This window comes from Acinonyx jubatus, chromosome B1 (assembly GCF_027475565.1).
Source record: "Acinonyx jubatus isolate Ajub_Pintada_27869175 chromosome B1, VMU_Ajub_asm_v1.0, whole genome shotgun sequence".
In the NCBI taxonomy this organism is placed as follows: Eukaryota; Metazoa; Chordata; class Mammalia; order Carnivora; family Felidae; genus Acinonyx; species Acinonyx jubatus.
This window is the reverse complement of record NC_069382.1, coordinates 4,544,027-4,616,115: the sequence shown is the minus strand read 5'-3', so window position 1 is coordinate 4,616,115 and position 72,089 is coordinate 4,544,027.

Here is a 72,089-nt window from a genome sequence, read left to right as displayed (position 1 = left end):
TAGTCTTTGATCTTCTTTCCAGTATGGCTGCCTACCGAATCCAGTAGATTGCAGATCCCTTCAAGCTCTGTTTGTTTGTTTCCCAGTTTTCTGTACTCATAGCCTGACAGGTATCAGCTTATGAAGACTGTTGATCTCTAGTGGCAAACATATTTCGAGAATACATGATTCCCCTCTACCCATAGCTCATCATTCTTCCTCCTAAGTAGGGTGTGTTAGTAAGAACTTTCCAGCATGTACTCTACTTGTTTGCCATATACCGCGATGAATGCTCAGGAAAAAAAAAATCAGTATGATATAGGTGTATTTATTCAGATTGGTCAATTTGCATTAAATTTAGAAGAATGTTCACTAATTTTGAGACCTATACATTCTTTTGAAGTTTAGACTTGGGTATGTGTTATTTATTTCGTGTTGCAATTCTTTGCTTTAGCGTGGACCTCAAGTGGAGAAGTTGTCATCTCAAGTCACTGTTTTGCACTAAAAAGGTAAATTATTTACTTTTTGGAAGAACTGAGGTATGTGTATGAATTTAAGTGGCTTGGATATTAGAGGGTAAAGAAATTTCTATGAATATAAGCATGTGACTTTTTATTTCAAGATTTATATCCCACTTGTATTAGTCAGCATTCTCCAGACAAATAGAACAGTGAGAGAGAGTTAGAGATTTAAACTAGCATTTGACAAACAACTGGGAACTGTAGGCTAACCAACCTGACATAAGGTTAATCATCAGTACTGAATGATGAAAACAATATAAAAACTTACAGGTTTTTGTTCTTGAATTTTTAAATGTAATTTTGAGCACTCTCAGGTATTCTATACTTGTGCTGATCTAGACACTCCCTGATCCTATTTTTAAAAGTGCTGTATTTGTTCAGCTGCTAATCGGAGTATGAGTGTAGAGAAATGCACCTATGAATATAGGCAGAGAGAGATGTTTGTTTTTACCCATCATTTGCCTTAAGAATTTCCACAGAAGACTCTTGAAGTAACGAGACACTTTAGAAAAAATAATAATAATAATAAAAACAAGTAGTTCTAAATCACAATTGAAAATGAATGTAACCTTTTTAGAAATCACCAGTCTAGGCATAAAAACATTCTAGAAAATTTCCCATAATATGATAGAAGGTTGATGTCACTTCATCCAGAGCAACATTTGTTCATATCTTATGCAGTTGCACGAATTCGAATGAGTGTTCATTTTCTAATGGGAGTTTTTCTGAGTTCTAATTTTTCAAATAAAAACTAAAAGAATTTTAATGTGGTACTCCCTCCATCCATGTAAATGGGTGAAAGTCATCCGCACAATCGTGTTCCTCTCACCATGGTAGTGTTGCTGCTTATTCTATGTCTCTTTAGGCATACAGGATAGAATTAATCACACACTGTGGTCTGAAAACACTTCCCTGAACTCACAGAGGGCAGATGCCTCCCATGTGGATATATGGTTTATTTTCAGAGGGGAATTTTGCCATTGTTTCAGGTATATGCTGTTAAGTGAATTAATTTTTAATTTCCATGAACACTCTCTACACCATTCTATTATATAGGTATAGGCTTTAATGTATTAAAAATAAAACCTCCAGACTACTATTTCTTAATATGCTTTGGCCTGGTCTGGTATAAATAATAAAGGGATTAAAAAGTATTTTGGAAGTGCTAAATGGAGGAAAGTGCTTTGGGGCCATAGCAGTTGGTGCTAGTCAGGACAATGTGTATATATGTTTACATCTACTTAGAGAGAATTTGAGTTCTCTGAATATGGTTATGTACTGAATATTTTACGTGATCCATTAATGCATTTCTGGTATTAAAACATCCCACTGTCTGTAAAATATCCACTTTTTATTTATTTTTGTGATCACATAAGCCAATAATATCCATGTCTCTCAAAAGTTGTGAAATATACATACAGCCCTTATATATTCTCGTGAACTCGCTTATGCTTATATATACAAATCTATTCCCAAAGCCAATGTTGAGTATTCATATACAATGGGCTGGGCACTGAACTAGGCCAGATTTGATTCATGTATATAAATAAGAGAGAAAGAAAAAAGGGATAAAAAGAAGAAATGATATCTTTATGTATGGTTTCTGAGAAGATACCTAATGTAAAACATTATACTTGGCATTAGAAATTGTGGGATAAGTCTAGTGACATCATTTGCTAGCTGTGGGAACTTAGTCATCAAGAATCAGCATGCTCAAATTGGGATGGTAATATCTTCCTCGTAGGTAGTCATTAAATAAAAAATAAATTAAAAATCTTTAATAAATGTTAACAATTTTCTCCTTAAATATTAGACACTGATCCCATATCCTCAAGGGTTACTTGAGAATTTGAAGGTATCTAGAAAAGCAATTCAGAAAAATGCAGGAATGCATAATGATTGATGTCCAAAACCCAAGAACATCTGCTTTCAAGGGCAAAAATGTACTTATACATTCTCTGTGCGTTGTGCTGGAGAGATCCAAATAGTGTACAATAACAATGGCAAAAATAATTTTGCTTTTTTTGTTCTCTTCAATGCTTCCCTTTATACACACTTTTGTGTGTGATGCATTTTGTTTTTGCTCTTTTCAAAAAATACAGTATTGGATACATCTGTAGTAAATCCCACACCCTCTTAATATTTTTGGGTTCTTATTTAAGTTCCTATAAAACAACTGAGGTCTGGGGAAATCCAGTGCTAGTGAGTTACGTCTTTAGGGCATAGAAATTGATTTTTCTCATCTTTTATCTTGTCATATAAAGATCAGTAGAATGCCCTTTGGATCACAACCCAAGGCCATGCTGTATTACTGGCAGAAACAAAGTACAAATTTAGGTTCCATGCTGAGGTTCATGTAAATGAAGGAGTTACTGCCCTTTGGGATTTTATAAATGGTGGGTTTAAAGTGCTGTATTTGGAAAATCAAATCACCTATAATCTCTGTGTTTAAAACTCCTTGTATAAGTATTGTGCCAACCTTCCTAACACTCTGTTATACGTGTTTATTCTTTTTAAAATATTAGTTTATTAGGAAATAACACAATATTTCCACTCTCCAGTCTGTCACTGTCATTAGTTAGCTTGGTTGTAGGGTAAACTAAATGTGTGATGTTTATGTTGAACATAGCCTGAATGTCAGATTATAGCAACATACTAGTTTCTCTGTGTTTCCAGTATACCAAACTCATAGGTTAGTAGAGTTCACCAAGGGTCATATTTTTCTCTAATAAAATTCAGGCTGAACTGCCTCCCTGAATGAGAGTGAGTAATAGGCCAGTCTGTTGTTAGAAAAGATGGTGATTTTGTTTAATAAATAATGAACAGAAAACTATACCCTTAATAAATAATGAACAGAAAACTATACCCTTGTATATGCCTGCCTGTTGAGTTACCAATATCACAGGAGGGTGTCGGCAGCCCCACTGGTTAATAAGGAAAACACTGAACCCTTGTGTTTTCAAAACCAAATTTGCACCTTCCACTCTCTTTAGAGCCAGAATACTTTGTCTTCCATTAATATGATTTCCAGAGACAGAATAGTCAATAAATTATTTTTCTCAGTACTCTCCAAGCAGATGAACTAAATTTGGCTTTGGGCTTTCTCAGATCCTAACACATATGATGGAAAGAACTCCAGATTTCTTTCAATCATTCAATGTTAAAATTAACACTATTTATTGAATAGGTAAAATGGCTCCAAATCAGCAATGATGGTAAACTTCAAAAATGCAGAATTTGTGTTTTATTGCTTTTGTTGAGTATTTATCTACTTTCATTCTCCATCACAAAATAGTCTCATAGGGATGTATAAATTCATAAAGCACATGATATTTTAAAATATTCTGTCTGCCTAAATTTTATGAAATCAAATAGAAGAATTTCATGCTCTTAAGAATGTATGCAAGATTTTCATACATAAAATGACAAAATTTTCTGCAAATTAAATACATTTTCTAATCAAGAAATTTTGGGATGCTGATTTTTTGAAAGGCAACATGACTTATGTAAAGATCACTCAACCTTTGCTTGTTTCAAAATGATCAACAAATCTACATGTCAATAGTTCACCATTCACCTACTACACTAAATAGAAGTACACCTGTGTGTATTTGAATGCATATAAGCCACCTTGCTAGCTTTTGACCATGATGATATTTGGTCATATTACACTTTAACAGCACAGTAAAGATTGCAGTAGCATCGGAAAACATGTGTGCTTTCAGATCATTTATTGTAAAGAAAATTCCATAAAATCCAACATCTTTGGTGCATTACTATACAAAAATTCATTCTTAAAATCCTCAGATTCTTGGAATAGCTAAAAGAACACACCTCTCTAAGTAAAGCTGAAGAAACTGGCTCATTCAAAACCACATTCTTGTAACTAATATATGAATATGCTACCATGGTTTGAGATACATCTTTTTTTTTTTATGTGCACCTGACTTGATAAAGGCAAATGAGATTTTAGACTATACTGAATGGATAAAAGACGGAAAAACTATTTAAAAGCTAATTTTTTTCCCAGGTAAATAGTAATTGACTTTTAGGTGATATATAAGTCACTGAAACAGAGCCAGCATAATGTCTGGAATATAGTAGGTGCCTGATAAAGAATATATATTTTCAAAGCTATTTTAGACTCAAGGGAAAAAATTGCCTTTATCTTACATTTTTATTGCCATCTATTAAACAACAAAACTCTAATGCACATTGTTTGTATAAATGATGAAATATAACATTTTTAAGACTGAAACTAGCAAAGTAATTATCTTAATCAATTAACAGAGAAAGTATGAAACAGTAAGAAAAAACAAGGATTTCCCCCCTTGTTTTGTGGATGAGAACACAGACAAAGGGAGGCCAAACTAAGACCACAGTGCATGCAGTTTGTCAACACCAAAACTCCCTGTCTTGTTTGAAACCACCCTAACATGTTTCTTCTTTTGTAGTACTGCATATATGAGCAAAAAATGGCTGAATGTAAGTTTATTCACTGGTGCATGCAAATAAATCACTTTACTTTGTCTTCCTTTGGGAAAAAATAGAACACATTAATAAAATCAGACTTTTATGTCAAATTTAATATCCGACAGTTCGACGTGTAGCATAATCCATTTTTTCTTTGCAAAAATTGTCTAATGCATACAGAATATAAACTTTCTATGTAGATATTTATGTGAAAGAACCATGAGTAAAATTGAATTAATGCTCTGTACATGAGTTACTCTTTTAGAAATTTAATATTTAGGACAATGATAAAATAATCAATTCCTGTTTTATTTGCTTCCCGAAGGAGTTCTACCGTATAGAAATTCACATTGAGAAACTGGATGAAGGCTGTGATGTTAGGTCTCTAAAAAACATTTTAGATTGGTAAACCTATGCAAAATAGTAACATTTGAAATCACAGAAAATCCAAAAGTTAGCTAGCATGACTCCCTTCTACAAATTTCAGGACAGTGACAAGTCAACCGGTAATAGATATGTTGGTTGTAGTACTATTGTTATAAAGCCTCAGACACTGTCCTTGATGTCCATGCCAATTTTTTACTTACTCCTTACGCTGCAAAGGTATAAATATTGCCATGGGAGGACATAGTTAGTCACTGATGCTGACCTGCCACCACCTCTCCAAAACAGTAGTGATTCCAGAACAAGAAATCTTCCTCATCTTGCCCCAAACCAACACCCTACGTGTGTCCTGTTACATATCATCTGTTCCCTTTTTGGGAACTTTGTCTATTGATTCCCTTTTGGTCCTGTATTTTCGTGGGCTTTACATTCTGGCCCCCTGGATGTTGTTACCATGTAACTACCATGTGGATGTTGCTTACACCTGCCATGGAAACACAACCGACTGTCAGCACAAGCTACCGTTTCTTCACATCCTCTGGCCCTGATTTCACACCCAGCTTCAATTGCTCCTGAGGGCTTGCACATGGCTGTGTACTCACATAGGTTCATTCCTGTAAGATGTGGGATTCCTCCATTGGACCCCTCTGGCTTGAGCACTCTGCAGTGGCTTTGTCTAAACATTTGTGTAACTGCACTGCATTCTGAGACTTCGACCACTCAAACTCTTTCCTTCCTTCTCTTCTTCGTAAGTGCCAGACCCACATCTCCTTCTGAAAGCTCTCTCACTTTCCCCAGTCCCCTCTCTATTCAAATCCAATATAACCTGTTCTTGCTTTCATTGTCTTCACCTCCGCACTAACACTGCCCTCACTAAAGTTGCCTTTGATTACATGCTGTGAAATCCGATGGTCACTTTTATCCTCATATACTTCCCTTGCCTATGTGTTCAAGGTCACCTCCTCTGTCTTAAATTGTTTTTGCTTTGACGTTCATAATTGTACTTAATTCAGTTGGTCTCTGATTCTTCCTTCTCCCTCTTACTACTGAGCTCATGTCCACTGCCAGCATCTTAAATGTTACTTTTCTGTTTTATTCAATCTTAGGACCTTTGTCCTTTCCCCTGTACATTTTTCCTCAAAATCATTTCATCTCCATACTGACCATCATTTTGCAGATCTGGCCACGTCTCGGGCTCTTAGTGGAGTTTTGAAGTTATATATCCAAATGCACTCTGAAAATCTCTTCTTATGTGATTTATAATTTCTTGAAATTCCACATGGACAAAATGGAACTCATCATCTTTACCGTCTAATCCCTTATTTCGGTAAATAGCACCCTCATAAAGCTGGGTGTAAATCTCCTCCTACTTCTCAGTATCTTCATGCAGCAAATAACCAAGTACTATGGACTCTAATCCTACTTGATCAAAAATTTATCCAATAAACGTTATGCTCATTGCCACTGTTCAGACATGGGTGATCATTGCCTTCTGCTTGACTTAGTATAATAGCCTCCTCAGTAGTCCCCTAGTCTGAAATTTGAACTCACCTGATTCGGTCAGAGTGATCATTTTATGTGACTTGGTACAGCCGCTCTGGAAAACAGTATGGAGCTTCCTCAAAGAATTAAAAATAGAACTACCCTATGACCCAGCAATTTCACTACTAGGTATTTATCCAAAGAATACAGGAGTGCTGATTCAAAGGGGCACATGAACCCCAGTGATTATAGCAGCACTATCTACAATAGCCAAAGTATGGAAAGAGCCAAAATGTCCATCAACTGATGAATGGATAAAAAAGAGATGGTGTATATATATATACAATGGAGTATTATTCGGGAATCAAAAAGAATGAAATTTTGCCATTTGCAACAACATGGTTGGAACTAGAGTGTATTATGCTAATTAAAATAAGTCAGTCAGAGAAAGACAAATATCATACGATTTCATTCATATGTGGAATTTAAGAAACACAACAGATGAACATAGGGGCAGGGAAGCAAAAATAAGACAAAAAAGAGAGGGAAACAAACCATAAGAGACTCTTAAGTACAGAGAACAAACTGAGGGTTGCTGGCGAGGTGTTGGTGGAGGTGGCTGGGCTAAATGGGTGGTGGGCATTACGAAGGACACTTGTTGGGATGAGCACTGGGGGTTGCATGTAAGGGATGAATCACTAAATTCTATTCTTAAAATCATTATTCCACTATATGTTAACTAACTTGGATTTAAATTTTAAAAAAAGTAGAGTGATCATTCTAAAGATCAAACATTATCCTGTTGCTATCTTCCTTAAAACCCTTAAATGTCTCCTCCAGATAGATCCATGTTAGATAGGATGGCCCTCTATTTAGGTGGGGCTGTCTAGGAAATGCCTGCTAAAACTCTGAAATCCATGTCGCAAACTTCAGTAGGAAGGGCTGTCACATTTCCTGGCAAGTGTTCTCAGAAGCAGTACTTGCAAAGGGGAGAGGCAGCATTATTGGTGACAGAGTGGAGCTGTCTGTAATGGGCATGTAGCATATGCCTCCGTTAATGCCTCAGGGATCTCCAGATCTAGAATAACCTTTTAGAGTTGTTTCAGATTAAAACAAGGGGCCAGGTTTTTCTGCTGCTAGCATGGAACCGTCATTGAGTGCACTCTGGGAGGGAATATCACCTTGTGAAATTCAACTGCCTTTGGCTGAGAGCAATTTCTGGAAAGGACACAATTGTGTGCCACCAGGATCCAACATTTTCGCCAGATGAGAGGATGAAGAGATGGCCCAGGACAGTGCACGTGGCACACACCTCCCTATACCCCCCAGTTGTCAAGGACAATACCCATTTAGGCCCCTCAACCCAGTGCAGTTATTAGGAGTTCCAATTGCATTCTTATAAGTGTGCTGGATTTAACAAAACAAATTATACAGTCACTGTATTAACTTGCTATGGCTGTCACAACAAAATACCAGGCAAGGTGCCTTAAACAGCAGACATTTTTTTCTCACAGTCTCTAGTCTGAAGACTAGAAGTCCAAGATCAAGTGTTGATGAGTCTGGTTTCTCCTGAGGCCACTCTCCTTGGTCCACAGGTAACCTGTCTTCTCACTGTGTCCTCATATGGCCTCTCCTCTGTGCATGTGCTTCCCTGGGATCTCTGTGCCCAAGGTTCTACTTTTTTTTTTTTAGGACACCAGTCATATTCGAATCGAACCCACCCTGATGGCCTCATTTTAGCTGGATCATCTCCTTAAAGGTGACTGAGGTCCTGGGACTTAGGACTCTGGCACATGAACTTTGGGGAGAACAAGTCAGCCTGCACTAGTCACCTTAGTTTTAAGTAATCATGTCTTTCATGTCTTTTGCCCATGTTTGCGTGTTCAGTTTTCTCTCTTGCCATTTTTTTATTCACATATCTTCTTTTTGAGTCAGAGACCTATTTTTAGTTCCCCAGGATGCCATATACTCTGACTTTCAGCTACAAACATGTTGCTCCCTGCACCGCAGGTATCAGCTGAGTGATCATTTCCTTTAGAAATTCTTACCTATCCCACTGCACCAAGGCTGGTTTCCTCTATTGTAGTGTCTTCTCCTAGAGTGACAGTATACTGCTGTCCTAGCATGTATCATATTGTGTCCTCTCCACAGACTTCTTGTCTGTAGCTTCCAATAACCTGAAGCTGCATGATAAGAAGCACAACGTGTGTTTGCAGTCATTTCCCCAGGGTAGGTCTCAGAACCTGGCACATCATAGATACTAGGTATATGAATAAAGGTGGATATAGATTTTGAGGGGCATTATTATTTTAAAAATGCATGTTTATTTAAAAGAAAAGAGGGTAAATTCAGTTCAGAGATTTTAAGAAGACTATGACCTGGTGGTATGCCTCAATGTTCTCCACTTTCTACTTTGAATCTAGCCCATCTACATCTCCCTTCCAAACATCTCCCGGAGGTGCTGGGCAGGTGGGCAGAAGATACAGGGTTTCTGATTCCCAAGCCAGTTATGGGGCTCAGGATTCTCTCATTCATTGTACCTAGCAGTTGTACCTGAAGCCCAAAGATTTGACGATGAAAATGGTAATAATAAAAATAACGTACAATTTAACTAAGAGGGCCTAGCATCTATAGAGAACAGTGACAACAACAACAAACCATTATTCATATTCTTCACAAAAATGTTTCTTCATGAGATAGGGCTGCTATGAGAAAAAGATGAACACTTGAACAGTAACACCAAATTTATAGTAAGACAAGTTAAGGATTTTCACACAGAAGAATAAGTGTGCACAGAAGCCACACAAAGAAGAACGAATCCTCTGGAACTGATGAAGTTGATAAATGCCTTAGAAGAAAAGTCAGACCTGTTTGAGCTATAAGATCCTAGAGCATCAAGTGGAGGGACTTAAAACCAAGAATAAAATATAAGGAAATGTGAAATATGTTGGGATATTTAAAGATACTTGGGGAATATAGATAATTATGGGGGGAAATAAATTTATAAACAAATATTATATAAAGGATTTCCCTGAGAAAAAGAGCAGTCTAGACTTGAAGATAACTTTAGGGAGTAATGATGATAATAGTGATAAACCCATCATTTGGATGTTTTGTCTCTTCCTTGCAAGCTAGAAGCCATGGAAAGGTCTAGAGACTACTGAGATAAAGATGGCTGCCATTCAAGAATTTTCTTCCTGACCAAGATGCTCCCCTCTAAAGATTAACTAAAGCTCTTTGTGAGCAAGCATTGAGAGACTATAAAACCCAGATAGTCTGCTTGAAGTATTTTAAACAAATGTAAAGTTAAAAAAACATAGAGATTCAGAAAGATATAATTGGAAGAATGTTTTAGGATGTAGCAAACCCTGTGTGGACACACATGCCCACATACATGCACGTATGCCCACAAGTTAACAGTTATTTAAATATGAAGAAGAGACAGCATGACTCAGTGACCGAAAGCCAGATCCTACAGCTAGATGTCCTGAATTTAAATTCTTTCTGGCCAGCTGTGTTGACCTGAAGTGTGTCAGAATGTCCATACCTCAGTTTCCTCATCTACAAATTAAATATAACAGTACTTACATTACTTATTCTTAATGTGATATTAATGAATTTAATATTTGTAAACTTCATAGAACATTCACTGTGTTGTAATAATTACCATGTGTGTTTATTAAGTAACTAAATGGATCACGAATGATAAGGAGACCTTAGTGAGTAACAATCATGTGTTATGTCACACAATTATACATGCAAACTGTAATCCCAAATTAAATTATCTCAAGACAGTACATCCTGGGGAGAGGAACATGGAAGGTGATGTATTACATCTACATCAGATAGGGTAGTAGTGGTCAGTCAAGGTATTGATGTGTTCAAAGCCCTCCTTTTAGGGGTTAGGTAAATGAGTTGTAAGACAGGGCACAGAGAATGTTAGTGGGAAAGAGTTGCTGTTGTGTTTCGTATGATGGTAGAGAGATGTTTCTTTCATTGAGGTAAAGGTAAAACAGCTGTTAATGGAATGGAAAATTTCAATAGAGCTTTCAAATAAACAAAGAAAAGTAAATGAATAGCCCCTTGGTAGAACCAGCAAAATTAGGAGAATGAGACAAATAAATAAACAAATGATTAATGTAAGTTAAAGCAGAAAGAATAAAACCAGATATAACAATTGTTACATTATAAATGAGATGAATTCTTCTTTTAAAAGATAGACTGTCAAATTAGTTTAGAATAAGCAACATTTCTGTGCTATTAAAAAAACCCTCAGTTAATGGACAATAAGCATATTTTAAAAATGGAAAGTAAGTGTTTTTTTTCTTTTTAATGTTACAAATAAAGGCATGGAGAAATCAATACCAGACAAGAGAAAAGAGGAAAGGCAACATTATTTTCAGACAAGGTGAAATTTAAGATTATAAGTACAGGAGGTGAAGATTACATAGTAATTAAGGAGCAAATTTATTATGGTTATATAACATTTATAAAAATGAATGCATTAAAGAGCATGATAACTCTTTGATATGGAACAAATACCCAAATACTATAATTTGGAAAGGAAAGGGAAGCATAATATACATGCAGTGTTATTAAATTTTTCAAAATGACATTTTCAGAATCAGAGACATCAGTGAGAGTGCTTTCTGAAATTACCCATGGTGAAGACCTATGTGTTCCTTTTATCCCTTTATTATGGAGTGATGATTTATAAATTCAGGAAAAAATTGTTAGGAAATTAAAATAAGTGTTAATCGTAGATACAATAGAACTAAACTTTCTCCATCAAATTGTTACAAAAAGTTTCTAAATACTAACTATTTCTTTACTTATCTCATCATGGATTTTTACAAACAGCCACACACCAGCCCTGGTTCGTGCATCATTCTTTGAGCAGCACTGATCTAGAGGACAGAGTGAGTGAAGCTCTTAGAAGCTGTAGATGCCAACAGTCTTGATTTATCAGCTCTACAAAGAGATCATTACATCTCTACACAAGGAAAACATAGTTTGGCTTTTCATGGAATGTTTAGTCATGGCAACAAAGAATATCTTAGGTTTAAACTGTAGAATTTCACAGGGTACTGTCCCTATACATACCATAATGAGGTCAGAAATAAATATAAACTCGGGCACCTGGGTGGCTCAGTTGGTTAAGCATTAAGCGTCCTGCTTCGGCTCAGGGCATGATCTCACGTTTCGTGAGTTCGAGCCCCCGTCAGGCTCTGTGCTGACAGCTCAGAGCCTGGCGCCTGCTTTGGATTCTCTGTCTCCCTCTGTCTCTGCTCCTCCCCCACTCATGCTCTGTCTCTCTCTCTCTCTGTCTCAAAAATAAATAAACATTAAAAAAATTAAAAAAGAAAAGAAATTTAAAAAAAGAAATAAATATAAACTGCCTGGACAGGGGGAAACACTCTCATATCACTTCCTAAAAGAATTTAAAACTGCAGCCAGTGTCTCAGGAAGGGAAATGTAAGAAAACAGTCTATGGGTCATAGCCAAAATTGAAGTCAGATGAAAATGATAGCTTTTCCAATGTTAAAATTAACAAAACAGAAGATAAATACATTAAAAAAAGACCTTAGAGCACATCTTAAAGAATGGTAAAAGTATTTAAGTGAACAAACAAACAAGAAAGTTGGAGAAAGGAATTAAAGACAAAAACTGAAAATTATAGAATTAAAAAATAATGATAAATGATAAATCGGCAAGATATTTTTAGAGAGATAAGCAAAAGGAACTATTCATGAATTTAAAATAGGGATAAAAGAAGAGAATAAAAAAAATCCAAAAATAATAATGAGATACACAGACATTCCATTTTTTTAAAAAGTAGATAATATCCTAACAAAATTAAAATTAACACACTAACATAAGCATTGAAATGTGTAAACAGAACAAATGTCATTGGAGATTTTGAAAAAAAAAGTTATCATTTGAAAAAAAATAACTAGAGTTTTAGTGACCATTCCATTTTTATTTAAACTCTTTCAGATTGTATTGAAAGATGGTCCCTCTCAGACTCTGTTCTTTACAACTAAAATTCCCTGGACCTAATACAACAAACAAGCATAAAAAGCATCTGAGAAGTAGAAAGAAAGCAGGCAGCTGGGGACCTTACAGGTTGAAGAACGATGGGTGGTAAGTTTCTGGGTTTCCTTACTGACTCCCAAATATCCAGAGAGGATATAGCAGAAGCTCCCAATTTTTAACCACCAAGAGTCACAGAGTAAAACAGTTCCAAGAAAAGCCTATATCCCTGGACAAGGGAGGAAACTTTTGAGGGTAATACCCACCCTATTCCAGGGAAATACTAACAGGAAAAACATCCCTTCACCCAACCTCTCAGTTACCTATGGTTTCAGTAGGTCCTCGTGGTAAGAGCAGTGAAACGGGTAAAACCAAAATGTAATGCGGTATCCTACTTGTAATGAATTATTTAAATCATTAAGCAATTATATTTAAAAATGGAAGAGGATAAATGGACCTACATAAAAATTAAGTTTTGACACTTCCCTTGAAGTAGTAAAATGATGCCAGTGACTATGTTTTTTTATTATATGGAGACGCCTGAGACGGCCTGAAGTGAACTGTTTAAAGTGATCTCAAAAACACCATAAACCAAATCAAGGTGGAATCCTAAAAATGTTCAAATAATCCAAAAAAAGTTTAGAGAGGGAGACAGCCAAACCATAAGACACTCTTAAAAACTGAGAATAAACTGAAGTTTGATGGGGGGGGGGGGGTGGGAGAAAGGGAAGGGGGGGTGATGGGCATTGAGGGTGAGCACTGGGTGTTGTATGGAAACCAATTTGACAATAAATTTCATATTAAAAAGGAAGTGGAAAGAGAAAAGCAAAGAAGAGAATGGGAAACAAAGAAAATAATAATGAAATAATAATACAAAATGACATACCTAAGCTCTAGCATATCAATAAATAGCCTAAACATAAAATATCTAGGGGCATCTGGGTGGCTGAGTTGTTAAGCATCCAGCTTCAGCTCAGTTCATGATCTTGGGGTTCATGGGTTTGAGCTCCACATCCAGCTCTGTGCTGACAGCTCAGAGCCTAGAGTCTGCTTCACATTCTGTGTCTCCCTGTCTCTCTACCCCTCCACTCCTCGCTTGCTCGCTCTCTCTCTCTCTCTCTCTCAAAAATAAACATTACAAAAATTTTAAAAATGTATATATCACATCTCTAAATGTGTCAAATTACAGAGATTTGTAGCATGGGTTTAAAAAAGAGAGAGAGAAAGAGACCCATCAGATTTCCACAACTTTCTCCTGTGTAACTGAAACTCTGTACCCTTTTAGCACCTCCCCATCCCACTACCACCCTCCCTCCTGGTAACTACCATTCTACCCTCTGCTTCTATGAGCTTAACTTTTTAACTTTTTTTATTTAAAAACAAATTTAAGTTTATATTTTTTGAGAGAGACAGAAAGCAGGGTAGGTAGGGGCAGGGAGCGAGAATCCCAAGTAGGTTCCACACTGTCAGCACAGAGCCTGATGCAGGGCTCAAACTCACAAACCTTGAGATCACAACCCTAGCTGAAGTCAAGAGTTGGACGCTTAATGGACTGAGCCACCCAGGTGCCCCAAGTGTGACTTTTCTAGACCCCACATGTGAGATCGGGCCAATGGACACCATGGTGATGAAACTTAATTCCACTGTACTGTATACTTGAAATTTCCTGAGAGTAGATCTTAAGTGTCCTCACCATAAACACACAAAGAAGTAATATGATATAGGATATGATATAAGGTGATATTGTATTAATTAGCTTGACTGTAGTAATAATTTCACTGTGTATATACACCAAAACATCATGTTATACACCTTAGATATGTACAGTTTTTAAAAAAAAATTTTTAAATAAATGTAGGTTAAAAAAACACTATATGGCAGTTGGAAGAAATTAATTACACGTACAACATAGGTAGTTTGAAAATAAAAGGATGAAAAAGTATACACAATGCAAACATTAACCAAAAAAGCAAGAGTGGTCATGTTAATATTAGATAAAGTAGACTTCAAAGAAAGAAATATTGCTGGATAAAATGATGACAAATGATGAATATAGAAGACATAAGGATCCTAAATGTGTGTTCATCCAATAAAAGATCTTCAAAATACATGATGCAGGAACTAATAGAGCTACAGGGGAAATAGAAAATCCACAATCAGATTTGACGGCTCCATATATCAATATTACTAGCGAAATAAAATCAGCAAGGACATAGAATAACTGAACAACACAGTCAACCGACATATTCAACCTGACATATATAGGATATCCCACTTAACAACAGCGGGTATAAGACAGACTGTATCCTGGCCCAAAAATTAACCTTAAAAAATTAAGACTTGAAATCATTCAGCATATGCCTTCTAGCCATAATGGAATCAAACTAGACATCAATAACGGAAAGATAAAAGGAAAATCTCTAAAACCTTGGAAATTAAACAAGACCTATCAAAATAAGTTTATGGCCAGGGGTGCCTGGGTGGCTTAGTTGGTTAATCCCCAGGCTCTTGATTTTTTTATCTCACATTCATCATTTAGGGCCCCATGCTGGGCTCCACACTGATAGTGCAGAGCCTGCTTAGGATTCTCTCTCCCTCTCTCTCTGCCCCTCCCCAACTCTCTCCTGTGCGCACATGCCCATGCTCTCCTTCACTCTCAAAATAAATAAAATTCAACTTAGAAAAAATGAAGGAATGTACAAAGTAAAGTTTCTATATCAGTAAATTTAAAAGAAAACGTTAATATAAACTCAAAACAAGTAGCAGGAATGGAGACAATAAAGATAAAAGCAGAAATCAATGAAACTGAAATCAGAAAAACAACAAAGAAAATCACTAAAACAAAGTAGCTGGTCATAGTAAAAAGAAAAAGTCAATTAATCAATAAAATTGACAAACGTTGACAGTGATAAAGCCAAGAATGAAGCAGGAGGTATCTCTGCACACCCAGTAGCCATTAATAAAGGAACGTGGCAAACAACACTTTCATAAATTTAACACTCAAAAGAAACAGACCAGTTCTTCAAAAGCCACATACTACCAAAGTCAACCAAGATAAAATGGACAGCCTGAATAGCCCCGTAAATACTAAGAAAACTGAACCCAAAGTTGTAAAAGTATTTCTAAATTTTAAGACACACATTTTTACATTTTAAAAGTGTTCTCAAAAACCCCTGTGCATGCAGTTACATCCTGGATACACCAGTTACATCCTGGATATTTTCCCCAGGGAAATGAAGACATATTCACACAAAAACCTATAGATGAATGTATATAGCAGCTTTATTCACAATAACTAAAAACTGGAAGCAAGCCAGATGTCTTTCAATAAGTGGATGGTTAAATTCATGATGGCACTTTGATATCATGGAATACTATGAAACTATTACAAAGAATTATTTTTCCTTTTTTTTCTTATGATTTTATTCTTTTTTTTTTTTCTCATCAGGGTAAATTCATTCCTTAATCCTCATCAGCTATTTCACCTATCCACCAAACAACTCCGATCTGGTAACCATCAATTTGTTCTTGGTCTTTCTCTGTTTGGTTTCTGTCTCTGTCCCTGTCTCTCTCTTTCTCTTTTTTTCCTCTGCTCATTTGTTTTGTTTCTTATAATCTATATGTGAGTGAGATGAAATGGTATTTGTCTTTCTTTGACCTATTTTGCTTAGTATTATACTCCCTGGTTCCATCCATCTTGTTGGAAATGGCAATATTTCATTCTTTTTATGGCTCAGTAATATTCCACTGTGTGTGTGTGTGTGTGTGTGTGTATGTATATGCATATATACATACATATACACCTTGGACACTTAGAATGCTTCCATAGTTTCCCAATTGTCAACAATGCTGCTATAAACATAGGCATGCATGAAACCCTTTAAATTAGTGCTTTTGTATTTTGTGGGTAAATACCCAATAGTTGGGTTACTGGATTGTTTGGTAGTTCTGTTTTTAACTTTTTGAGGAACCTCTACACTATTCTCCAGTGTGGCTGCACCAGTTTGTTTTCTCACCAACAGTGCACGAGGATTCCTTTTTCTCCACATCCTCGTCAATACTTGTTGTTTCTTGTGATTTTCACTTTAGCCATTCTGACAGGTGTGGTATCTCATTGTAGTTTTGATTTTCATTTTCCTGACGATGAGGGATTTTGAGCGACTTTTCATGTGTCTGTTGGCCATCTGCCATCTACATGTCCCGTTTGGAGAAATGTCTGTTCGTGTCTTCTGTCCATTTTTTAATTGGATTGTTTTTTGTGGTTTGAGTTGCATAAATTCTTTACATATTTTGGATACTAACCCTTTATCAGATATGTCATTTGCAAATATATTCTCCCGATTCGTAGGTTGCCTTTCAGGTTGCAGTGCAGCAAGTTTTTATTTTGATGTAGTCCCAATAGTTCATTTTTTGCTTTTAGTTCCCTTGCCTCAGGAGACATATCTAGAAAAATGTTGCCAAGGCTGATGTCAGTGAAATTACTGCCTGTCCTCTCTTCTAGGATTTTTATGGTTTCAAGTCTCACATTTAGGTCTTTAATCCCTTTTGAGTCTATTTTTGTGTGTGGTGAAAGAAAGTTTCATTCTTTTGCAGGTTGCTGTTCAGTTTTCCCAACATTAGTTGTTAAAGAGACTTCTTCCCATTGTATATTCATTTCTCTTTTGTTGAAGATTAATTGTCCCTATAATTGTGTATTTATTTCTGGGTTTTCTGTTCTGTCCCATTGATCTATGTGTCTGTGGTTATGCCAATACAAACTGTTTTAATTATTCCATTTTGTAATATAAATTGAAGTCTGGAATTGTGACACCTTCAGTTTTGTTTTTCTTTTTTCAAGATTGCTTTGGCTATTCAAAACCTTTTGTGGTTCAATACAAATTTTGGGGTTGTGTATTCTAGTACTGTGAGAAATGCTGTCTTTTTTGATGGGCATTGTGGTAAATGTGTAGATTGCTTTGGGTAAATATAGACATTTTAACAATATTTGTTCTTCCAGGGGTGCCTGGGTGGCTCAGTCAGTTAAGCATCTGATTTTGGCTCATGTTATGATCTCACCATTCGTGAGTTTGAGCTCCGCATCGGACTCTGTGCTGACAGCTCAGAGTCTGGAGCCTGCTTTGGATTCTGTGTCTCCCTTCTCTCTCTGCCCCTCCCCTGCTCACATTCTGTCTCTCTGTCTCTCAAAAATTAATAAACATTAATATTTTTAATAAAAGAAAACATTTGTTCTTCCAGCCCATGAGCATGGAATGTCTTTCCATTTCTTTAAGTCATCATGAATTTCTTTTATCAATATTTTATAGTTTTCAGAATACAGGTCTTTCACTTCTGTGGTTGTTTATTCCTAGATATTTTATTATATTTGGTGTAATTGTAAATGGGCTTGTTTTCTTAATTTCACTTTCTGCTGCTTCATTATTAGTATATATAAATGTGACAGGTTACTGTACATTGATTTTGTATCCTGGGACTTTACTGAATTCATTTATCAGTTCTGGCAGTTTTTTTTTTTTTGATGGAGCCTTTAGGGTTTTCTATAAATAGTATCACATCATCTGCCAATAGTGAGAGTTCTCCTTCCTTATCAATTTGGATGGCTTTTGTTTCTTTACATTGTCTAATTGCTGTGGCTTTGACTTCCAGTGCTATGTTGAATAAAATTGGTGACAGTGGACTTTGTTGTATTGGTCCTGACCTTAAGGGAAAAGCTCTCAGTTTTTTACCATCGAGGATGATGGTTGGTTATGGGGTTTTCATATAAGGCCTTTATTGTGTTGAGGTGTGTTCCCTCTAGACCTACTTTGTTAAGGGATGGCGTACATTGTTGAATCAGTGGATGTTGTACTTTGTCGAATGCTTCTTCTGCATCTATTGAAATGGTCATATGGTTTTTATCCTTTCTCTTATTGATGTGACATATGAGATAGATTTCTTTGCAAATGTTGAACCACCTTTGCATCCCAGAAATAAATCCCATGTGATAATGGCATATGATTTTTTCAATGTGTTGTTGGACTCACCTTGCTAATATTTTGTTGAGGATATTTGCATCTATGTTCATAAGATATTTGGGTCTGCAGTCCTCTTTTTTTTTTTTTTTTTTGGTGTCTTTATCTGGTTTGGGTATCAGGGTAATGCTGACCTCACAGGATGAATCTGGAAGTTTTCCTTCTTCTTCCATTTTTTTTGGAATAGTTTGAAAATAACAGATATTAACTCGTCTTTAAGTGTTTGTGGGAATTTACTGGTGAAGCCCTCTGCTCCCGGGTTTTTGCTTTTTGGAAGTTATTTGATTACTGATTTAGTATCTTTTCTGATTATTGATCTGTTAAGGTTTTCTATTTCTTCCTGTTTCAGTTTTGGTAGTTTATATGTTTCAAGGAATTTATCCATTTCTTTCAGATTGTACAATTTTTTGGCATATAGCTTTTCACAGTAGACTCCTACAGTTGTTTGTATTTCTGTGGTGTTGGTTGTTACTTCTCATTTATCATTTGTGATTTTATTTATTTGGGTCCTTTCTCTTTTCTTTTTGATAAGTATGGCCCGAGATTTGTTAATTTTAGTATTTTTTTTTCCAAAGAAGCAGCCCTTGTTTTATTGATCTCTTCTAGTTTTTTTTTTTTTTTTAGCTTCTACATCATTTATTTGTTCTCTAATATTTATTACCTCCTTCCTTTTGATGGCTTTACACTTCATTTGTTGTTCTTTTTCTAGCTCTTTTAGATGTAAGGTTAGGCTATTTGACTTTTTTCTTGCTTCATTAGGTAAACTTTCCTAATTTATTGCTGTAAACTTTCCTCTCAACTTTCTCAACTCAAGAGGTTCTCAACTTTCCTCTTAGAACCACTTTTGCTACATCCCAAAGATTTTGGACAATTGTGTTTTCATTTCCATTTGTTCCTTATAATTTCTGTTTCTTTCTTGATTTCTTGGTTGACCAATTCATTGTTTAGTCACATGTCATTTAACCTTGATATATTTGTGCTCTTTCCAGTTTTTTTCTTCTGGTTGATTTCTAGTTTCATAATGTTATGGTTAGTAAAGATGCATGGTATGACTTCAATTTTTGAATCAGTTGAAACTTGTTTTGTGCCCTAATATGTGACCTGTTCTGGAGGATGCTTATATGAACTTCCAAAGAAAGTATATTCTGCTGTTTTAGGATGGAATGTTCTGAATATGTCTGTTAAATCCATCTGGTCCAGTGTGTCATTCAAAGTCACTGTTACCTGGTTAAATTTTCGTTTGGAAGATCTATCCATTAATGTAAGTCAAATGTTAAAACCCCAGATTATTGCTATTATATTACTATTGATTATTTCCTTTGTGTTTGTTATTCCTTTTGTGTATTTGGGTGCCTCTATGTTGGGTACATAAATATTTATAATTATTTTTCCTTTTTCTGGATTGTCCCCTTTATTATTATATAATGTCCTTCTTTGTATCTTGTTACAGTCTTTGTTTTAACGTCTTTTTTTCTGATATAAGTATTGCTACCCTCTTCACCCTCTTTTTTCAATCTGCAAATGTGTTTCATTCTGAAATGAGTCTCTTATATGTAGCATATAGATGGATTTTGTCTTTTTATCCACTTTGTCAACCTATGTCTTTTGATTGGAGCATTTAGGCCATTTACATTCAAAGTAATTATTGATAGGTATGTATTCATTTTCATCTTGTTATTTGTTTTGTGGTTGTTTTTATAGATTTGCTCTGATCCTTTCTTCTCGTGCTCTCTTTCATAGTTTGCTCATTTCCTTTAATGATATAGTTGAATTCTTTTCTCTTTATTCTTTGCTTATCTGTTATTCGTTTTTGATTTGTGGTTATAATTACATTTATATATAACATCACTGCATATAACAGTCTATATTTAGTTGATGGTCATTTAAGTTTGAACTCATTCTTTAGTCCTGCCCTCTGCTACACACATTTTAGGTATATAGTGTCATACTTTGCATCCTTTTATTTTATTAATCCCTTCAATGATTTTTCTGAAATAGTTGTTTTAACTGATTTTGTAGCTTTTACTTTTTATACTCTCACTTACGATGTTTTCTTTATCATTTTTTGCAGGGTTATTTTAGTGGTCATGAACTCCTTTAGTCTTTGTTTGTTTGGAAAAAATCTGTATCTTTCCTTCTATTATGAATGATCACCTTGCTGGATAGGATACTCTTGGCTGCAGACTTTTTCCCTTTCAGCACATTGACTATATCATGCCACTCCCTTCCAGCCTGCAAAGTGTCTGCTGAAAAGTCTGCTGATCGTCTTATGGGGTGTACCCTTGTATGTAACTGTCTTTTTTTCTCTTGGTGCTTTATTTTTTTTTCTTTATCACTACTTTTTGCCATTTCAATTACTATGTGCCTTGGTTTGTACCTTCTTGGGTTACATTTGTGGGAAGATCTTTGCGCCTCCTGGATCTAGATATCTATTTCCTTCACCAGATTATGGATGTTTTTAGCCATTATTTCTTCAAATAAATTTTCTGCCCCCTTTTTTTCCTCTCAGTTCTGAGATCCTTATAATGTGATTGTTATGTACACTTGATGGAGTCACTGAGTTCCGTAAGACTGTTCTCAATTTGCATAATTTTTTTTCCTCTCCTTTGCGGAGCTTGATTACTTTTCATTAATCTGTATTCCAGGTCATGAATTCATTCCTCTGCTTTATCTAGCTGTTTACTCCATGAAGTGTGTTTTCAATTTCATTTACTATGTTCTTGATCTCTGATTGTTGTTTTTTTTTTAAATCTGTGTTAAGGGTCTCAGTGATATTCTCCACTCTTCTCAAGTCCAATGAATATCTTTATGATCATTACTTTAAATTCTCTCTCAAGCATAATACTTAAATCTGTTTTGCTTAGATCTATTGCTGTGGATTGGTCCTGGGTTTTTGGGTTTTTTTTTCCATTTGGGGAATTTTTCTCCATCTCATTTTGTCTAACTCTTCATGTCTGTTCCTATGTGTTAGGAAAATCAGCTACTTCTCTTGCCCTTAAAAATAATAGCCTTATAAAGAAGATGTCGTATAGTGCCCTACAATAGAACGCCCCTGTTTTCAAGGGCCTGATGCTTCAGGATGTGTCTCCTACGTGTTTTACATGTGCTTTGCTGTTGAGTCTTGGCCTCCCTTTCCTTCAGTCCAGTTGTCTTCAGAGGCTCTCTTTGTCTGCTGTGGGCAATGTTTGCTTCCCAGCAGAGATACGGCCCATATGAGGAAGGTGTACAGGGGTCTGCTTGTAAAATAAGACCTCCCCCTGCTGCTGCTGGATGAAGTCCCAGAGACACGCAGGTCAGAAAATGTGGTGTTGGCAGGGTTTGCTTTGGTCCTCTGCAGTAGCGGGCATGCTGTGCCAGAACTGAGACCACCATGACTGGGAAGGATGGATCCCTGAAGTGGGAGGTGGAGCAGCTTGGTGTAGGCAAGTCACATAAGGAGTATTGTGTAGGAACCAGCCGGTTCCTGAAGGTGGGTGTTGTTTATACTGGAGGGAGTGGGGGAGGGAAATAATGCTTGCAGCTCCTTTGTACCTGGAGGGGTCTCCTTATGATCTCTATCTCTCTGGGCCATGCTCTGAGTTGAACAAATTACTCTCCTCCCCTTTTTCCCAGCCATTTATCAAACTGCTGGTTCTATGATATATATGCATGGGCTGTTTGTCATGATGTCACTTTAAGGGTGGGAAGTCCACTTCCTAAGGCTTTCCAGGCTCTTCCAGAGGCCAGCCAGCTGATTTTTAAAATTCCAGGCTTCAGAGGTGCCTGAGTGGTTCAGTCAATTAAGCATCTGACTCTAGATTTGGCTCAGGTCATGATCTTGCAATTCGTGAGTTTGAGCCCCATGTCAGTCTCCACGCTGGCCCTGTGGAGCTTGCTTGTGATTCATTCTCTCCCTTTCTCTCTCTCTCTCTCTCTCTCTCTCTGCCTCTCCCCAGTTTACCCTCTCTCTCTCTCCCTCAAAGTAAATAAACTTCAACAAAAATTTAAAAATTCCATGCTTTAAGTACATGGAATTTCAAAGGCACATGTTATAGACACTTGTTCTCTTCACCTTGGGGCTCCCTAGTGTGAAAGTCAGTTTTGCCCTTCTCTCCACCACTGACTCCCTCCCCACCATGGGGTGGCCATGGTCCATTTTGCTTCCAGACTGCATCTTTCCCCTTCCTACCTTCTTCGACGTGGTCTCTTCTCTACCTTTAGTTATGGAGTTTGTTATGCCAGCCTTCAGATCATTTTCTGGGTTGTTTAGTGTAGGGTATGAGTGTTTTCTAGTTGTATTCATCTTAGGGTCCTCCTACTCTGAAACTTCCTCCAAAGAACTGTTGATTACATAAAAACCTGTATCAGTCTGTAAAGAATTACGCCTTTGAACTAAAAAAGCCAAATCCCAAAGTTTGCATACTGTAGGGTTCTATTCATGGAACACTCTGGAAATAGCATTTTTGCTATGGAGAACAGATTGGTAGTTGCCAGGGGTTTTCAACAAGAGGTGGTGGTAGGAGGGACATGGGTATTGTTAGAAAAGGGCAACATGAGAGATGCTTGTGGTGACAGAAATGTTTTCCATCTCGCCTGTATCAACATCAATACTCTGACTTGGACAATGTACTATAGTTTGGTAAGAGGTTAACTTTAGGGAGAAAATGGGTGAAGAATACATGGGATCTTATTTCTTAAAACTGAATATAAATCTACAGTCATTTCAAAACAAAATATTTAGTTAAAAAAACTAAGGACATGAGGCTTAGAAAAATTCTACGAGTTGCCCAAAGCAACCCTTGTTTAAAATATCAAGATGTAACAGAAAAGATGTACACAAATTAAGAATCAACTAACCTTATGAAATTATTCATTTAACAATGAGATATGAATGTTAAATAGAGAGGAGCAGGTCACACAGAGGAAAACTACAAGATTGCTAAGGCATCTACAGGTCCCAGTAAACACCTGGCACTAAAACAATAAAATAGAACACGATGAATGAGAAAAAAAATGAAAGCAGTAACAACTGAGGACAATTAAATACCTAAAAAACACTAATAAAACCTGTATCTATCCCTGAAATCTTCATCTCTTCTCCTCTGTATTAAAATTGCAGTCATCTAATTCCAAAAAACAATTTTGAATGTCTACTTCAACCCTTCTATTAATCTATTGATACTTATAGAGATCAGAAGGCAGCTAAGTTCTTTCATGGGCTATCTAATCTATGAACAAATTATGATTCTGAAATACTGACCAATGCTTCTTCCAAGAGTAGCCACATTGTCCTTGGAATACAGCATTACAGCTTGTGACTGATGCTTAGAATGAAGGAATGGAGACCTGGTAAGAAGAAATAAGTTTATTGACGAAATCATTACACAACATCTTGGCATGCATTTGCAATGGATAATCTGTAAATGCAAAGGCATGAATTGGTAATGATAAACTAAAAAGGTAAACTGAATGTATATTAACTAGGAGGCCAGACTTCTCAGTGTTTTTAAGAAATAACCATACCTGGAATCAGGAAGGTTAGTGTCCATTCTGCCTTGCCTGCATGATCATGGGTCCATTTTGCTCAGCCACAAACATGGTTTGTAAACTCTTGTCCCTTCTGCCTCAGAGTTATTGTGAGAACACAATGGGAAAGCCTATTGAAAACATATTGAAAATTTAGAAAGCAACTTAATATCAATAAACTTCCTAATTGTTGTGTACTTTTTCTTAGGACTCTGAGAAACTTTCCATGTTTATCTGTGGATACATTTTAAAATATTTACGCAATTATATTACATTTGGTGCAGGGGAAAAAATAGAGAAATTAGAGGAGGCAAGAAAAACTAATATTTTTTTCTATTTGTTTTATGAAATTTACATTGTTCATTGGGTGCTGTTGGTGTGGATCATTTTGCTCTATCTGGTTACTTTGCTTATCCAAATCTTCATATTCTCTCTTTCTTTGTAATTAAAGGATGCTAAATATTCAATAAGTAATCCATAGCTGGTAGATGGAATAATATAATTAAGGGCTTCTTAAAGAGATGGAGAATCCCTATTGAATGGTTTCTGGCCTGACTCTAAATTGTGATCTTACCAGTTGATAATCTTGATAATATCAAATCTTACACAGCGTATCTTGACAACAGTTCTGTATTTTGGAGCCTCCATTTACTAGTGCTTTTGGGTAAATTCTTCCTCTTCATGCTACGGTAAAACGTTGATGAATCTTTAATGTATCCCACATGTCACATTTATAGCATTACTCCTGGTTGGTTACTTCCACTCAAATAAACTAATTTAATCTTTAAAATAATGAAAATCATCAGTATTTAATAGGTGAAGAAACTGATTTTATGTTTAGTTGAATAGCACAAGGCTTTCAACTGATAAAGCAACTTCTGAAACATCGGAAATATGGCATTAAAGTCAGTGTTTCACTTCCTTTTTTTTTTATACCCAGGACATCTTTAAAGGATGAACTTGGAATCATTTCATTTTACTTCATACTTGGAAAATAATCAAAGAATAATTTTTGTTGAAAAAAATCTCAACTGAGGCACATTATCCTAAAAATCACAATAGATAACAAAGCAGTGCTAACTGAGGATCCGTTTCCAAATCATGATGCTAGGGCCCCTTCCAGGGCCAATCACATATATTTTTGAAGGAGACAGTTGACATCACTCATAGATTGTTCCTGTGATATAAAAATGAACACTTACTTATTCTTTAAGTAGTGTGCATATATTTATAAACTAATTTAAAACACTAAATAGTTTGCATGTTATTTTTATTTGAGCTAAATGGAATTCTGACACACCTCTCATCTAATTTCTGTTGAGCTGGTGTTTATCAAAAGAAAGATCGATATTTCTCAGTTAAGAAAAAAATCAAGAGATTTATAAAATAAAATAAAATGTGTGAACTACTTTAAAAAGATTCCAGAATTTTTAAAGATCAATTATAGTCACCATTTGAGAAATGAGGCATATAAATTAAATATGATCCCTCTAATTTAGACTATACAGACTTTGTGGGCATAGCAGTTACACATTCTTGTAAAGATTGATTCTTATTCCTTCATGGCCTTTGAGTATGTACTCAGAAAACTAGGAGGTGGCGCCTGCATGGCTCAGTTGGTTAAGCACCTGACTTTGGATCAGGTCATGATTTCGGGGTGCGTGGGTTCGAGCCCTATGTCAGGCTCCATGCTGGTGGGGTAGAGCCTGGTGAGGATTCTCTCTCCTTCCTTCTCTCTCTGCCCCATCTGTTTCTCTCAAAGTAAATAAATAAATTAAAAAAAAAAAAAGAAAACTAGGTGGGGTCAGAAAGCACAGAAGGTCAGTCCTATACAGATGCAAACCATGGTTTATAAACAAAGTCATAAGCAGTCATGTCCCAGGTATATTGTTTAAAACAGATTGTCTAATGGAAACAATGTTTAGGATGATTAATATGCAAACAGAAGAGGCAAGACTTTGTGAATATATTATCAGCTTACTATCAGCCGCATTTTGCTTGCTTATCATTTTTTCTTCTTTCCATTAGATTAATTTTTCCTCATTACACTGTTGTTACATTTCAATCTAAAATCTATGATTTACATATGGTCAAAATGAGCTGATCCAAACTTGGAGGTGCGTAAATACCTTTGATGAGCAGTCAAAGCCACTCAGACTAAACAGAATAAGGCAGCACCAATCCCAGAAGGAAAAATCGTTGTGATTTATTTCAACCTTTGAGACTCAAGGTGAATGTTTCAGTGTTTCAAAAACATAATGGGATGAGCTCTAATTGAGTCAAGTTTTTTTTTTTTTATTGGAAGGCACATTTTCAGTGTTTCTTTTTTCAAGTAAAGTACTTTGATGCTAACTTCAATATTTTCTGAATTTAAACAGGATGACATACATCCCAAATTATTAAAAACATATACACCTATGTGAATTTATTATATATATACATATATATATAATAAACACATGTGCACATAAATCTTTGCAATGAAATAGGATTATTTTTTATTTAATGTTTTTATTTTGTATTTTTTCAGTATTTAGTATTTTTAGTACTTAGTAAGGGTTTACTATAAATATAAGAACAGTTCAGAAACTTGTAATATTCAGTTTCAAAACAGCTCAGGATTTTATTACATCCTGATATTACAGGATGGATTATAAAAAGAGAATGAGGGAGGTGTTTAAGTAGTACAATGAGAGGTGATTATAATTGGTGTTTAGGAAGCAGAGAATTGGTTAAAAGTGACTACTTGATACCATTTTACGAAGATGACTTAAGTCTCTTTTATCATCAGAGACATTTACAAGAAGCAGCCCGAGTTAAATTTCAGGTGTTTTACAGAATAAGCTAAATTAAGTTTCGCTTATCGCTAAATGTTTTTGTCTACTCAAGGATTTTTCAAATCTGGTCTTTATCTTGTGTTAAATTTTAACAGCACCTTGGGCTCACCATCTCAGACACTGCTCTTGAGAAAAAGAGAAGCACTTTGTCAAATTAGTGCATGTCATACAGTAGGGGGGAGAACAAACAAACAAATGTGTGCAGACACACGGCCATAAATGTGTGTGCACACACACACCATGTTCTCTCACACCTGTTTAAAAAATCCAGCACTCACGTCCTTGAAGATTATAAATCATAAAACATTTCATATGTAGTAGTTTGAAAAGACAAGGGATATTATCTTTTACCACCTCATCTTTTTATAGAATAAAATTCTGAGATTAAATGAATTGCCCCAGCTTTACAATCTCAAAATGACATAGCCATGATGTTAACAAATGCCTAATTTTACTGGTTACAGTAATGCTTTATTTCTTGGTAAAATGCTGATAGTATTTCAGGGCTTATTTCGAAGCAATCACAGTCCTAAAACTAAAATATTACCACCGTAATTTTAAGCATCAAGTTGTATTTTTCTTGTTGACTTTATGATTTGCTATTTAAAATTCAAGTGGTTCCTGCTTATCCTGGAGTTATTTTTGAATATTTTGGTTCATAAAGTCACAGGTTGATAATGTTAGTTTTGTAGTGTGTAGTATATTTTAAAATGTGTATTTATTTTTGAGAGAGAGAGAGAGAGAAAGCATTCACACGAGTCGGGGGGGGGGGCAGAGAAGGGTGAGAGAGATCCTCAAGCAGGATCCAAGCTCAGTGCAGAGCCTGAAGTGGGGCTTGATCTCACCACACTGCGGTCATGACTTGAGCCAAAAAAAGAGTCAGGTGCTCCACCAACTAAGCCAGTCAGGTGCACTTGCAGTATGTAATGGTTTATTTCATGTAGTGTTAACTTGACTTTTTACATAATGAGCATTTATCATCAGGGTGATTTGAGTGATTAGCTCTTTTGCTGTCACATGCTAGTGAATACATGAAAGGGAAGGAAGAAAATGAAAGGAGGGGGAAGAGGAATTGGGTAAAGTGTTGGAAGCAGAGAGGAGGAGCAAAGGTGTCAAGAGTACGGATGCCTACCTCTGGGGGGCTGTGGCTTCTGGAGCCGAATTAAGGAAGCCATGGGACATGTAAGAATCACTACCACCCAGGAGGGGAAGGAAATAGGAGTACAGGGGTAGGAGGTGCAAGGGAGGGCGTTCTCCATCAGTCAGGTGTCTTCCTCTTCCCTGGACAATAGAGGTGCTCCGAGGAGTGAAGGTGATTGCAGCCTAAGGAGCCACAGCAAAGCTGTGGGCTCACTGCCATTTAGCAGGTAGCAAACCTGAACACGTGTACTTGGCATGAGGTGAGCTCTGACAAGGGCTTTCCTGGTAAATATGGCTGATGATAGTGAACATCAAAATTCTTACAAAGTAAGGAGGGGATGGGACACAGAGGAACTACGTCAAGGGTACACTTGAGAGGAAAGATGATCATTTTATCTTTGTCAACTCAGACTTGTTTGGGCTTCCAGAAATGGTCACTAAAGTACCATACATGGAAACAGTGATCCTGCATAATACCTCATGATGACTCTTGGAAAGTGCTATACACATGTAGGATGCAGTGATGGGGAGGATTCCTGGTCACAAGGGAGAGAAAATGTGTTTCTCCGTGAGGTTAGGCTTTTATTGCGGAGTAAATGAGAAAAACATAAGGCTTAAATAATTTTGATCACAGAAGTATAGTAAAGGAGGTTTTGTGATTCCTTAACCAGGATGGCCATGCTGGAAGGCACAGCCACTAATATAAGCAAATTGAGACTAAATATTAAATGCTTTATGATTTGGGGGCTCCTGGGTGGCTCAGTCAGTTAAGTCTCTGACTTCGGCTCAGGTCATGATCTCACAGTTCTTGGGTTTGAGCCCCTGCATTGGTCTCTGTGCTGACAGCTCAGGGCCTGGAGCCTGGTTGGGATTCTGTGTCTCCCTCTCTCTCTCTCTCTGCTCCTCCCCTGTTCACACTCTGACTCTCTCTCTCTCTCTCTCAAAAATAAATTAACATTAAAAAATTTTAAATGATTTATAATTTTTATTAATTTAAAATACAGTGAATGATTCTAAAAATACCAATATATTAAAAAAAGGAATCTCAGTCCTTTCATGAAGATACATTATTAGGTTGAGTGCTTTAAAATGAAAGCCAGTTGAGTGACTGCATCATCTGATTGTGCAACTGAAACCATTCAGGCTTAATAGCAAAGCAGTTGGGATAGAAATTAGAACTGGATTGCGGCTGCAGAAACTTTAAAAATAAGATCCCTGTTATCTCTATTTGAAAATCTATTGAAGAAGAATACTCTAAATTAGCCCCATACTGAGGGGCACCTGGGTGGCTCAGTCGGTTAATTATCCAGCTTCAGCTCAGATCATGATCTTGCTGTTTGTGAGTTCACGCCCAGCATCGGGCTCTGTGCTGACAACTCAGACCCTGGAGCCTGCTTTGGATTCTCATTCTCTCTCTCTCTCTCTCTCTCTCTCTCTCTCTCTCTCTCTCTCTCTCTCTCTCAAAAATAAATAAACATTAAGAAAATTTTAAAAGCAATTAGCCCTGTACTTATTAACTGTATGGATCAGGGAGAAATAAGAAAATTGATAATCAATTTCGAGTTGGCTGGGACACATGATAAAATTATTTTAGAATAGATATGATAAGACAGTGATGAGAGAAATGAAATTGTAAACAGGATGACAGAATATAAACAAGCAAAAATAACTATTCTGTGTTCATTCTGTCCTCTTTCATATGAATTCACGCCTGACATTTACTCTATTCCCATGAACTTGTTAATTTTACCAAGGCTCATCATGCTGCACGAGCAGTGCTAGGCTCTGGGGGTGAAATGACTGATACCAAATGAAAATGCCTTTGAAAACATATATTTTAATGGATTCAATGAATGATCTCACTATTCAATGAATTCATTGATTTCAATGAATGACTCAATAAATTGGGTTGATGAATGACTCAATGAATGACTTATTCACTAATGTACTCTTTAACCTATGGTAAGTTAGAACTTCATGTAACCTTAATTACAAAAATGAAAATTATAATTTATATTTCATGAGGATAACTGAAATACTGTGTTTTAATTCTTTAGGTCAAACATCATCTGGTGCATAATCACTACACAAATTGTAGAAATATTGCCCAGACACTCATCATAAGTTTATTAAAAATTCACATATTAAGTACTTAGTATATATCTTCAAGAAAATTTGATGTAGAAGAGAAATTGCTCAATGAAAATACAAGTGTAGCATCATTAGGATTGTGACTGACTCTTGACTGGCTCTCCAAAAGCCATTCTCAAACCTGTCTCCTTTGTCACCTCCCACAATAAAGCTAGGGGTAAAATACATGTTTGACAACCTCCCTGGAAGCTACGTAAGTTATTGGTGAAAATCTAATGGAAGGATGCTTTAGAAAGTACTTTTCTCCATGATGAAAGTAAATTTCCCTTTTTCTGGCCATTCCTCCTGCATGTCTGAGATGATAATCTAAAGATAAGAGGACTACACCTTACAGTACCTGTCTTGCAACAAGGGTGAAAGGCAAGGTAATTGCCAAAATGCTGGCCAAGATCTCTGGTATAACAGAGATTTGCATCAATAGTGAAACCTCTTAACTCTCTATTTTTGTGCATGAGAAAACAAAATGTTATTGCTTATGAAAATATGAGTCATATATTCTGGTTTTTTTAGAATTTCAGTCATTTCTAATTGATGGAAAGGTACATTAAGGAATGGTCAAGGTTATTAGGAAGTCTGGAGGAATAATGCCTAATCTTGCAGTCTTCGAGGGAAGACTGAATTCCCTCGGAGGGGTATTAGAGGGTCATTTCCTAGAGAAGGGAAGATGCAAATTGAATTTTAAAAAATAAGTAGTAGTTCTTTTAGTTTTCATAAATTTAGTTGTGGTATGTCTTACTGCGGATATATTTGAGTTTACCCTATTTGGGAATTCTATGCTTCCCTGATCTGTAGGTTTCTGTTATTTACCAATTATGGCTTCAGCTATAGTTTTTTGGATTTTTTTTTTAAGTCTGACATTTTTTCTCCTTTCTATCTTGAATGTTATGATACATATATTAGGTCTTTTTTATAGTCTCAATGCTCTACATTGCTTTCCAGTTTACTTTCTCTCTGTTTATCATACTGGACAGTTTCTATTTTTCTATCTTTAACTTCTCTGATTCATTTCACTACTACTCCTTTCTGCTGTTAGGCCATCCATTGAGTGTTTTATTTCACTTATTATATTTTCAGTTTGAAAATTTCCACTTGATTCCGTTTTATACCCTCTACTTCTTGGTGGAATTTTCTGTTTGTTTGCAGAAATTTTATATATTTTTTTATTTGATTCAAGGAAAAAAACTTACAATGAAATAAAAATGATATAGTATTTCTCATCAGAAATAGGGAAGGCTATAGGGAAGTGGCAAAATATTTCTCAAGTAATGAAATAAAATAACTGTCACCTGTCAGCCCAGAATCCTATATTCAGTGAAAATATCCTTCAGGAATGAGGGGAAATCAAGAGATTTTCAGATGAAGGAAAACTGAAAGCTTTGACACCAGAATACCTATCCTAAGAGAATAGCTAATGAAACATCTCTAAACAGAAAAGAAACCATGAAAGAAGGAAATTTAGAACATCAGGAAGGAAAAAAAAGGCGGGGGAAAGGAAAAAAAAAGACAATACACAAAGCAAAATTGTGGGTGACACAATAGTTTCTTTCTCCTTTTAAGGTTTCTAAACTATATGTTTTCATTAAAGCAAAAGTTTTAACACTAGATAGAGAGGAAAGACTTAAGACAAGTATAAATGGGAAAAGGTAAAAGGACCTACAAGGAGGTGAGTTCTTTTTGTTTTTAGTTTTACTCAAAATGGCAAAATAACACCAATAGATAAGGTTTTATATTTATGATATAATACTGAGAGCTGTACTTTAAAAAGCTGTACAGAGATACACATAAAATCACTACAGATCAAAATGGAATTGTAAAATATGTTCAAATAGCTCACCAAGATATTTCATACCCTAGGTCATAGCACATGGCTGAAAAAAATTAAAATAATTAAAATCATGCAGGATATGTTCTCTGATCACAATAAAATAAAAGTAGAAAACAATAATAGATAACAGAAACATTTTCAAACACCTGGAAACTAAACAACATACTTCAAAATAATACAAGGGTAGAGAAAGCCTTAAAAAGTACATTGAAGTGATTGAAAATGAAAATTAAAAATTATCAATAACTGTGAAAAAGCAGAGAAGTAAATCTATAGCAGCAAATTCATACATTACAATAAAGTATACACATGATATCAATAATGTAAGCTTCCACCTCAAGAACATAAAAGAAAACAAAATAAAGCAAACAAGGAAAGGAAGAAATAAAGAGAAGCATAAATCAATGAAATTAAAAAAGTAAAATCAACCAGAATATGAATAAACAAAGAGCTTATTTTTTGGAAAAATTAATAAACTTAAGAAATGTTTAGCAAAACTGACAAAAAAAGTAGAAAAAATTACCACTGTGAAGAATGAAACAGTGATCTGCAGACATCAGTAGAAAAATAAGGGAATACCTCAAACGATTCTGCACATGTAAGTTTGAAAACATTGCTAAAATGAACCATTTCCTCTAAGGAAAAAAAAAACATTCAAATGATCACAACCCACTCAACATAAAGTAAATTATTTCAATAGTCCTATTCCATCTATTAGGGAATTTTAATTCATAGATTAAAATAAAACTCAGGTGATTTCACTGGAGATTTATAACAGAACTTTAAATAATAATTGACTCTAGTTCCATTTAATCTTTTCCAGAAATCAGAATAGTGAGTAATTCGTGAATCACTTTATGAAACTCGTCTTATTCTAATAATAAAACCAGAAAATACAGTACAAAATAAACACACACACATACACACACACACACGCGCACACACACACACAGAAAACAATTACAGACCAAAACCTATTATGAAATCTATTTTGAATGTAAGTATACAAATCATTAACACAGTAGTACCAAACAGAAATCACCATTATATAAAATGAATTATACACCATGGAAAAGTAGTTTATTTTAAAGTCTCAAGACTGGTCCAATATTAAAAAATGAATCAATGTAATCCACTATATTTACAGGCTAAGGAAGAATGCCCATAATCATTTAGTCAATGTGGAAATAGCCTTTAACAAAATCCACCACTCATTCATGATAAAACTTATCAGAAAAGTCTGAATAAAGGTAACATTCTCTACTTGATAAAGAGCATCTGAAAAACACACAAAAAGTCTACTTAATCTTAAATGTTGAAAAGAAACACGAATTTTGAAAGACTGAATACATGTCTCCTATAATAGAATAAGATAAGGATGTCTGCCCTCACCACTCTTAATTTAACACAGAGTTGGGTGTTTCAGCCAGTGCAGTAAGGCAAGAAAGAGAAATAGAAAGCATACAGATTGGAAAGGAAGAGATAAGTTGGGCTTATTTGCACATGGCATGATTGCATATTGTCTTAGCCAGTTTGGATTGCCATAACAAAAATACCATCGAGTGGGTGGCTTAAACAACAAGCGTCTATTTCTCACAGTTCCCAGACCCTTTTGCAAAGTGCATGTTATCTGGGTTCTGAATTCAGAACTGGATTATGTGAGGATGTGGATTGAAAAACAACAACAACAACAACAACAACAACAACAACCAACTGTGGTTCTGGAGCTGGAAGCCATAGTGATGGTTTCCTAGTGTTGCAGAGTGAGCCCTCTGACAGACACAGAACTGAAGCTTACCTGGGAACATATATTCAGGTGGGGACTTTTGGAGTTGTTTCTGGAAACTTAGGCCAGCATCTGTCTTTTCAGCTCTCCTAAAATTTCCAGATGCCATCTAATATTTTGTCATTAATCTTTTTCTGTTTAAACCAGCTGGACTGAAATCTGTTCTCCGCCGCTAAACTTTGACCGCCATGAGGCATGTGTACTGTGTTCCTTGTACCTTTGTTCATTTTGTTGGAGCAAAGGGAAGGTGGTGATCCAGAGCTTGCATCTGGGGAAGAAAATGTGACATATTTTCCACTAGCATAGTATCAACTTGTGGTAGGTCATATCTAGCCTGTATTATTTTTCATGGGAAAATTTCTTATTGTATGACCAGGAGTGCGGTTTGGTTATTAAGATGCCTATGTATCTTTTTCTAACTTTTAAATCCACCCAGAGACTTGGAAATGCCAATCTGCTTACTATTATAGTTGAGCTATTTTAAGAGACTTGGAGATCCAAATATTACAGATTCTACTGAGTAGGTAGCATTCTTGCTGATTATTTCATTTAGATGAATTTATCATATAAGGTAATGCAATTAAGTCTATAACCACTTTATTATTTCCTACACACTTTGATGAGTGGGGCTTCAAAGACATAAAAGAAGCAAGATAAAACACATCCTCACTTTAAATCTTGTGCCAAAGGCTTAATGATGATGTTGAAATTTCAGGGATCAGAGCTTATGTTTGGGCCATTAGCCAGTAGTGGCTAAATTGAGACAATTTTGATAGTGTGAAAAATAAAAAGGAAGCTATAAGCTGTTATAGGTAGAGGAATCAAAGAAAAGTCCCTGGACCTTTGACAGAAGCTGACCACTTGTCATTCAAAGGGGTTGACATGGAACCTGAGAGGACAAATTACCACAAACTTAGTGGCTCAGGCAAGAGAAATGTATTCTCTCACATCCCTGGAGCCCCAAGCTCTCAAATGACGGGGTGCAGGGTTTCTCTTGGCTCTAGGGGAGAACCTTCTCCTGCCCCTTCTAGCTGGGGTGTGGGGGGGTCCTCCAGTCTCTGCACCCTCACGTGGCCTTCTCCCCTGCATGTCCCTGTCCCAGTGAATCCCTCAAGCTTTGTGACATTGTGTTTTTGTTCTCATTTATCTCAATTTATTTTCTAATTTCCTGTGTGCTTTCTTCCCAGACCCATTGGCTGTTTAAGGGTGGGTTGTGTAATTTCCACATTTGTGAATTTCCCAGATTTCCTTCTGCTATTAATGTCTAGTCTCCCTGCATTATGATCAGAAAAAGCATTTTGTATGACTTCAATTTTTTATGCATTTATTAACACTTCTGTGGCCTAATATATGGTCTATCCTGGAGAATGCTCTCTAGACATTTGAGAAGAATGAGTGTTTTGCTGTTGTTGGCTAGAGTTCTGCATATGTGCATTAGTCAAACTGGCTTATTGTGGGGCCGGACCCTCTCTTTTCCTGCTGTATCTTCTGGTCTGGCTGCTCTATCCCTTAGTGAAAGTGGGGAATGGAAGTCTGCAACCATTGTTTTAAAACTGTCTATTTCTCCCTTTAATTCTGTTAGAATTTTGTTTTATATAATGTGAGTATCTGTTTTTAGGTATGGAAATATAATTGTTATCCCTTCTCAATGTACAAAAACTTTGTAAAAATTAAGTTTATTTATTTATTTTGAGAGAGAGAGAGAGACAAAAAGAGCATGAGTAGGGTAGGGGCAGAGAGAGAGGGTGAGAGAATCCCAAGCAGGTCCCATGCTGTCAGCGTAGAGCCTGACATGGGGCTGGAACTCACAAACCGTGAGATCGTGACCTGAGTTGACATCAAGAGTTGGACACTTAACCAACTAAGGCACCCAGATACCCCTGAAACTTTTATTAATGTAAAATGTCCTTCTTTGCCTCTTGTCACCTTATTTGATTTAAAGTCTGCTTTGAGCTTTTAATGTTTAAATGCCCAATACCTGCCCTTTTTCTTACCCGAGTTCTACATTAGTTGAAACAGAGACAAAATCCTTGTGTCCTTCCTTCAGGTGTCCTACAGACACATTGCAGGAGTCCTGCAGAACAGTCCACAGATAAGTCTGCTCTGCTAGCTCAGGTTCAAGGATCCAGGGAGAAAGGTGGTCACTGTGGCAGGGGGGAGTGAGACTAGGGCAAGGAAAAGTACCTGTTATTTTGAAGGCGTTTCTTTTTCCTTGATTAAGCCATTGTTTATTTCATGTAAACTCTTGACTCTTCTCAGAACTCCAACAAAATTGACTCTGCTTGGGTTTTTTTAGTGTTTCCATAGAAGACTGAGAGCTTAGAGTTGCCCTAGCCTACCATTTTGCTGACATCACTCCAAGACTCTCTTTTTTTTGAGGCAAATCTTGTAAGAGAACTTGCATAAAGACAAAAAGAAGCAGATACTTAAAATTCGCAATCTCTCCCACAGAAGACTATGTTATCTTACCATATTTTAGAAATCATTCTTTAAGCCACTATCCCAGAAAGAGATTGGAAATGACACAAGAGCACTCAAAAAAAAAAATCATGAGTGATATGTGAAAAAGAGAGAGAGAGAAAGACAAAGTTTTCTAGGAAATTTCTCAAGCAAAAAGATAAGTGATAAATTTCAAACATTTCATTTCAATGCTTTCATGTCTTAAAAACACAAGATTTGAAAAAATGTATGATCTTTTGCAACATGTGGCTTGTTCTGTACTTTCAGGTATGATGATGGTGTTAGATCAGTTTTCTTTATCCATTTGGTATCTCTTTAACCTGAACTAAATGTGAAACTTTGTAGAAGACTACTTTCCTTCAACCCATCACTTCCTCCTGTGTCATGAGCTAGGGAGCTTTTTAGCATCCTGTCAGGTGTTAGTTAGTGTTGTGATGTGAGAGATGGCTGACCAAGTACAAGGCCCATTAGAGAAGTGACACCACTACTGCTGAATTCAAATGACAGCTTTCAGGGTTGGTGTGGGGGAGGTGACACCGCCTCTCACACATACTGTCATCAGATCATGAATTGGAATAATATTTTAGTAAAAATGTAACAACATGCAGAAAATCTTAATGATGCACTTCACAGTAAGTCTCACTTCTAAGTACTGGTTTTTAGAAAACATTCCAGGATGAAGACGGATCTAAGGTATGGCACATAGAGCACATTCATGATCAGTCTGGATTTGTGCGTGTGTGGGTGTGCATGTACACGCGTGTGTTAGAAATCGTAAACAACTGGAAAATAGCGGAATGTTACACCACAGTACACCTACACAACCAAATACCACTCAGCAATTGGAATGGCAATATAGACTCATATTTCACATAGAAGTGCACAAACATAAGGGCACCTGGATGGCTCAATGGGCTAAGCGTCCAACTCTTCATTTTGGCTCAGGTCATGATCTCAGGGTTCATGAGTTCAAGCCACACATCAGGCTCTGCCTTGACAGTGCGGGGCCTGCTTGAGATTTTCTCTCTCCCTCTCCCTCTCGCTCTGCTCCACCCTCCTCTCAAAGATAAGTAAACTTTAAAAAGTGCACTATCATAAAGTTAAGGGAAAAAGCTGCTTTCACAGAAGCACAAATCGTATGATTGCATTTCTCTAAAAATAAATATGTAAGGGTTGTGTTTAGGCATGCAGACTAAAAGTATACAGTGGGTGTCACTGGGAAGAAGGTTTTCCTTCTTTCTCCTGTTATTTATTGCCTACAAGTTTGTTGTTTTTATCATAGAAAGTTCAATATTGGAAACATAATGTTTGACACACAATTTGGACTGTTGGATATGGTCACGTAAAAATGAGAACATTTAAGTTTCAAGATGGAGGACTGGGCAGAGAGTTAAATTAAATTTAGTTCTGAGGAATAACTATGAAATGTTCAAGACACAGCACTGATCATAAAAGATGATAAAGAACTAATTCAATGTGTTCAAAATAGTAAGAGTGCAGAGAAAAAGGAGACAGGGTACAGAGGAAAACTCTGGCATTGAGATAAAAGTGAAGAGAATGTGAATGTAAGCTTAGGATAACTGTAAACACTTATGTGATGCTTATGATGTGCTAGGCAGTGTCCCAAATATTTTACAAGTATCGACTCATTGGGCTTTCACAATAGCCAAGAAAGATAGGGTCTGTGCTATCACACAAATAAAGCACAGGGTTGGTCATAAGTGGCAGAGCTTGCATTCTTGTCTGGGCACGCTGCCCCAGGGCCTCTTGTGCTGAGCCACTAGACCTACAGCTGTTCTTTAGTCGAACCATCAGCATAGAAGACAGAAGAATGAGAGCATAACAAGTTGTTGGGGGAAAAAGCTGAGCCTCAAATACTGAAGGTGAGAAAAATCCCGGGAGTTTAGTTAGTAAAGTATAATAATGATGGAGAATAATCGCATAAACTCTTAATGTATGCACACTCTGCAAGAAGAAGAAATCAAAATCATTTACGGATTTTATAACCCTGAGGATTAATATCTGCTCGTGTTGGCAAATGGGCTTACAGAAAAACTTTAAATAGGTGCTTTTCTTTTGATTTCTTGTATTTCAAATAAAAACCTACCCCAGTGTGGCTCAAGGACATTGGTCTCTTAGAATTCAACATCTTCAAGCCTCTCTGCAAGGCCTATTGTTAGAATATCTAAATAAAAACAACCACCAAGATGTGAAGGAAATTAAATATTATATTTTTTACTTAAAACTTGTTGAAGTAAAGAAAATCGGGGTATGCAAAAATTGAAGCTTGTGACCCTCAATGAGAAATAGGTCTAAGGGTTAAAACTGGAGCTTCTGGAATTGTACAGATTCCTAGGAAGGCACTGTAAGCAGAATTCTGACAGCATCCATGATTCCAGACACAGGGTATGAAATCCCTGCATATTCCTTCCTGTTGAGTATGGCCGCAACCTCTGAATCTGAGTTATCTCAACATTACCTCCCTTGATTCGGTTACTTCTTATGACAAATGGTAATAGACTGGTCATTCCCCGGATTAAGGTACATGATAAACACAGCAGCCTGGAGGGGGTTGGAAATCAACCGGATGTGCTCACTGTTAGACCAAGACATGCCCAGATGCCTGTGCCCAGGAAACGCTAACATCATAAACTTGTGCTGGTTGAAGTTGCCCAGTTGGTGTTAATATGTTATGCAGCAACACTAAGCTAATACAGTACGTAAGTGGAGAAAATGGACCACATTGGAAAATGAAACAAAACAACACAGCAGCTTTTATTTTTAAAATTTCCTGACAAACTCTGACAGATTATTAAAGTTACATAGGTGGAAGGTAGCCAATGTTGGAGTCAACATCTCCAAACTTTGAGCTATCATTCATTGTGTTACCTGTCCAGTACACTAAATCATGCTCAGCATGTTATTAAATACTCATTAAATGTCTATATGCACCTGCTGCTATACAGGGCGCCTGTATAAAAAATCAAAACAAAACTAGGAAGTTGCGGTCTATAAAAAAACACACACCAGTTTCCACTATGAGCAGGGTTGGCTTTCTCAGGAGGCTTCCCCCCACCCCAGCATCTACGGTTCATCTGAATATACATGAATAAATAGCAATGCAGAGCATCAAAGCCATCACAGAACCTGAGTCTGCATTCACATCTGAAGGGAACTTTTTGATTAGATAGTTCAAGCCTCCGCCCATGCAATCAGAATGCCCATAACGGAATTTGCATTTTTAAAGCTCTCTAGATCGTTCTAATGTACAGCCACCAGCCTAAGAGATGAATGAGACCAGCAGTGACATCTAAAGCTGCATTTTCCTGCACTTTAATGAGTGAATGTTAATTTTTTCCAGTTATTTCAGCAAATATATATTAAGGCACAATGATCCAAAGAGGAAGAAAAGCAGTTTCCCAGCCCTCAAGATGTTCACAGTCTAGGACAATAACTGTGAAACCACGTGCTGAGTGTTAGGCCACCGTCTGAACTATGTGGAAGAAAGTGCAGTTAGAATTCCCTGTAATGGGAAAGTGGCCGACCTGAAGGCAGACCCAATGGAGGAAATGATATTCAAGTAGGATCTGAAGGCAGACCCAATGGAGGAAATGATATTCAAGTAGGATCTGAAGGCAGACCCAATGGAGGAAATGATATTCAAGTAGGATCTCAATGTTCAAGTCAAATCCTTCAGTGTGAACATGGGCTCTCTCTCATCATTCATTCAGTGAGATTCTAAAAGGCTGTAAAGCAGTGTGGCGCTGTGATTGAGAACCTGTGTACAGACAGACAGGTTGGATGCATTCCTAAGTCTGTGTTTCTGACTGTTCTGTTTTCTCCTTTATGCATTATTACCTGTTCATTTCTGAGGAGTGTATATGAGTAAACACATAGCATGTTCCCTGCCACTTGTGAGGACTTTGTTTCATATGGATGGTCATCGTAGAAATTATTAATGTCCTTGCTGCCTGCCTCCACAAACACAGCTATGGAGCGATTCACTAGGATGGTCATTGAAGCAGGTCAGAGTCAGGACTTGCTGTTGGAAAAGTCTAGTGTGGTCTGAGGGAGGAGCTGAGACGTAGAGGGAGATAATCTCAGTGCTTCCCAGCTGCCTTGCTGGAGGGGTAGCTCTGTGCCGTAAAGAGAAGAGAGGGCTTAAATCTGCCTAGAGAAGCGAGCAAAGATGTGGAACTTTTTTTAAAAGGGCACATTCTAAGCAAACTTTGAGGATCAGTTGCAAATTCATGAGGCACACAAGGAAAGCTATGGGGACCAGGTAATCCGGTAAAGGGAAGTCCAAAGTATCTGTGCCCATGAACGGCTTTCAGCGGGCAAAATCCACTCATTGAAATTTTAATGCATAGCTTTAGACATATCCAAGCCATCACTTCCATAGAGAATTTTTTAAACATATGAATGGATATGCATGTGACATTTCTGGAAGTTATCATCTCTTGGATAGCGCACACCAATGATTTCCACTGGGTACTTGAAAACTTTCGTTTGACAACATTGACTGCTGATCATCTGTCAAGCCCTGATGCCTGAGCAAAAGGTGTGTCATCCAAAGGGGAAAAAGGGGGGGGGGACTTAAATCTTGAATCTTTTTAAAAACATCTAAGAAACCTTGTGAGTTGTGTGAAGTACATGTGGATTATATGAAAGTGAACATGTCCTCTTTTGCAGAATTAATTCCCAAATTCAAAGACTTGAATTTTATTCATTTTACTGGGAAATCAGGGCCATGTAGGAATCTCTTGGTATAATGAGTGAGTCTTGTCCCCTTTTTTCTGTGTCGCAGGGCTTTTTTTTATTTGTTTGTGTTGGCTCTTCCTATGATCTCTGGATGCAGTGAGGATTGCACACAGAAATGTTTACTTTCTTAGGATTGTATTAGGTAAGATTCAGGAACCCACTGGCCAAATCTTAGTCATATATCATGTTATCCAAGGTGATAAAGTGTAAGTCAGGAAGAGAAAAAAAAAACTACGTGAGAATGATATTTTGTTCCCTTTTTAATAAAAACAAAAATGAGTTTCCAAAGTCTGTGAACTTGAGAAACCAGTAAGAGTATGAAGCCTTCTGTCATCTGGTGGAAGATTGTTTAGGTAATCGCCTTATTGACCAATGTCTTTTCCTTTCCGTGGTGAAGATGAGCTATTTGTGCTGACAGAAATGACAGGCTTTGCAGAAATTGTTGCACACAGATTATACGATCCAACAACCAAGAACACTAGAGTGCCCATTCACCAGGCTTGCACACATTTGGCAGCTCTAGAATTTCTGTGGGAGCGATGATTCTTGCTGTGAGCTATTCCACAGATCAGGAATACCGGGGTAGAACATCTACACTGTAGAAAAAAAAATGTTATTTTGGCGTAGGTGGTAATTCAACCAGATACCTCATACTGAAGTGAAATGTTATCTTGAAAGTAATTCATTTGGGGGCACCTGCATGGCTCAGTCAGATGACCATCCAACTCTTGATTTTGGCTCAGGTCATGATCTCATGGCTCATGAGATCACATCGCACGTTGGGCTCTGCCCTGATAGTGTAGAACCTGTTTGGAATTCTCTCTCTCTCTCTCTCTCTCTCTCTCTCTCTCTCCCCCCGCTCCCTGCTCTCTTTCTCTCTATCCCTCAAAATAAATAAATACACTTTAAAAATAAAATAATTCATTTGTACCCATTCTACACAGTTCATGGTTCAGAGAATAAGTCTTTTCTTGCAGACATTATTTTCCTAAAATAAAGGATAAAACATTTCCTTAAAAAAGTGTTCACACTGTTAGTGGGGGTTCACAAACTAGTAATCCAGAGCACTCACATAACAGTGTGCTGCATCGTTCCCAGGGCTGCTCATGAAATATCGATGAAAGGTCCATATTCTTAAACTCCTGTTCTACAATCAGTTCCAGACCAAACCTGGAGTTTTTCCATGTGCTGTACAAAATGGTATGCCGTAGCTGTTGTGTGAGAGCGGTGTTCCCATCAATTAAATAAACGTCTTTCCATCTTCCTACTGGATCTTTTGATCACTTCATTTTCCAAGGCTGACTGTGGAAGAATCCTTTTAGACACCTTTGAGGAAAATGCACCGAACATGAAGCTGTAACATCCCTCTCCCAGCCAAATAAGAGAGCATTTAAATAAACCTATAAGACTAGTCATACTCTTAAAATAAAATTCAAAAATGATTTAACTGTAATGTTTTATAGTTTTAAGTTATAGTTTTAATCTTTTGCACTTACAGAATTCTATTTTTGCTGTTGTTGGTGTACGTTTAAATGTCACTTTTACATAGAATTATATCAGGTGCAGATTCAAAAGTAAATAAAGACCACTTTGTAAATGTGTGCAGGATGTTTATTTTCTCTGGAAGATTCGCATGCATTAAACTAAATCCATTACTCCATATTGGCAGTGTTTGATGGCTTAAGAGTAAGTGTGTGTGTTGAGACATTTGATACAAACTTTGGCATGCTTGTAAGATTCTGTCTAAAACGAACTCTATTCCATGGTGCTAATATGGTACGTGTATTGTTATTAAAGTAAGAAAACACATTTTAAAAACTGTTGCCTTATTTTGACTCGCTGAAAATCGTACTTTGAATAACCTTGAGATGGGAGCAATTCTTGAGCCAATGTGTATATCTAGGTTATAGAACATTCTCAGGAATCAAAGGGCTTAATGACAGCTGCTCAGATGGGACTGCCATTGCCCTCTAATTTATGAATGTAGTCCATTTCACAGTTCTCATCTGACAAGTGTGGATATTGGAAATCACCATGAGGAAATGACCTCGCTTCAGAGTTTTCCGGTTTGGTATGCTGCATTCGTTCTTGGGTTTGTAGGCAATACATTTCTGACCCAGAGCCTCTGTAATTCAATTCTACGATCAGCATTTCAAGTAATTATCTTTTTGAAATCAGGAAAAGATTTTGACTTATTGAAAAAAGAATATGCTTTTCTAAGGAGAAACAGGCAGAGGCAAGGAAACACGATTTTCCGCTCGGGCAATGTGACGTTACATATCTGTCCACGCATCATGGTAGACAGCTTTCGGGTGCTACCCCACCAGCCTCCTCTGAGAACTGCGAATCGCAGCGCCACGGTGAAGCACTGCATCGATGTCTCTATTTCTTGACCCTGACCACAGCGGACTATTTCGTCCTTGTGTCTGCCTGGCAAACACTTACAGACTTCCTTTTACTCAAGAATCTATTGAAGTCAAGCTGATGGTGACACCCTGGAATACAGCTGTATGGATTTCTGTAGCTAAATTCCATGAAACGACAACAGGTCACATCCATTCTAAGTAATACTTGTGCAGGTCGTTCTTTTGGCATCTTCCAGATCCCCATTTAACTTTGCAGAGTGTCCTTATTTTCCATAAGATAGTGGTTTTCTAGCCCTTGAAAACCAAAGAGTCTTAAGTGCATTCACTTGTCAAAACTTTGGTAGGTCTTTCCTTAATGCTTATTTACTTATTTTGACAGAGAGGGAGACAGAGAGCAAGCAAGCGAGTGGGGGAGGGGAAGAAAGACAGGGAGAAAGAGAATCCCAAGCAGACTCCACACTCAGCATGAGCCCAACGTGGGTCTCAAAGTGGGGCTGGATCCCATGAGCTTCAGAGCATGACCCAAGCCAAAATCAAGAGTTGGATGCATAACTGACTGAGCCCTTGGTAGCTCTTTTGAAGTAACAGCTCTAAGCAGCAAAGCATTATACCACTTTCTGATGCAAGGGATGTACAAGATAGGAAAACAAGCAAGTAGGGTTTGAAGTCAAGATTAGTTCTTAGCATTTCCTCTAATCACATCATCTTATCTAACATTTCAAATTGGTAGCATAATAAAAGTTTTATAATAGTAAGTGACCCCCAGTAGTGGTGGGAAAAGCCTACAAACAATTGTGGAGCAGAGTTATAAACCATTTATCCCCAGATTTCTTCTCATCATTGTAACCTACGTCAAAATGAATGAAAACAGTAAAATAAAATAACCAGGCTTTTTGTATGATGCCTGTACATTACATGCATTGTTTTGGGACTACATTTTGCAATAAACAGGCTTTTTTTTTTACTTTTAATTTTGCATGCCTGAAATTGCAACTTGTATGTGAAAAATATCTTGCCACAGCCATATCATTATTCTGTTCCATTGCCTTCTGTCTCTAATAGTTTGTATCCTACCACTGTCTCCTTCATACTTATTTTCTTCTGAAGTTTTGTATTAGACTTACTTTCTTCCCCCAGACATAAACGATGTGTTTTATCTGAACAGTATCTATGTACTGATATTTTAAAAAAGAAAGTTACAATGTCGGTTCAAAATGCTTCTAGATAAAGGTAAATCTAAATTGCATCACCTTTTTAAAAGTTACTTAATTCAAAGGCAGCTTCCAAATGCTACATTTCTTGTCTCTTTTTCTTTCTCAGAGGAATACTTTTCTTTTTATTAAGAGCAGTATCATTGTTGTGTTATTTTTAAAAGAGCAGATAAAATGATGCACAGTTAAATTCAGATATCATTTCTCTCTTTCATTATTAATGCATCTGTTAAGTTTTCTCAATTTATTTAACATGCCATAGGACTTTCCAAAAGGACAGATTTCATCATGTCTTTCTGTGCCCCCCCTTGTCTACATGTATGTCCATATTCAGCATAGACTATTATTTATATGGTGGTTCAGTCATCATTCAAGAAACAGCCTGTTTAATGTTAACTGTCTAAAATGTTACATTTTCCAAGAAAAATCTGGGTTTTGCTTATGCAAAGTCCAAATGCCTGAATCTTTCAGATTAAGGATCTTTGTTTCTAGAATACCTTTGATAAATAAAAAGACACATTAACATTATATGCAGACAGAATAGAATGTATGTGCATGCATGTGTTTGTGTGTGATTGGGAAATCACTGAACATATTTCAAACTAATGTCTACAGTATTAAAAGCCTGAATAAAATAGTAAGTGCTGGGATGCTTGGGTGGCTCCACCAGTTAAGCGTCCAGCTTCAGCTCAGGTCATGATCTCAGGGTCCATGAGTTCAAGCCCTGCGTGGGGCTCTGTGCTGACAGCTCAGAGCCTGGAGCCTGCCTGGGATTCTGTCTCCTTCTCTCTCTGCCCCTCCCCCGCTCACACTCTGTCTCTCTCTCTCTCTCAAAAATAAACGTTAAAAATATATTTTAAAACGTGTTAAAAATAAACAATAAGTTCTTTTTTTTTCATATTTAGTGTAAAAAGTTAGAAGTTTTAAAAACATGTGCATTGTAGGATATGATTACTGTACGTATACTTAAACAGTGTGATTACTGCATGGCATGTAACATAATGTGATGCAGTAAAACACTTGTCTTGAGGCACCTGAGTGGCTCAGTTGGTTAAGCATCTAACTCTTGACTTAGGCTCAGGTCAGGATCTCGCTGTTCCTGGGTTCAAGCCCCACATCGGGCTCTGCCTCGACAGTGCAGTGCCTGCTTGGGATTCTCTCTCTTTCTCTCTCCCCCCCCCCCCCAAATAAAGGAACAAACTTAAAAAAATAAAATAAATAAAATATTTGTCTTGAAGACGCGTTTTCCATCCATTATGCTCCCAGTTCAAATGCTTGCCAGTTTAGACCTCAGCCTTCTCTCACTCAACCGTAAATCCTCAGTGTGCCCTCTTTACGGGTCTGGTCACACTGGCCATTCTCCAGTAGAAGTTTTACTTCTTTGTATGTTGCATTTGGGGGATTCACAACAACTTACCAAAATATTGCAAACTTAAGGTAGGCTTCTATGTTGATTTCAAATCAAAGAAAGGATATAATTTGGTCTGCCCACAGCACGAGCAATTCGGTTAGTCAAATAGGTTTTGCTTTTGTGGAGTGAGAAATAGTAATCTTAATCTCAGGGGTAGAAGGCCTGTGCTAATGCATATTTTTAATTAATTTCTTAGCGGATGGTCTCAGGACGAGTGGTGGGACTTTGTAGGGACACAGTGGTAGAAACCATCAATTTCAAAGCCAAGGCAGACAGAAAATTCTGCCGCCTTGTGCTTTACCCCGACTAATGGATCCAGTCTTATCTCTGGGCCATCATAACACTTGTCCAAGTACCATTCTCCTGAAAGTGTGCTACTCACTGGAGACCCACTGTGAGTGAGTCTTCTCTCATTGTCTTTCTCAGTCATTCCCTGTTTCCAGCACACAAAACACTGACGTGAATAAAACATATGTGATCTGTTTCAAGTCAGTTCTGGATAGCATAGCAGCAACACAGTAATGGAGATGGCATTAGGTTTGGGATTTTACCCATTTCAAAAAACTCTCAAATCAAGCTCAGTGATCTCAGGCAGCTTACTCCTCTTATGTGAGACTTCTTATCTCTGTTTAAGAGAACAAGATGAGATTTTGGTTTCCCTTCACTGTTTTTTTTTTCCCTAGTAAGGAGAGAAGAAACAAAGAAGATGCTTTCCTGTTTGCAGAAGGACAAAAAGAACAAATGAACAATAAAAATAAGATGGTAGTTAGTCGAGTATCAGTCAAATAACGTGAACCTTGGAAGTGCTGTTAATATTGATTGGAAATCAACAGTGCACATACACAGTACTTAGATACTCACTGGAAGTTAGGAGAAAGCACTGCTTGGGTATATCACTTCATAAGGCAGAGGTCTTCATTTGGCCTAATATTTACCTCATCTTAATATCTGCCCTTTATATTTCATGGCCATAATTATAGATAGGTCATTGTAGGAATGCGCCAACTCTGGCTCACAGCAAATTAGGGATAAAGCTAGAATGAAAAGACTCAAATATATTAAGATCTAGTTCAGATCTAGTTCAGATCTAAGATCTATCCTATTAGAGCTGGCCTCTAATAACAAATCATTCCACATTTGGTCTCCAAGAAAACATGGCTTATTTACTTTTTAAAAGCATACTAGCCTTTTAAAATTATATATTTGGAGGGGGGCACCTTGTGGCTCAGTTGGCTAAGCATCGGACTTCACTCAGGTCATGATCCCGCCATCTGTGAGTTTGAGCCCCGCATAAGGCTCTTTGCTGACAGCTCAGAGCCTGGAGCCTGCTTCAGATTCTGTGTCTCCCTCTCTCTTTGCCCCTACCCCACTCATGCTCTGTCTCTTTCTGTCTCTCAAAAATGAATAAATGTTAAAAAAAATCTTTATAAATAAATAAATAAATAAATAAATAAATAAATAAAACTATATATTTAGGATGTGCAATATAATGATTTAATACACATATGCATTTGAAAGGATTATCACAGTCAAGTTAATTAATACACTCATCGACTCACAGTTATCTTGTTTTGTTTTTTTGTTGTTGTTGTTGTTTTTGGTGGTGGTGATTAAAACACTTAAAAGAAACCTGTTAGTAAATTTCAAGTACACAACCTTAACTATGGTCACCATGCTGTACATGAGATCCCCAGAACTCACTAATCATATAACCGAAAGTTTTTACCTTGTGACCCTTGTCTCCTGATCTTCCCCATCATCCAGCCACCAGCGACCAGCATTGTATAAATCTGGTTCATTGAGTTCGACTGTTTAAAATTCCACATGTGAGATCGTACAGTATTTTTCTTTCTGTGTCTGGCCTATTTCGTTTAGCATAATGTCCTCAGGGTTCATCTGTGTTTTCACAAATGGTAGTATTTCCTTCCTTTTTTATCGCTGAATAATTGTCTCTATATAGTCGTTGTCATTATCCATTTATCTGTCGACGGACACTGGGGTGTTTCCATGTCTTGGCTATTGCGAATAATGCTGCAGTGAGCACGAGGGTGCACATTTCTGTTGGATATATACCCAGAAGTGAGATTGCTGGATCATAGGGTAGTTCCATTTTTTTAACTTTCTAAGGAACCTCAGTACTGTTTTCCATAATGGCTGTTATTGATTTACATGCACACCTACAGTATGCAAGAGTATCCTTCTGTCCACAACCTCATCAGAACTTGTTTTCTTTTGTCTTTGGATAGTATTGGCTTATTTTTTGCGAGGATAGTGTGGATGGCAACCTAGGACTCTAAACATAATGGAAAAGTTAGTTGCTATAGGGGAAAAGTGGGAGCGACCCACACTGCATGTTGAATCCCAGTAAAAGCCTGATCCAAATCATCAGTAGTTTCCCTGCTGCACAACAGATATCATCATACCCTAACTTGTTCAGTTTTTAAGTTTTAAGCTTTAAAGAGTGAGTGAAAGTGTTGGTCTCTTTTGAGGGAAATTGTGAGCATTGAGGCATATGTCAGAGAGTCATTCTGGCCAGCCTGGTGAAATCGTGATGTCTTTATTCAGGAATAGCTGTGTGATGGATATAAACAAAAAAATAGTCATTAAACAGCTTGGAGAGAAGCCAATACCGTGGAAAGTACACGAGAATGATGCACTATTATATTTAGTCATTTTTAAGCGTTAGGATAACCGTATAAGCAAGAAATAGAAGCCCAAGTCTATAGGAAGTGTTCAGTTTTAAAACTGGTATAAAGTATTGAAATGAGGCAGTGAATAGAGGCATATTGATTGATTCACTCATAATTAAACAGTCTGAAAAGCAGGCTATAATTGCTAAGACGTGCTTAAATATGTTTACTTTCTGTGGGTAACTAAAAAAGGAGACATAAACATGGTAATTAAAGGGTTATTTTTTTGTCCTTCATATTCAAAGATGCTCTTACTCAAGATCAACCTGATTTGTATGTGATCTAAGTAAAGTATTGAAATTTTTGATTTTCTGCAGCAATAAAGGGGATCATTGGTGTGGGTAATTGACCACTGCATATAATTAACACACCAGGGCCTGGCGTTCAGCACAGCCAATGCCTCTGCCATGGTCTGAGTCCTGGATTTCACCTTCCAGCCTCTTAGATTTTCTCGATGCAGCCTCATAACCCTTTCAAAGTCAAACATTGAGAGTTCTGTATCATACAGTGTGTCAGATTTAAAAGTACACACCGGGTTGCTAAAATAGTAGCTACAAAATTAGTTGTATCTGCCAAGATCAATTTTCTCTTTAATAATATTTATGGTTGATCTTTAGACTTTAGGAAGGCAGCAAATGATATGACAAGTTCAATCTACATAGTACAATGGATGTGCTTTCTTACAGTGTGTTTGCCCTTAAATATATAAAACAGAAATATTACACCTACATGTGAAAAAATGGATGCTTACAGGTACTAAACAATACTCTCCCGTTAGAAAACTGGTAGATAGAGCTATTAGAGCTCTATCTAGATAGAGCTATTTATACTAAAATATTGGCCCTTATGCCTGATTGGTATTCTGTGATTCTGAATCTCAGTTCTCAGCCTTTTCTGATGGTAAAACTATAAATAATAATCATTTGTAGCAAATAACACTTAATTAATTTTCTTTCTATTTTTATTGCTGGTTTTATTTTATTACTTGCCATTTTATAATCTGTGTAATAAAAAAACCGTGGTCAGTGACATTCTCCTTAATTAAACCCCTAATTGTTTTTTTTAAACTTTGCTAAGGTGTGATTGACATTGAAAAGACTACACATATTTATACTTTGTGATGAGTCTACATAAAATTCTAAGAAATATATATTAGGTCATCTGAATTAATGAAAATGTTTCTTCATTTATAACTTTTACGCTAATCTGCTTTGTTTTAGCTGAAAGTTGTTAAGAACTCCAGAAAATATATCCTACTAAGAGGGAGATTGGTTGACATTTTTCCTTCTGATCATAGTGGAGTACTCCTAAAGTTTCATAAATAATAAGGTATTTAAGAAAGTTTTCTAAGAATACCTGGTGGCTTAGTGAGTTAAGCATCCGACCCTTGATTTCAACTCAGGTCACGATCTCATGGTTTGTGAGTTTGAGCCCCACACTGGGCTCTGTGCTAACAAGGTGTGGTTTGCTTGGATTCTCTCTCTCTCTCTCTCTCTCTCTCTCTCTCTCTCTCTCTCTCAAAATAAATAAACATTATTTTTTTTAAAAAAAGAAATATTTCTAGTAGTAATCTGTTTTAGATAAAGTATCTATCATGTAAGGTGGATGTATAAATTCAAATGTAATGGTTCCTCCACCATCAAATAAGATGATTTTATGAATATCAGTGTGATGAGTTGTACAGATGTTTTATTTAATGTTGAACCATCCTTGCAGTCCTAGAGGGAAACAACCCTGCCAAAATTGTGTATGTGTGTATATGTGCTATGGATTAAATTTTGTCCTGCGAATATAGGTTGAAGTTCTAACCCCTAGTTCCTCAGAATGTTAATCATTTGGAAATTAAGGTCAAGGAAGATGTGATTTGTTAATTTAAGGTGAGACCATACTGGAGTATGATGAAGCCTGGATCAAATGCGACCATTGTCCTTATAAGAAGAAAGCTGTATGAAGATATTGCCGGGAAGTGAGGTGTTCCATGTATAAGCCGGGGAACATGAAAGATGGTCATAAAAGACCACAAGTGTAAAGAAAATTGTGGAATTGATTCTTCCCTAGAATCTTCAGAGAGCATGGGCCCACCACCACCTTGATTTTGGACTTCCAGATGCATGAACTGAAAGAGAATGAATTTCTGTTGCTTTAAGCTGTCCCTTTGTTACAACAGCCTTAGGAAACTAATACATTTCTGTATAGGGGGGTGTGTGTGTGTGTGTGTGTGTGTGTGTGTGTGTGTGTGTGTGTGTGAAATGTATGTATTTCAGCTTTAAGCTTTAATAGTTTCAAACCTATAACTGGTACACATTTTTGAAAACATTATTTTGAAATTTTGTAAATTTTGAAACCAAACAGTTTAATATTTTCAAACGATTTTTTCGTTTATAATGGCATATATATCACTTGTATAAATATAAATATATAAATGATCATTCATAAAAAATAATCATTTTGACTTCTATTGGAATGTGAAAAGCAGAACAAAGCATTGTTCTGGCTCTTACAGCTGTATGCATAGCCTTTTAAAAATGCTATATAACCTACAAAATCACAACTTTTTTTACCCCCCCCCCCCCAGGATCTGAGGTACCAGGCAAACGACTAACCTGAAAACCATGGAGAGGTAGCCTCAAGGAGACACAGTGTGATTGCATTTGCTCCCCAGGACAGACACAGACACCTTACCACTCAATAGGAATAATTCTATTCAGTATTTTTAACATATTGCGGAAAGTCAAGTGTAGGCAAGTGTGAAAGAACAGAGTCCTTGGGGGCTGCGGAAATAGGGGGTTTACACTCTTCTGCACAGGCCTGACTGAGTCAAAAGTAGCATTGGTCAGCAGTCAGGAGAGAGGCCTTTCTCTTCTAGGGAAGGGCCAGGTCTAGGAGAGGGAAAGGGCAGATGCTATGGGAAGAGAATGAAGCCCCATATAAATTTCTTCCCTGTCTTCTCGATGCAACAAAAGCTTGAAACTGCTGTGGGAAGGAAGAAAAGTGTCACCTTCAGGGAATAAGTGAACACCCAACAGAGCAGGGCAAAAGGAACCGAAGACAACATGAAGAAAACAACGACAAAAAATCCTAGCCCTCTTTCTTGGGCAAGGGCGTAAAAATACCCTGAGATCATTAAAACACCTCTCCTGAGACTCAAGGACGTATTACCTGCCTAAATCTTATGCTGACCCATAGCAGTAGAAGGAGCCATCCCGGGGCCCCATTGGGCTATCAAGAGTCAGATAACAAGTAACAGCAGTGCATGCGGAAGAAGAGGCAGAACGTGGGGACAGGCCAGTTCTGAGCTCCAGCACAAGGTTCTGAAGACTCCACGTGGGGGGCTGGAGCACACCCCTAAATACAAAGTTAAGCTAATAAACGTTTGAAATCTGTGCCGCACTGTGGTTAAGCACAGCCATGGGAATGCTGAAATCCACCTCATTTCCTAACCAGATGGACTCCACCCTCCAAATTAAAGGTTTGGCAAGAGGAGACATGCCATCTCCAGACATAAATATTATTTACCTCAGTCTACATTGCTCTTCACCTAATGCCTGACTTTCAACTAAAAAAATTACATGGTATGCAAAAAAATCTCAAGAGGTAAAATGGTCAATAGAACCAGGTTCAAATGTGATGCAGGTGTTTGGACTATCATTTGATTTGAAACTTTAAATTACAATTTAAATTTAAAATAGCAGTGATTTAGGTCTGATAGTCTCTTGTAGAAAAGATAGAAAGAAATGTATATAAATAGGTGGAAATTTTCAGCAGAGAGAAGGAAATTAAAAGAATCACCTGGAAATGCTAGAAGAGAAAAGCATGGCGAGAGACACAAAGGATGTCTTCAAAAAATTCATTAGGGGGTATGATACAACTGAGGAAAGAATTAGGAATCTCAAAGAATTCAAGTTTTCCAAACAAAAGCACACAAAGAACTGAAAACACATTGTTAAAATATCACCAATATAAGTGATTAATATAATTAAATCTTAAATTAATTAAAATTATGGTTATTTTAACTTTGTAAAATTTATAGAAGCTTGAAACTGTACTACAACTTTAGGGATTACACAGACACATGCATACACACACACACACACACACACACTCATAGACACACATACACTTAAACACACACTGTTGTATTTTATGTGTTAATATGTTAGTTAAGATTTTTGCATCTTCGCTTTCTATTTTGTTCACATGTGAGCAAATTAATTTGCCATGTGCTATCCTATCCCATTTTATCTTTTCTGCTTTTAGAATTATCCACATCCAGTCACACGTTTCTATAAGATCAGTATTAGTCAATGTTCTTCAGAAAAACAGAACCATTAGAATGTATCTCTCTAGGGGAAGCTGGGTGGCTCAGTCGGTTAAGCATCTGACACTTGATCTCAGCTCAAGTTTTGATCTCCAGGTTGTGGGTTCAAGTCCTGCATGGAGCTCTGCACTGGTCACGGAGCCTACTTAAAAACAAATGTATCTGGATGGATGGATGGATGGATGGATGGATGGATAGAGACTTATTATAATGAACTGGCTCATGCAGAGAGGTAGGAGTGTGGATTTAGTTTCACTTAGAAAACCAGTAAGTTCAAGCAAGACCCAAGAAAAGGCAATGTGTCAGTTCAAGTCCAAAGGCCAGAAAAGATGGATGTCTTAGGTTTGGGGGTCAGACAGAAAGATTTCCCTCTTCCCCTTTTTTTTTTCCATTCAAGCCTCCAACTGATTAAGTAAGGCCCACCCACATTAGAGAGAGCAGTCTGCTTTACTCAGTCTACCCAGTACAAATGTTAATCTCATACAGAACTTCAGAGACACACCCTCCCCCAAAAGAGACATCCAAAATAATGTTTCACCAAATATCTGGGCATCCCATGGCCTAGTCAAGTTGACTCATAAGAATAACCATCATAAATATGATCTCTTCTTCAATGTTTAGGTAAAACTTACCTTTGAAAAAAATTATTTTAGCATGATGTGTCTTTTCAGGATGATATTTAAAGAATTTGAAGATATTCTGGCTTTCCATTTTATTTTTTAAGTTAATTTTGGTGCGCCTGGGTGGCTCAGTCGGTTGAGCGTCCGACTTCGGCTCAGGTCACGATCTCACAGCTCGTGAGTTCGAGCCCTGCATCAGGCTCTGTGCTGACAGCTCGGAGCCTGGAGCCTGCTTCCAATTCTGTGCCTCCCTCTCTCTCTGCCCCAACCCACTCGCATTCTCTCTCTGTCTCTCTCAAAAATAAACATTAAAAAATTAATTTTGGTAATTTGTATTTCTCTATAAACATATCTCCATCAGTGTTTTCAAATTATTGGCTTCTATTTTACCACAGAACTATTATTGCTATTATCATCACTGTTATGGCTATATGCTCTTGTTTGTTTGTTTTTGTGTGTGTATGCTTCCCCTAAATACTTGGCATGCATATATATGTCATTACTTGAACCTCTGTTCAGCTACATTCAAACCAGATCATATTTTGGCCACTTGCGAATTCCATCTTACTGGGACACTGGTGATATCACAGATCCAGTCACACAAGCACATGGTTTTTCCAAGTCCTACTTGTAACTGCTGTGTCTTTCAACGATCTGAACATCCAGGTGTGGAGGGCGCCTTCTTGCAGTCTTATTCTCCAGAAGAGTCAGTGTTACATGCAGCCCCCACCTTCCTGTCTTTGGATTCTAGCCTGACCACACACCAGTGCCCGTCTGGTTCTGCATATCCTAGAGCAGCCAAGCTACCTGTCATTAGGCTGTTTCTGAAACTGGAGCCTGGATGCCATAATGGTGGCCGTGGCCGCTGTTTTCATGTATATGCTTACGTTTTGTGTATATGGTCTGTCTCCATCCATCCAGACAGCTGCAACAAAATATCATAGAATGAGTAACTTATAAACCATAGAAATGTATTCTCAGAATTATGGAGGCTGGACATCCAAGATCAGGGTGTCAGCATGGTCAGGTGAGGCCCCTCTTCCACGGTGCAGACTTGTATCCATGCATGATGGAAGGGGCAAGGAAGCTCTCCATGGCCTCTTTTAGAAAGCCACTAATCCCATTCCTGATGCCTTGATATTTATGACCAAAGTACCTCCCAAAGTCACCACGTCCTCATCACCATCTCCCTGGTAGGTGAAGATTTCCACACATGAATTTTTGAGGGACATGTTCAGACCATAGCATGGACCATTGAAATATACCCATTGTCTTAATGACTGTAATGTAATTTCATTTGTATTAGCTTATAGTGTGCTAGAACTTAACCCCCAAATGGAAACATTTATAGTTGTTTTAATAACTAATTTGTTCCCAGTGCTGCGAAAAAAATACCTAGAATGAGCATGATTTGAATGAGCATTCATTCATATCAGCTAAATGAGGGACTTACTATTTTTCTTTCTTTTTTTTTCAATTTTTTAAAACATTTACTTATTATTAAGAGACAGAGACAGAGCACGAACAGGAATGGGGCAGAGAGAGAGGGAGACACAGAATCTGAACCAGGGTCCAGGCTCCAAGCTATCAGCACAGAGTCCTACGCCGGGCTCAAACTCGTGAACCGTGAGATCATGACCTGAGCCGAAGTCAGATGCTCAATTGACTGAGCCACCCAGGCGCCCTACTATTTTTATTTCTATCCTGGGTCTAGATTAGGATCAGCAATAGTTTTAAGACATGATTCACACATGTACATAAACCTACGTAGGAGCATTTATTAGACAAATTTATCGTAGAGTTGAGATATTTTGGTAGTGTCGTGACAGTACCTCATTTGGTTTTCTTCCATTTCCTTCTGAAGCTGATGTGACAATCTCCACCTTCTCTTCCACATGAGTATAAACACAGAACCAACAGAAGGCGACAGATGCCACATTGACTATATTCACACCGTTCTCTTAATTATGCCTCGTATCACCCTCGGGAATTGTGTATTATTTATTCCAGTTTAAAAAAAAAAAAAGGAATTTTCTCACACCAGTTAATGGCAGGGCCTGAACCATCGAGTAAACAGCCCAAAGACACTGTGAACCTTCTCTGGAATTCATGTTTGACAGGCTTATGTTAATAATTCCCTTTTCTCAGATTTATCTTCCTCTCACACTGGATGACAGTCAACTCATTTTGTATGTGTTTTTAGGGCCCAAGGAACTTATTTGTGATTGACCTGAGTATTGTTGATTTCTGTTGTATTTAACACTTGTTGATCTTGAGTGATACCTGAGAAAGGAGAGTTGCCTAAATGACCCTGCAACCCGAGCCTGCTGAGAATACATATTCAGCCTCAATTGGGTGCTTTCTGGGAAGGTGAAGATCACCTTTAAAGTAGTGTCTGAGGAAGCATAAAAATAAAACCTGGTCACTACAGTGCTCTCTGATATCACTGTTGTTAAATTTACAGGAGGTTGGATCAAGGTTACAACCCACTACCTGTAAAAGCAATAAAGGAATATTGATATGAGTACAATTTTTTTGACATCATATAAAAGACAAGAGAAGTGATTCTAAAGATCAGTCTTTTGAAGGGGCTACTTACACAGCATTTCATATGATGCATGTTTCGAGGCATTTAACCTTGTAAAGTCAGTTTCTGAAGTGAGGGCTTCAGGCTTTTAGCGCGAGTACATCATATCCTCTGAACCACACTACCCATTCTGAGGACATCAGAACTGGAGATCATAAGAACTTGCCCATATGATGAAATCACAGCAAAGCAGAGCAACTACCACCATGGGTGTGGTTCACTGAATTTTTAGGTGGGTGGGAACTCTGGTTGATACTAGTGAACCTTATGCCTTATTTGTCAACTTCAAGTAAGTTATGTGACTCATTAGCAGTCTTGATCTCAGTGGTCACACCTTTAAAAAAAACACCTCATTTTTCATTGTTCACATGAAAATTTTGCAGTATAACATTTCATTTCAAGTTGTGTTAAGATATTCCCAGCTGGGTAACTTGTAAAATAATCTGGAAAAAAATATTGAATAAGATTCAGTTCTTTGAGTTTCAGGTTATCATGCCAGAAATCTTATAATGTTTATAACTGATGGCTCAATGATGATTTTAAATCAAGCAAGTTTTAGCCCGCATACATATTGATATAATTAGCCAAGGTCGCTTTCATTCCTCTGTGCTCATATGACTTCCAAATTTGAACCACTGTTTTCTTCTATGATATCTCATATTAATTTATAATGACACTCTCTCTCACAATATATATAGGGATAGTTCAAAATATAAGTACCACTGGCTTTTAAGCTATGGGGTCACGTATCATTTTAACTTTATTACTAGAAAATAAAAGGCCTTCTTACTAAAAGTTAAGATTTCAGACCACCTTAATTTTTCTTGTACAAGGAAAATAATGCAGATTTAACAGCGAAAGTAAAAAGGTGAAGTAAATGGAATTCTTGAGAGGAATACCAGAAATGCCACTGGCCAGGAAATCTTACGGAAATAAAAACACCAGGAAATAATCATTCAACATTTTGATGTAATTATTTCCATTATTTTACTGTTTATACAGATTTAACACACCGTATGTAGAATTCCGTATCCCTCTACCCTGTGAACATTGTACAGTCAGTTCTGCTATAATGTAACATATGTGTCCCTACACATCCCCATGCTATACAAAATCATACAATTAAAAAAAAAAAACAACGGAGTTTAAGTTTTGAACAATTTTGTCAAAGCTAAGTTAAAAAAAGAGAGGAATCTAATAAAAGCAGTGGCATGGTTTTCCATGTTTAGTGATTATAGGATACATAATATGTCAGTAAACATGGTTCTTTCCCTTCAAAAAGATCTATTTTTTTTAATTTTTTAATGTTTGTTATTTTTGAGAGAGAGAGAGAGAGAGAGAGAGAGAGAGACACAGAGTGTGAGGGGGTAGGGGCAGAGAGAAAGGGACAGAGAATCCGAAGCAGGCTCCAGGCTCTGAGCTGTCAGCATGGAGCCCGATGTGGGGCTCAGACTCACAAACCATGAGATCATGACCTGAACCGAAGTTCTTCTACTCACAGCTGGTGGATGTCAGAGATGTGTATGTTCATTTGTGCTGTGTATTCTGATGCAGCTCGGTTCATCGTGTGGTTTGCCACACTTGGCTAGTCCGTCTTGTAGATGAAATTGAGCAGAAACAACACAAAACTCCTATTACCCTCACATTGTTCCCAAGATTTTAATCCTGTTGGAACAAATTCATGTTTCCTAAGCATGCAGCATAGCAGAACTAACTGTATTATGAATATTGTATATTTTTCTCAGTTGTTTTTCCATGAAAATTATTTCTAAAGACTGGGGCACCTGGGTGGCTCAGTCCGGTAAACATCTGACTCTTGGTTTTGGCTCAGGTCATGATCTCCCAGTTTTGTGAGTTCAAGCCCTGCTTCCAGCTCTATGCTGCCAGCGCAGAGCCTGCTTGGAATTCTCTCCTCTCTATGTCCCTCCCCAATTTGCACTGTCTCTGTCTCTCTCAAAATAAATAAGTAAACAACAAAAATTATTTATAAAGGCTTCATAATATTCCAAAGGAAAAAAATGTATATGTAGTCCTCTGTTGATTCTGAATTCAGTTGTGACACCATCACTTAAAATTTATTTGAGCTTTTACAAATTACCTAGCATTGCCAAGCCTCTATTTCTTGGTCTGTAGATTGGAGATGAGGATATTACATACCTTCTAGGGTAGGAGAGGATGGAAAGGTATAACCTTCAGAAAACAATCAGCATGGCATTTTTAAATTTAGAGTGCATTGAACAAATGCTAGCTATAGGTATTTAGTTCTAGGAGTTCAATAATGTGAGTTGACTATAAAATACTTTTAATGTTGCCCAAAACATTTTGGCAAATGGCTTTCTACAAATTAGTGCAAGAAAGAGCCTTTGCTCAGAGGTCAAACCTACTAGAATCATTATTTTGAAACCAGTTTGCTATTTTTTAAGTCTTATTAAGATTTTAATTTCAATTCCAGTTAGTGAACATACAGTGTTATGTTAGTTTCGGGGGTACACATAGTGATTCAACAATTCTATCCACACTCAGTGCTCATCACCATTAAGTGCACTCTTAATCCCCATCACCTCGTTCCCCCATCCTCTCCTCTCCTCCCCTCTGATAACCATCAGATTTTTGTCTGTAGTTAAGAGAATGTTTCTTGGTTTGTCTCTTTCTCTTTTTGTTTTCCTTTGTTCCTTTGGTTTGTTTCTTAAATTACACATATGAGTGAAATCATATGGTATTCATCTTTCTCTGACTGACTTATTTTTGCTTAGCATCATACTCTGTTGTACAGTCATTACAGAGAATAGCCACGCAGTCTTGAAAAATAAAAACTGGGGCACCTGGGTGGCTCAATCGGTTAAGTGTCTGACTTTGGCTCAGTTCATGATCTCACAGTTTGTGAGTTCAAGCCCCACGTCAGGCTCTGTGCTGACAGCTCAAAGCCTGGAGCCTGCTTCGGATTCTAGGTCTCCCTCTCTCTATGGCCCTCCCCCTCTTACGTGCTGTCTCTTTTGCTCTCTCAAAAATAAATATAAACATAAAAGAATTTGAAAAAACAAAGAAAAACAAAACTGGAGGCATCACAATTCTGGACTTCATTATATTACAAAGCTGTAGTAAACCGTTTGCTTTTTTTAAGGCACATTTTCTTTTTTCCATTTCTTTGTTTACTAGTGAAGATGAATATTTTTTATAGGTTATTTTCTCTGTGGCCCAAAGCTTTTTTCTCTTTCTTTCTTTCTTTCTTTCTTTCTTTCTTTCTTTCTTTCTTTCTTTTTTTCTACCATATACCTTTTGCACTTCCTTATCCAATGGTCTTATGTTGCTAGTTTGTTGTATATTTACTGGATGTTTGGATGCATATTTACTGAATCTCCTGTCTTCCTTATTGTCTCCTAAATGCCTGGTTTTTATCTTCCCTGCTCAAGATCGCTCTTCTTATCAGTTATTTCTACTTCCCTTCACTTCTTTATCCTCATGTGACTGAGTAAAAACCACTCAGACAAGTATGTGCAGAGCCCCTCTGTTGCACACACTACCTCCTGTTCTCTCTGCTTTCTTGTGTTACTGGGACAGGTCCAAGCAACACCAACTTAATGGAAGACAACTACAGAACCCAGAGGGGCTGGTGAGATTTACATCAGAATCACTTGTTGGCTCTTTGAAAATAATAAGGCTTAACATAAGGTGACAGAAAAGGGGTTGGATATTTGAGGAGGACATTTCTTCTCCTTGCTGCTGTTCCTTTGATCACCTGTGCTCATCTTTCCATGCTTTCATTTGCTCGAATTTCAACTTGATACCCTTAACACCCCACTTACAATTATCTCTGCCACGTAAGGTTCTATAAGGGGACCACAAATCTCTCCATCAAAATGGTCCGAATCTCAGTGCAGAATTACCCTGGCTGAGTTTTATGCATAAAACACTGCAGTCAAATTCAACTTGTCATTTCTTACCAATGCCTTTTTTCTTTCCCCTCAAAAGAAAAATGGTCCCCTAGATTCGCCTTTTGGTTCTGGCTTTCCTGCCTCTCTACATATACCAACAGGTGTGTGTGTGTTCATGCTCAACTTAAATATTACGTCTTTAACAATCCTGTCCACGTGGATATTGGTGTGTGGTCTCTGGGAATAAGGAGTGAGCCAAAACAAAGGCACATTTCTCAGATGTTTATCACCTATTATCTGTCGAGTGCTCAGTCTCATCAGACTTTCTTCCAGCATGATATATGAGTGCAGTGTCTCAGAATATTCCATAGGATGGGTTGTATGGAGGGAGAAAGGGGAACAAATGCATCTGCCCTTTCCTGACTCTGCTGGTCAAAGGTTTACCCCACAGGGCATGGTATCCTCTCTACCCCAGGATGCTCACATATGCCCATTCCGTGGCTCCCAAAGTCTCATGTGCCTCGGTGTCAGATGAGAAGCTTTTGGGCAGGTGAGAGGCATATTGAAAGGTGTTGTCATATTTCATTTGAGTAAGATTGGGTGAATCCCTTACAGAGTAGCGGCTGAAATAAGAAACAGAGGTGAGTGTAGCCAAGAGGACCTGAAGTTGGCATACCAGGTTGACAGTTTATCTCTCCAGCCCAGATTTCTGTGCTGCCCAACCCAGGGGAAGTAAGTCCCCTTCAGCAGTCAGGAAAGCATGCAAATCAGTGGATATTTATCTTTTCTCAACTCCAGTAATTGGTTGAGAAAAGTTCTAACACAATGAAGTAAGTGAAACAATATGTGTGTTTAACTCCACAGAAACCTGTGTATTCCTGTAACTTTTAGGACATGGTTGACAATCCATATTTGTTTATGAAATGAATGAATAAATGTATGTAGAATATGGTTAAGTTTCTAAAGAACAGAATTTTTTTCTTTAGTATTTAATACCTCCCTGCAAGCCCCAATTCATTACTCTGTCCTGCTTCTACTTAGCTAATAAAGAAAAAGTGTTGAAATGACTTAATAGAAAAAATTACAGAAAACAAACATATGTCAAGAACTGTAAAAGGTTTGCTAATTTATCCTACCTACAAGCTGAAACCATAGGCTGCCAGTTTCATGAATATTGGCTGAGACATAAGATTCCTGGGTTGGAAATAAAGGGCATTATGACTCACAAAAAATAGTAGTGAGCCAGAATATCAGCCTTTTCTTGCATCTGTTTCCACAAGCCCTAATTCCTTCAGACAGCGTGAGAGTCTTGGTGATACAAACATATACAGTGGGTTGCATTACCAGAGAGGAATCGGAGCTTTGGGGACATAACTCTTTTATAATGGCCAGTAAATAAACATGCCCTTTGCTCTTGACGGAGATGCTATCTCTATCTTCCAAGACTGATTACTATGAAAACATCCTTGACATTTTGGAATAGAGATATTAGGGAACAAAGGCAGTCGGTACCTCTGCTTTATTGCAAGATAAGCAGAAATATGAGCACAGCCCATGGGGAATTGCCTTTTGATAATAAACATTGCTTGTTTCTGCACTGTCTTGTTTTTTGGCAAAATTTCCTACGAGTAAGCCACTCTGCCAGCCACTTTGATTAATGTGACCTGAAGAGGGTGGGACAAAATCCATTCAATTTGTCTGGGACAGTACCCAATTAAGGAAGCCTTCAAAAGGACTCCAAGTAGGCAGATGAGGCCAGCCTTCAGTGTTGACCTCAACTATGTGCTTCAGGGTTCTGAGCACAACCAGCTGAACAAGTGCTGTAAACCATCAGGATTTCCCCTAGAATGCCGGGTGGCTTTCTCCCAGGCTTCTGTATTGACCCTTTTCTTTGGCCTCTGGCATTAATGCAGGCACAGCACAATGTGTTAGTGATTGTACCCACTGTGCCCTAGCCCAAAGGAGGAACTCACCACTCTAATGACCCTGGCCAGTGAGCTGAGATGAAACTGAATGCCTTTCAGGGTTCAGGTCATCACTTCCCACTTGAATATCAGGTACATATTTGTACCACTTCTTCTAATTGGATGTCTCCCATTCTAGGAGTAATCGCCTGTATTAGGTTCCTACATTTCAAGTAAGTAATCCCTCCACAAAACTTCCCCAAATAACCATCGGCAGCCTCATGTGGAAGAGCCCTTTACAGTCATTTGAGATCTACCTGACATACTGATGGTATTTCCCTAAACCCTTGGAGGTCTCGTGACCATCTCTAAGGTGGAGGGCATCATGTTTTCCGGAAAGAAACACATTAATGGCTGACTTCCATACAATGACTAAATACTGCCTCGTGGACATATATGGTGCCCTTAGAGAGAAAGTGCTATTTGAAATTTCAGGGTCCTTGTGAGTGGGAAATCCACCATTTGGACAGCACAGGTTGACAGTGTCTCCAACATGTTCTCACAGACAACCAGCAACCCCAAGATTGACGATTCGGTTGGAACAATGGATTTTAGTCATTGTTTGTAGGTTCTGCCTAAGGCTGTCAATACAACCTGTGCTGTTTATTTATGCACCCATCTGAGTGGCCTCTATCATTCATGGATTAACTAACAATGGTAATAGGGAAGATATGGGGGTGGTTTGTGCCAGAAATGCAAGAGCAGGTGTCAACAACTTGTGCTTTCAGTAAATTTTTCTGTAAGGCTAAGGGCTGATGATCAAACTTTGGTCAGAGCCATCAGAGAGGTATACTGGAGTCAGAAACAAATTAAATGTAAGAGGTTTGCACCAGTTTGGAAGAACCACACCAGGGCATTTCCTTTCTTGAGGAAGGCTTCAGGGTGGCTCCTAAAGTTCATTAGATCAAAAGATCAGTAATGTTCCTCTTTCCCCCATACATCTCAAGGTAGAAGGTGCTATACCCTCCCAAGGTTCTGGGTGTGTTATCTTCCATAAAAGTAAAAAAGAAAGAAAGGGGGGTAGAGGGAGAAAGAAAAGAAAAGAAAAGAAAAGAAAAGAAAAGAAAAGAAAAGAAAAGAAAAGAAAAGAAAAGAAAAGAAAAGAAAAGAAAAGAAAAGAAAAGAAAGAAAGAAAGAAAGAAAGAAAAAGAAAGGAAGGAAGAAAGGGAGGGAGGGAGGTAATAGAAAGATAGAGGAAGGGAGGAAGGGAAAGAAAGGAGTGTCTCATTCTATTAGCTAAAATCTTATCTTTTTCTAGTCATTTTCTACTCACACACAGACCATGATCTGGAAAGATCAGGGTGAGAATTATGAGAGCTTATTAATAGAATTTACTGGTATCCACCATGTCTCCACTTTGACCCACGTAGGTTATTGATGGGCACCTTGACAACCAGTGATCTCAAACAAATTGTCATTATTCTTACACTCTAGAACCATGTCAGTTCAACAAGAGACTCTAGGTAGCCAAGGAAGAATTCAGCTGGACACTAGTTAAAATATCAAGGATGGATTTTATTTGGTAATATCTTTTACATTAGAGGAAAGAATCCAGTGTGAACTGAACCTCAGCTTTGACTTAGGCAGAGGTGTATAGGGGTTTTAAACAAAGAATGGTGGAGAAGGGAGAGGGTATGTTGGGGGCTCAGGCAAAGTCAGGAAAGTGGACAAAAAAGAAGGGCTTTGGTTAATCGAGGTTTGCTACTGGACTTATGGAAGTTGGGCTCCCAGCCTCTCACAGGGAGAGGAAGCAAAAGTTATCACTGAGTATTTGTATTGCAGAGACAGCTCTCAGGTTCCCGAGAAAATAGCCCTAGAGCTTAAAAAATTTACCTCTCAAAGGGGCAGAGAAAGGTTTTATAATTCCAAGCTTTCTAAAGTCATAACCACAAGAGTCGTGCAGGGGCCTGTCTATCTTGTTTGGGTTAAACCAAACAGTAAATTCTGGTGGCATTGAACTTTTTCAGGTGTGCACATTAAGTGAGACTGGGATCATCCTAGGATGTGGTCTTGGGCTTCACGGAAGTGTTTTGTTACAGAGTGAATGTTTGTACCCTATCCCCTAAATATGTTGAAATCTGACTCCCCAGTGAGATGGTATTTGGACGTGGGCCTTTTGGAGGTAATTAGATTTAGACGAGGTCATGAAGGTAGAGCCCCTCCCCCACCATGGAATTAGTGTCCTTATAGTAGTGGGAAGAGACCAGAGCTCTCTCTCTATCCTGTGAGGACCCACTGTCTACAAGCCAAGAAGAAACCTCTCATCAGGAGCCCAATTAGTTGGCACATTCCTTCAAGACTGTGAGAGAAAATTTCTGTTGTCTAAGCTACCTGGTTTATGGTATTTTGCTATCGCAGCCTGAGCTAAGACATGTACCTTCAAGTCTCTTAGCTTTGGGAGAGGATAAAATTGTCATTGCTGAAAGTCTGCAGTTCTCACAGGCCAAGGCTGAGGCCTGGCCTTTTCAGGAAGACTGCTCAGAGGACCCTGAGTAGAGTTTGGTCAAGGAGTCTGTCACATTACTCAATATGCCATTTCCATCTGAGATGTGAGGGGCATCATGCCCATCCCACAGCGTGAGTCCTTGAGTCTGAGTTGACACACCCAAAATGGGTATGTCAGTCATAAGTTCTCCTAGGACAAGTATTTGGTTTGAACCAAAGCCCATAGCACCATTAGGAAGCTAATGGCTGCTTTTCAAGCTGGGTATGCCTGATAGCTGTGTCAAGGGGGCAACAAACCCAGAACCCTAGAGGATTGTCTCTATGTGGAGAGTACCTCACTTTGCCAGAGGCTCCATTTGGCAACATCATCGGTCAGAGAAATTGAAAGTGGTCATCACAGTTGCAGGATTGCAAAGGTTCTAACATTTCCCTACCTGAGGCACCCCTCCTTGAAAGAATCCTTCTGGGATGCATGTGACAGGGATGTACAAGCACATGATACCTCAATCCTACTGTATACATAGATGTGGGAACAACAAGTAAAGCACATAGATTTGGCCCATCTCTCCCACCCCCAAGATTAAGGCTAATTTCACTTTCCTTCCCCATTGCAAACCTTTCTGAAGCCCACTGAGCTGATTCAAGGCATCCCCTGTCCCCATAGTATCACGTAGGTTGGTCACATTATGACTGGAGCTCCAACAAAGTTATGCATGTGGAACTTCTCCTCTCCTTGAAGCTTGATATCTGGCTTCATCCTCTATCCGTCATTTCCCTTGTGCCCCCTGAGATCTGAGCAACGGAGAAGGGAACATCAGAGTCATGAATGAGGAGTGTGACCCCAGCAGTACACAAGACACATTGGTTTAGTTTCTGAGTGGTGTGGCTCCTGCTTAAAGCTCAACCAAATAAAATTCATGTATTTGGCTCTGCGTATATTAGGTGGCAAGGTCATCATTACTGACACCATCCCTGTCAGCTCTGGGGACCTCTTGCCTCAGAAGGTGTAGCCGTATTGGTCTCTGGTTTTACAAAATTTGTGCCCTTTGTCAGGCCTGGGCTGGACTCTCACAATGATATCTTTTTTGAGAAGTACACCCACCTCAATGTCCCATTACCATGATAATATTTTTTAAGTTATTTCATGTCTTCAACAAATGGGATAGGAGAGTCTCCTAAGGATACAGGGATGGCTGACATAATTTATCTAAAAGTCTTTTATTCTGTCTCATCCTTAAATGGGTCATATTCATCTGTACTGTAAATCCAGCCCAAAGTGATGAGAGCCTCACACCATTGCCAGATGCTTCTGTGGCTTCCCATGGGAGTTTCTCCATTTCAGGGAATCTTCCCCCAAGGGGTCAAAGCTCCCTTTCAGCAGCCAGGACCCATTGCAAACATCTCTATCACCTTTTATTCTTGGCTCTGAATGATCCAAGGTTGGCATGAGAGCTTGCAGAAGAAGCCAAGCCATAATATAGATGGTTGTTGCCATCCTTTTCAACAAAATAGTGTGTGCCCTACACCCTTGTCTCCTAGGCAAGCCCATCGGTGTTCTCACATTGCACCTGTTTTCTGCCCACAATGGTTGCAAATTTCTCTTTTCTGGCATTCAGTATAGGCATGCAGCTCTGCAACTTTTGTCTAAAGGGATGGAAAATTCTGCACCCTCAGAAGGAAGTGCAGTTTTCACAGTGGGGCAAATCTGAGGATATTCTCAAATTAGGCAGGAAGCGCCTCTTCTGTAGGAGACTTAGCCATGGCTAGCATGCTGTTTGGACTCAGGTCTTGTAACCCACTTTAGAGCACTCACCTACCTCCGAATCCCTGCCAATCAATGACCATGGGGTGAAGAACGATTGGTTGTGCATTTACTGTGCAATTGACTGAGCATTTGGGTCAATGGGTTGCTACTGATGACCATGGACTTCCCTCAAGTCCTATTAATCTGTCCCATAGGTCTTTAATTCTTCCTCTTCCAGAAAGTCATGGCATTATCAGCCTTCCCATATTTATGGCCAAAACTGTGAAGATATGATATTGTGCAGTTAGGCTGCCATAGGTTCATGGATGCTAGCTGGGCTAAAGGCATGGGATTTTCTGAATCAAGACAAAGGACTTGATTGTGCAGAGCAATACAAGAGCCAAAGTATCAGCATTTTCTTGTCCTGGTTCTCTGAGTCCCAATTCCCACAGGGTGATGCTAAGAGATCCAGGTGACAATTGCACATGCAGTGACCTCCATTACAAGAAAGGAGCCCTTAGATTAGGGAGCCCAAAGCTTTCGCCCTAATTGCAGTAAGCAAATTGGCCTTTGGCTCCAGAGACAGACATGCTCTGTATCATCTAAGGCGCTATGCAAAACTTTTCTTTTCTCTAAGGGGAAAACACTTCCCTACCTTTCAAGATTTGCTATACAAACATTTTTGTAAAAATAGTCCAGAACAAACTATCAGTACCTCTTCTTGCAAGAGAGTAGAAGCACAAGAGATCCATGGAGAATTGTCTCCCCAAAACATAATACTCTCCCCAAAATAATTTCACTTGAATCTAGCTACGACAGCAGTAATTCTTGAATGTTGTTTTGTAGGACCTATTAAGAATCATTTATGATGCCATCCATGTCCTTTCCAGGAAAAAAAAAAATTAAATGTCAAGGTACAAAAAATTCAGTGTTCAAAGGCTATCTTAAGCCCAAATGTAGATGTGACATTCCCCAGTGAAAACATTTTGACCTTAAGGATTTGTCTTGTCCTTAGTGTAAATTATGTAACTGCATGATGCTGTAAGATTATACATGAAGGGTTTTAATGTAGGACAGAGAGAAAGAAATCTAAAAATGGGCAATAGGAATAAATACTAGGACAGAATCATTCATGCCTCCTTCTTTTCATACCACAGCGACAGCCCCGCATTGTGACTTTCAAGTTTCCTTCCGGTAAGTTAGATACTAGCCAGACATATTGATGTTTAGCGCTAAGGGAAAGGAAGGTAATGAGTTGCTCTAAGAAACACGGTGCTAGACTTCACTGCTGACTCAGATGTCTATTTTTAAGTTTTACTTTATTCTTGCTTTTTACTTTCTCACTATGCTTGTTTCTTAGAGAACTTGCACTTACATGGTGCCTCACAGGTGCATGTTTGTAACAGCTTTACTTAAAGCTTTGCCTCACCAGTAATTATTATTCACCCAAGAATACTCTCTTAAAGTTTAATATAGACACCAAGGTATTTTTGGTGCAACTTACAAATGTAGATAGTGCTGTCCATACAGCCACTCTTTCACCATAAATATGATAGTGTTTTTTTTATCAGGGTGTTCCAGTAAGACTTGTCAAATATAAAGGAGGCCTCTTCTAAGATATCAATATTTAACAAAGCCATCAGATGCACTTAAGAGCTTACACTGTTAGCATTCATGCATAATTTGCCATTGTTTCTTTTAATGATGAAAACATTATTTTCGGATTGCTGTTTAGTTTTCTTCAGTATTAAGTTTTTATGAATGATTGATTATAATGGATGTTTTGCCTTAAATTATAATACAGAAGATTGAAGGATTAGTCCACTTTTAGAAAATTAGAACAACTCTGAAAGTTCATAACAACCTATAGGCAAAATTTATACAAATATACAGAAGAATAAATAAATACAAGGAATAAATGAGGTTTGAACCACAGTTAAGTTGCATGTAATGTATAGCGAATACGAGTAGAATCATTCAAACAAAAATATTTGGGGCTGTTCAGTTCAGGATGAATAAAATATAACAACAACAACAAAAAAAAACTTTCCTGACATCAATTACTTAATGTGATATTCTACTGAGGATCAATTGAGTTACACTGCAAAGCTTAATATAATTATTATATACAACTCCAAAAAATGGGGGATACTATCATGACTGCAGGCAATATACCAACTGTGATCTTTTAATTACATTATTTAACTCAATCAATAAGAGGAGAGGAAAATGAATTAAGCAATAGCAGAATGAGACCTAAGTAGTATTTGCTTAGCTGAAAATTCTATAATACCTATGAGTCTCATGATATATGAGACAAAATTAGAAATACTTGTTTCTGAAAAACAGAAGTATTGGTGTGCCTCTCAAAAGCGCTGAAATTCTCAGGGCTTACCTGGTGTTGCCAATCACTGCTGCTTCCTACAGCCCCGATAGGAGAGAGCTTTTCCCCCATTGTCTGGAACTCATTCTGAAATAGGAAGGAGGGATTTAAGGAAGTCTACTACGAAAGTATGAAACTCATCTTTGTGGCTAAAGACATAAGTCTGGTGATCATTGGTCTGGTCATGTTTCTGAGATCAGATGGCCAAACTCTAGCCATGTTCTTACCGTTTCCTGATTTTATTTGCCTATCCTTCAAAGTGGATTATATTCTATTGTCTAGAGCCACATATGTCCACTCCCCTTTCTTGGCTCTTTGCTACTTTCATTAAGGAATTTAGTTCCAGATGGTTAATCTTTCTAAATTGCCTTGACCCATTTAAGCAGCTCATGCCTAGCCTATGATGATAAATACAGAGAGGATGGTGAAAATGATAACAGTACTAAATGTGGTAGTCATCATTTTGATTGTCACGTCTTGCTTCTCATTTTTATTTCTTATTTTTTTTATTCGAGTGTAGTTGGCACACAGGGTTACATTAGTTTCAGGTACACGACATAGTGATTCAACTTCTTTATATGCTGTGCCATGCTCTTGCCTCCAATTTTTATACATGTTTGTTGCCTCGTCTCTCCTACATGAGGCATCTTCCTTCTCCATTGTGGCAAACACGTAGCCCAAGCTGGCCAGACACCGCCATGTGCTTAAACCCAACCATTTGTCCAGGGAGGTTCACATGATCAAGGGTCAGGATCTTCCCTTTGGACACTAGGGGGTTGCTGTCTCTGCTTCTGAGATCTTAAGGACCAAGTAAACCTAAGGAAGACAGAGATAATCCTTCCAAAAACATAAGAACCTGACCTGCAGCATGCAACCCATACATAGGAAAGCACAACTCGAAGTGGAGAGAGAACTAGAAAGACTTCTCACAGCATTCTTGAGTCTCTGAGCATTGGGATCAGGAGAACCCAGTTTCAGCTTTTCTAAAGGGAATTTGAATAGATTTCTACCCCCTCCCTCCCTCCTTCTCTCTCTCACAGTATCTCTGGAAGACAGGATCTCCTCAATGATGTCAATGTCATCAGTCAGTTTCCCCTTCTGGAGTCCTAGTTACTGGCTGGCAGCCTGTTCTTCGAGATGCCAGTACTGGCCATGCAGCCCTACATCCTGCCCTCTGCTAAAGCAGCTTCTCTCTTGGCCCCTCCAACCCCAGGGCATGTCTTTCACCTTTAATTTCTGCTTTGCTTCACTTTTTCCTGTTTCTAGCTCTTCCAATAATTATACAGACTCTCCGTTCTCTCTAGGAGATAAGCTAACACGGGTTCCATTGTTGCATATGAACCCTAACTGATAAAAAGGCAAGGCATCTACTCCAAAGTGGTTTCTCAGAAGGCAGGAAACATAGATCTGTGGAGTCTTCTGAATCAGATTTATAAGGTTCCTACATTCTTGAAGGTCATTTCATACCAAATCAAATGTCTAAAAAAAGCACACATTTAACATTTGACAGTGTGGATACAGGTTACATTCTTGATGTTTGAGCAAGGTCTTATATCTATATGTCATATTTGACACAAACAGATCACAAGGTTTCTGCTAAGGTTTAATGTCTTATACAAAAATAAAAGTGGGAAATTGGATTCACCCATGAGCACCAAGCAGAAATGAAGGCAGAATTTCTTAAACAAATGAATGCCTCCAATAAGAGAGATGCTTCAAGATTCTAATTAGCTGTGTTGAAATTTTTCTTCCTTATATTAGAGTGAGACCAACCGTTCCATTGTTTTCTATGATGTGATAGAAAATGAAAAGCCATAATTCAGGGACGTTGGCAGTTGACGTTTAAAAATTATTTTTATTGTGTAGTATTTGTGTAATACATATAAATCAGGAGAAAATCATCGAAACTGTAACAAGTTCTTATATGATAGGGTGTGTATGTTATTTCCTTCTCATTTAAAATGCCATTAATTTCTAGCATATAATTTCATTTATAAGACGTTTAATAAATCAAGATTCATTCTCACTTTTAATTCTCCAAATCTGTCTTCTATGACTGTCTTAATGACTGCTAACACTTAGGAAATAAAAGGATAAAACTAGGGAATCTGAACCATTACATCTAAATACTGAAGTACCCAAAAACTTCGCACAAAATTCTGACTATTTCTCAAATTCCGTGACTCTTATATAACTTTGTGACATGTTGCTTAGAGTTATTCTTCCGCCATTTCACCCATTGATCTCTCTTTACCTTATGACCACCTGAAACCCTCTGTGGCTAATTTTATAGAAACCCAGTAATAAAATTAATCTCAAAGATAAATTCACAGCCTTATTCTGAGATCAGAAGAATAACCCTTAAGAAAGCAAAGTGACTTACTAATTTATGTGGAAAATTAATATGAGTTGAAGTTAGAGTTTTATTGTTCTGGACCTTTTTACCATTCAGGAAAACACACACACACACATACACACACACACACACACACACACACACACACACACACACACACACACTTGAAATTTGGACCAACTCTTTCCCCCCATCTCCCACCAACATATTTAAGATCAAATACACAGTATTTAGATTAGGAGACATTAAAAAATGTATTTTGTGCTTGAGGCAAGGTGCAAGTATTAGTTGACTCTTCCTTTTGTCAAAAGCAAATGAAAACCATGAAAAAGTTTTGTTCATGTTGCATAATTGCTTAACATCTTTAACTGCTATATCCCCAGGATCTAGCCCATGATATTGTGTGATAGAAAAATATTTATTAAATAAACTTAAAAATACTTATTGAATAAACAAAATAATTATGTACTTTGGATTGAACTCCCTGGAAATGACTGAGTAAAGAAGGTGTATTTGGGATTGCTTCTAGGATTCAAATCTGTAGGGGTGTGAGGAAGGCAGGAGTGGTCACACAGCAGATCTGCTCTGAGATTGCTACTCAGGCCTGAGCCCATCCTTTAGAGAATTCTGGAGCTCAGATTGTCCTACAATAAGAGAAGGGGTCAAGCCATTTATCCCCGGGGGTTATTGGCCATGGACTAGGAGGCATAATCTTGCTTCAGGCTCCAAGAGAGGTGTGGCTGTGGGCCATCAGCCACAAATATTCCCAGTGTCCCA